The sequence below is a fragment of the Spinacia oleracea genome, chromosome 6, assembly GCF_020520425.1.
Source record: "Spinacia oleracea cultivar Varoflay chromosome 6, BTI_SOV_V1, whole genome shotgun sequence".
Taxonomy (NCBI): domain Eukaryota; kingdom Viridiplantae; phylum Streptophyta; class Magnoliopsida; order Caryophyllales; family Amaranthaceae; genus Spinacia; species Spinacia oleracea.
Genome location: NC_079492.1, coordinates 38,123,878 through 38,195,966, shown reverse-complemented (window position 1 = coordinate 38,195,966; position 72,089 = coordinate 38,123,878). Strand labels below are relative to the sequence as shown.

General features: G+C 41.5%; 2 protein-coding genes, 2 long non-coding RNA genes and 1 other non-coding gene across 7 annotated transcripts; 4 read left to right on the top strand and 1 right to left on the bottom strand.

The window, feature by feature from the left end:
* Nucleotides 1–20,399: 20,399 nt before the first annotated feature.
* LOC110778329 (uncharacterized) lies at nt 20,400–22,508 on the bottom strand. Its single transcript, XM_021982894.2, has one exon. The coding sequence runs from the start codon at nt 22,506–22,508 to the stop codon at nt 20,400–20,402; it is 2,109 nt and encodes a 702-aa protein (XP_021838586.2).
* Nucleotides 22,509–29,911: 7,403 nt separating this feature from the next.
* Nucleotides 29,912–33,552, top strand: LOC130463809 (uncharacterized). The gene is made up of 4 exons (XR_008923972.1): nt 29,912–30,045; nt 30,151–30,209; nt 30,290–30,388; nt 33,298–33,552. It is a non-coding gene; the product is annotated as an uncharacterized lncRNA (long non-coding RNA).
* Nucleotides 33,553–34,725: 1,173 nt separating this feature from the next.
* Nucleotides 34,726–34,796, top strand: TRNAG-GCC (transfer RNA glycine (anticodon GCC)). Its single transcript has one exon. It is a non-coding gene; the product is annotated as a tRNA-Gly (tRNA).
* An 11,578-nt stretch (nt 34,797–46,374) lies between these two features.
* LOC130463848 (uncharacterized) lies at nt 46,375–49,306 on the top strand. 3 transcript variants are annotated; one of them, XM_056833112.1, is made up of 4 exons: nt 46,375–47,217; nt 47,465–47,548; nt 47,627–48,322; nt 48,419–49,306. In XM_056833112.1, exons 3-4 carry the CDS (start codon nt 47,645–47,647, stop codon nt 49,217–49,219), a joined length of 1,479 nt encoding a protein of 492 aa, XP_056689090.1. In that variant the 5' UTR covers nt 46,375–47,217; nt 47,465–47,548; nt 47,627–47,644; the 3' UTR covers nt 49,220–49,306. The 3 variants fall into 3 exon arrangements, with proteins under 3 accessions (XP_056689090.1, XP_056689091.1, XP_056689089.1); XM_056833113.1 differs by lacking the exon at nt 46,375–47,217 and having other exon boundaries at nt 47,412–47,548; XM_056833111.1 differs by lacking the exons at nt 46,375–47,217; nt 47,465–47,548 and having other exon boundaries at nt 47,554–48,322.
* A 9,864-nt stretch (nt 49,307–59,170) lies between these two features.
* Nucleotides 59,171–71,802, top strand: LOC130464160 (uncharacterized). The gene is made up of 3 exons (XR_008924487.1): nt 59,171–60,033; nt 60,355–60,418; nt 71,672–71,802. It is a non-coding gene; the product is annotated as an uncharacterized lncRNA (long non-coding RNA).
* Nucleotides 71,803–72,089: the final 287 nt, after the last annotated feature.

Below are 72,089 nucleotides of genomic sequence, written 5' to 3'. Positions count from 1 at the left end.
AAGTTGATATTTAAAAAATATTTATTGAGACGAATCAAACAAGACCCCACACGACTATGTTTTTTCTTAAGTATAAATCACAAATTGAAATCAAAGGAGATTGTCTGAATAGTATCAAAACCTCAATTGTGTCATATAAATAAGAAGGACAAGTTGTTTTTTACCACTTATCAACATCAAAAAATTGTTTTTTACCACCTATAAAATTAAAACTAGTATTTTACCACCTAAAAAAATATTAGAACTTGTTTTTTACCACATGAAAACGAAAAAAATATATGAAACGTTTATGTATGGCTATCTGATTCAATTTCCCTCCAATTTTTTACACTCCATATGTGATTTTCTTAACTCTTTTACCTTTCTCTCTTTACTTCCATTAATTTTTGTCAATTTTGTGAATTAATGGTGGTGAAAAATTAAGTGAATTCATGGGAAAATAAGAAAATGGGGGAAGAGAAAAGAGTTAAGTACATGAAATCGTAGAAAAATAGGACATATTAGCAATGTTACCGTTATTGTGGCGCCCAACCTAACATTTTAATCCATTTTTCAATTTTCAGGTGGTAAAAAACAAAATTTGAACTTTTTTTAGGTGATAAAATACAAGTTTTAATGTTATACCCCGAAAATTTTAAACTTTATTTATTCAAATTAAAAATATTTATTAGCTTGATTTCGTTTTAAGTAATTACGAATAATCGAATTTCGTTATTTTAATCATTTTTACGATTTACTTTAAACGTTAAATTTATAAACGAAAATTTATATATTTTCGTTAACGATAATTTTACAAAGAATTAATTTATTTAAACTTTTCTATTTTTATAAATTTCTTAAAATTTCAACAATTTCTGAATTTTTGCCTAATATTGTGAAATTACGAAAATGCCCTCAAGGAACCAAAATTCCATTTTGCTCTCTTCCCTTGCTCTCCACGTACAAAGCAGGAAGGAGAGACTTCTTTCATTCCCACAATTCATTCCAAATTCAAATCCTTGGACCCCAAGCATATTTCCTTGTTCTTTACTCTTCCCATTTACAAATTTAGAATTTTTGGATGGAATTTCAACAACAAACCCAATACAATTCCAATTTCAATCTCAATTTTCTGTGATTCAAACCCACCACCACCATCAACCACCGTCTACCACCATTGTAACCACCACTGCCACCACCGTCTTCCACCACCGCTACTGCCCATCATCACCGCCAACCACCGTCGACCAACACCGCACCCACTGTCCCTGCTCTCCTCCTCCTTGTCGCAACTCCCCTGCCCTCCTCTGCCTTCCATTTTCTTTTTCTCTCGCTGCGCCACCACACCACCCCCACCTTATCACTCCTCACATCAATCTCCGCCCATACTTCCCGGCGAGCCGCCGTTTTCACCGCCCAAAAACACCCCCAAACTGCCCCGTTATTCTCCCTGAGTCGTGCCTTTCTTCCCCCCTCTCTCGTCGTTCGGCTGCCACAAACCACCCACCACCACCGTCGCCTTCACCAGTACCACCCGGCGACACCGAGAATCCGAACCCAGCCGCCGCCGTCCTTTCCTCCTCCCTCGTGCCCTGCTTTCCCCTGTTTCTTCGTGCTCCCCCTGTTTCTCACCCCCTCTCTCTTTTGGTCGACTTCCAGAAACCAAAAACCAAATTCAGACTTTGTTTTATTGCTTTAACCAAACCCAAACCACAAGCTGGCCCAACACTAGATCTTTGGGATTTAGGTAAGACAATCTAAAATTTCAGATTTTCAACTTATCAATATTTACGTTTTAATGAATTTCTATGATATAATAATTTTACTAATAAAATTGTTTATTAATTTTCAGGTTTAATTATTGATTTTACTAAAATAAATTATTAGCCTTATTTATCAAAAACGGAATTTAAATAATATTCATGTAAATCGATTTATGAAATTTTGATTGAAATTGCGTTTAATAATATTTTCAATAATTTATAAAAATTATATTTTTTTTAAAATTCGTTATTTCAAAATTCACTGTCTATGAATTCATTATTTATAAAATATTGGTTTTAAAGTATTTATCGTTTTAATACTAATTTAATAATTTGATACTTTGAAAGAAATCGAACTCGGAGCTCAGGAAGAACCAACCAACGAAAAAGGCTTAGCAAATCGTGGAATTGAGGTAACGGTTATTGCTAGTACCCGCAATCCCTTCGAAATGTATTTATGTAAGAATGATGTTATGAATGATTGATGTTTTATAATGATGTTTTATGATTTGCGGGATTACAAGTATGATTTCATTGAATTGTTTTATGATAATGCAGCTTTATGAAAAGTATTGATTCAATGAATTATTATTCCTGAAAGAAATGATTTTACGAAATAACGAGATTTAATGGTTTTATTGAACTATCCTGAATGAATGATATTTTACTGGTTAATGTTCCATTAAAAGAAATGAAACATAATAAATGAAAGTGTAAGAACTGGTCAAGTTCCCCTGATATGGAGCCCAGGCTCCCCCTGATAAGAAGCACTGACTTCCCCTGATATGGAACCAAGGTTCCCCCTAATAAGAAGCACTAGCTTCCCCTGATATGGAACCAAGGTTCCCCCTGATAAGAAGCACTGGCTTCCCCTGATATGGAACAAAGGTTCCCCCTGATAAGAAGCACTGGCTTCCCCTGTTATCACTAGAGGAAAAATGCTTATAGGATGCCCATCAAAGGTTGCCCTTAAACAACAAGTGCAACTTTTGATGGTTAAAAATAAAATAAAAAAAATTAAATGAATAATATTTTCCCTCCAATTTGAAACAAGCGCAACTTAACCTAACATTCATTTCATTTCTTGCAGCAGTCACGTAGACGACCGTACGTACCCATACTCTCTTCTCCTTCTTCTTCTTCTCTCCATCACCGCCCACCATCACCACCATCACCACCGTCCGACCGTTCTTCTTTGCCGGCCTCCAACCGGCGCATTCACCGGTCTTCTTCGCGCCCTCCAGATTCCGGCAGTTGTTCGCAGACCCTCACCCTTGGCAGTGACGAATTGAATCTCGATTATCTTCACTCACCGGCGTCCTCCTCTGCGTCTTTCTTCACCGGCGTCCGGCATGCCCTCCTCTACTCTTTCTTTTCCGGCGACTCACCACGCAATTTTCTTCACTCACCACGCAATTCTCTCCATTTTCGGTGGATTATGTTCCTAGGTATGGTGTAATTGCGTAATTCAGTTAAATTACTCCCTTATTTTATCTGTTTTTGCTTGGTTTGTGCGAAAATGGTTTATCTATTTTGCATAAATGGTTTATTTTGGTTTATCCATTTTCGGAGGTTGAGTTGGTGGAGGTGATTCAGTGGTGGTGGGAGGGGATTGGATGATGCAGGGGGACGAGGGAGGCAGAGGCATAACACTCGGTTCAGTGGTGGGGGAGGTGGTGGCTTGAGGTGGTGGCTTGAGGTGGTTTAGTGGTGGTGGGAGGTGGTGGGAGGGAGGTTGAGGCATGGTGGAGAGAGGCATCGTGGAGCTATAAAAAATAATAACAATAATTAATAATAATAATAATAATAATAATAATAAAATTAATTATAATAACATTAATAACATTAATAATAATAATAATAATAATAATAATAATAATAATAACAACAACAATAACAACAATAATAATAACAACAACAATAATAATAATAATAATAATAATAATAATAATAATAATAATAATAATAATAATAAATAAATAATTAGAAATACAAATAGAAGTACAAATACAATTATAAATAAATAATGAAAACTAAAAACTAAACTAATTAAACTTTAAAATTTTATAAAAATGAAGAAAACAAATGAGTTATGAAAATAAGGCCTAAAATATTTTTATTATCAAGAACACAATTCCTTATTTTTAATTTGTTGATCTCATCTGTATGCGGCCTAAAATCTTTTTATTATCAAGAACACAATTCACTTTTTTGTAATCTAATAGATTTTTGCTCCTATGTGCAGGCTAGACGCTTCCCCACCCTTTTCAGTAGAAAATTCAATTGTCGATTGTTTTTTAGGTGAGTTTTCCTCCCTTTACACTTTATTATCAAGCATTTATGCATATATGTTTACCGTTTACATTATTGGCTAGAAGTAAATGCATCATCATCATATGCCTAGATACCCGTTCAAGACTTACTCGTTAGGAGTAAGTCTTGAATAGTCCCCGGTTTGGGACTGTTCTTGGACGTCTAATCTCACTTAGGAAGTGAATGTATATCTTCTTTTTAATTCTAAGGAATATACTGGCTCGTCGTTTCCCTATTTTGTTCTCTGGGTACATATGTAGGTAATAACTTACCTACATCGTGTACTTGGTGAACAGTAGGGAAATGCTGCCGGATTTTCCTTAGAATTGAATAGTTGACATGCATTCACTAGTGGGGTTAGACGTTCAAGGATGGGTTAGGTTGGAGTGATAAGGACCTTTGGAATCATGCATTCATTCGATAAATCAACTTTTGTATGCATATGCTAAAGTGGTAGAGTTTTTGTTTTTCTATGCCAATTAAACGGGGGTTTTGGTTTGTTTAGAAGTTCGCGGAGATGGATCGTAGTTGGATGTATGGTAGACGTGACACAAAGGATTTCATGCATGGGGTTTCGGAGTTCTGTATAAGTGCTTTGCAACATCAAGCTAGTACGGGGGTCAGAGAGTTTTTTTGTCCTTGTGCCGATTGTGAGAATGTGAACACGGTCAATAATGTTTTGGTGATTAGAGATCATGTATTTATGCGTGGTTTTAGACCTAATTACCATGTATGGGTTTATCATGGTGAGAGTGGAGTGTACGTAGGTAATTCTAGTAAGAATGTTGTGCATGAACAAGAAGAAGCTATCTATGTGGAAGAGGAAGCCGATTGTTTTGAGGATGACGATGAGGTTGAAAATAGTATTGATGATGATAATGATCGTGTGGAGGACATGTTACACGAGGTCGAGGATGAGGTTCGCGATCGTGTTTTTGAGTGCTTGTCTAAGGCTGCTGAAACGCCACTGTATCCTGGTTGTACAAGGTATAGCAAGCTTTCCGCTGTTTGCACACTCTACAATATCAAGACAAGCGGAGGCTGGACTGACATTAGTTTCACTGAGTTGTTGGTGGCGCTAAGTGATATGTTACCGGCTGGCAATGAACTTGCCAGGTCGAACTATTATGCCAAGAAGCTCATGTGTCCCTTTGGTTTAGAGTACAAGAAGATACATGCTTGTCCAAATGATTGCCTGCTATATCATAAGCAGTATGAGAATTTGGATAAGTGTCCACGGTGCGGAGTGTCGCGTTACAAACGCAAAGGGGTAAGCGAGGGTAAGAATGTGTACCCAGCTAAGGTGTTGTGGTATCTTCCCATAATACCGAGATTCAAGCGCTTGTTTTCGATAAAAAAAGATGCAAGGAATTTGAGGTGGCATGCAGATCCTGATTGAAGGAAGAAAGATGGTTTGCTTAGACATCCTGCTGATTCTCCCCAGTGGAAGACTATTGACAAGCTTCATGACACTTTTGGTAAGGAACCTCGGAATTTGAGGCTTGGGTTATGTACGGATGGGATGAATCCATTTGGCACTCTTAGCTCCCAACATAGTACATGGCCAGTACTTTTAGTCATATATAATTTACCTCCTTGGTTGTGTATGAAACGCAAGTACATCATGTTGTCGCTTCTTATATCGGGGCCTAAACAACCGGGAAACAACATAGATGTCTACCTTGAACCTCTCGTTGATGATTTGAGAAAGATGTGGGATGAAGGGGTTTCCGTATTTGATGCACATGCAAATGAGACGTTTAGATTGCGTGCAATACTTTTTTGCACCATCAATGACTTCCCTGCTTATGGTAACTTATCCGGGTACAAGAACAAAGGAAGGAAAGCATGCCAGACTTGTGAAGATGATACACAATCCAAATATATTTCTGAATGTCACAAATATGTGTTCTTGCGAACGCGAAGGCTTCTTAGACGTGATCATCCCTATCGTAAGATGAAGACAACATTCGACGGGGATGTTGAGATGGATGTCGCCCGTAGAGCGTTGACTGGTAAGGAAGTTTATAAGCGGGTCAAGGGTGTTGAAACGGTCTTCGGCAGGTCAGTGAAAGACAGAGTACAACTGGATTATGGAAAAAAGAGTCTGTGTTCTGGAAACTTCCATATATATTGGAAAGATCTACCGGTTAGGCATTGTCTTGACGTCATGCATATCGAGAAAAATGTTTGTGAAGCAATTCTTGGGACACTTATGAATATTCCGGGCAAGACAAAGGATACCAAGGGAGTGCGAGAATACTTTAAAAGTAAGGGGCTTCGTCCAGAGCTGTGGCCTCAGACTTCGGAAAATAATAGAAGGAAAGAAACGGAAACAGGGGGTGCCAAGACAAAAGGAAAAGTCAAAGGCAAAGGGAAAGGCAAAGGCAAAGAAAAGGGCAACGACAAAGGGAAGAAGAATACCCATTACTTGCCTCCGGCTTGTTACACATTGTCCAAAGTAGAAAAGCGGTTATTTTGTGAGTGCTTGTATGGCATTAAGGTTCCCTCGGGGTACTCATCGAACATGAAAAGATTTGTGTCTTTAAATGGAGAGTTGAAGTTGACAAGTATGAAATCTCACGATTGTCATGTCATGATGCAAACCTTCTTACCCATTGCAATTCGTGGGATATTGCCAAAGCATGTGAGACATACTATTACTAGTCTTTGTTCATTTTTCAATACGATATGTAGCAAAGTGTTTGATCCGTCAACACTCGGTGAACTTCAGAACAAAGTAATCCAAACAATATGCGAATTTGAGATGTATTTTCCACCTTCGTTCTTTGACATAATGGTTCATTTAATTTGCCATCTTGTTCGAGAAATTAAGTTGTGCGGTCCAGTGTTCTTGAGGTGGTGTTATCCTTTTGAGAGACACATGGGTGTTTTACAAGATAAAGTGAGGAATCCTGCACAACCAGAAGGTAGTATGATTCAAGGCACCGTGGGTGAAGAAGTTGGAAATTTTTTGGCCGAGTATTTAGCAAAACTTAAACCGATTGGACTTCCTACATCCCGGCATGAGGGAAGACTAGAAGGCAAGGGTACAATTGGGTCAAAATTTATCTCACCTCCTACGCATAAGCTGTTACAAGCTCACTTATATGTGTTGCATCATATTCTAGCCGTCCACCCGTATTTGGTGATGCATAAGCATGAATTGTCTAATGAATACCCTTCCAAAGGGGAAAGAGAATTGACGCAATTGCATAATAGAGAGTTCATTAAATCGTTCCAAGATAAGGTGATGGGTGAACTAGAAGTAGCTGGTAATACTGTTTGTGAAACTGTTCAGTATCTAGCTCTTGATCCTCAGGAAGCCGTGCAGTCATATCCGGGTTATGATGTCAATGGATACACATTTTGGACCGAGCGCCAAGATCAGAAGTCGTTGTCAGTGCAAAATAGTGGTGTCTCCCTTGTGGCGTCATCAAGAGAGTATGCTAGTGCTAAGGATAGATCTCCAGTTGACGCCGAGTTGTCTTACTATGGGCGAGTCCAAGATATATGGGAGCTTAAGTACGGAACAAAATTGACTGTTGGTCTGTTTTGGTGCAAGTGGGCTGATAATAATAAGAGGTGTGTAAAAAGGGATGATCCTTGTGGGTTCACTCTTGTAGACCTGGGTCGTTTGCGTGAGACTGATGAGCCATTTATACTTGTATCACAAGCTAAGCAAATATTTTATATAACCGACCCCGCCGATAAGAAGTGGTCAATTGTTGTACCGGGAAAGAGAAGCATCCTCGGTGTCGGTGATGTTGAGGATGAGGACGAGTATGATGCTTTTGATGATACACCTCCTTTCACCAATCCCGAAACTGAAGTGACAAACAATGTGGATAATGACACAAATTACATGCGTTCAGATCACACAGAAGGAATACTTGTTGATGACGAAATCTAGCAATGGTTAGAGGTATGAACTAAACAAGTCAAATTGGCACAACATCTAGCTTTTTAATTTAGTTCTTGTCACTGTGTGTTGGACCGTACTAACAGGCCACATGTTCAATTGGTCTAAAGTACATGAATCAAGAAACACAAGAGGCGACTTCAGACCAGCCTGAAGAAACAACCAACAAGGAGCAGTTGGTGGTGCAAGACTTGTGTATTGTGTTGGTGGTGCAAGACTTGTATATTGTGTACTGAAGAAAACCATATTGATGCAATGTACTTGTGTATTGTGTTGTGTTGAAATTTGTAACCTAAAGTTACTATATTGGGCGTAGTCACATTTTAGCTATTGGTAGTTTGTATTGTACGTATTTGGTATTTTGGTATTTTGTATTGTACATATTTTGAGCCTGACTATTTGGGCTTCGGCCTCGTAGTCTTGCTTTGTTTTTAAGTTCATTTCTTTTAATATAAGTTTGACTATTTTCTCTGTGTGCTTATGGTTGAAATGTTTAGAATGTGGACTATATATATGTCATTTTGAGCCATATAAGTTTGTCATTTTGGGCCATAGATAACTTGAAATGAATCTTAGAAACATCTAACTAAGCATATGACACATAAAAAAGGTGTAGAATTTGGACTTAGGTTCATTTGTTTAGATTTGGGATCGAAAATGCCATTTTTGGCCATAAATGACCTATATCGACCCAAATGACCCATAAACGTGCATAACGAACTTGAAATGAGTCTTATAATCATATAACTAATCATAGGAATCATTTTATATATTGTGATAATTATTATGCAAATTATGTATTTGTTTTGTGACGTGGTTTTATTTCTTTAATTTCAGGTATAGCTCTATCATGGATGATAATGATGACCATAGTATGGATGAGCTGATGGATGATGACGATGACCGTAGTGAGGATGGGGAGTATGATGCAGCGGTGGAGGAGGATAAAGGTGAGCCGGAAGATCGTGAACATGATGAATATTTACATAGAATTGAACAGTTTGAGGTTATGGCGGATAGGGCACCCCCAATTGATAACCATCAACATGTGGTGGCAAATGAAGTTAGCACAAGTAAAAGTGTTAAAAAGCGTGTGAAGAAAAAGGGGAGAGGGCCAACAAAAGGACTTGGGGTGAGAGAAGAGATGTACTTGGAGTACAATCAATTCGATAACCCTTGTGGTAAGTGGCGCCGTATGAAGGAAATAGTGCCCTTGGCCCAAGTATGCATTCAATGTTAAGTCTAATAAATGCGGTTCAGTATTAATTAACAAGTTAATAATTCAGTGAGATCAAGTGAGCTGAATGCCTAGCTAGAGGCCGCTTCGGTTCAAGTGGAATTAATGATATTAATCCACAGCTTACTCTTGACTGAACCCGTAGGGTCCCACAAATAGTACTTAAACGGATCAAGTATTTAATGGCATTAAATACTCCATCTATGGATATTCGGAATCGACGAATCTTGGTTTCAGTGGGAGCTGAGATCGTCACAAGCAAGAAATGAATACTCCGGAAACGATGATATTGCCGGAAACGGAAATATGGATCGTATCAGAAATATAAATATTATCCAAGTCGTAGATGTTGCCGGAAACGGAAACATGGTACGTATCGGAAAATATTAAAGGAAATGGAAATATTGCCGGAATCGGAAATATTGCCGGAAACGGAAATATTGTCAGAATCGGAAATATTATAGGAATCGAAAAATAATTCCGGAAACGGAAATATTAAATATTTGTTCGAAACGGAAATTAATTCCGAAATCGGAAATATTAAATATTGTTCGTATCGGAAATGAATTCCGGAATCGAGAATTTAATCGAAAGCGTATCGTACGAATAAGCATCGTACGAGGCCTGCCGGACGAAGGCCCAGCACAAAGCCGGGCCATCGCCCAGCAGGCCAAACGCGCGCCACACGCCAAGCCAAGGCAGCGCCCAGGCCCACCGCAAGGCAGGCCCAGCGCGCGCCAAGGCCATGGCTGCGTTGCGGGCCTCGTGGCGTGGGCTGAGCGCGCGCGCGCATAGGCGCCCCTCGTACGATGCCGTGCGTGTGTGTGTGTGTGTTTGTGTTCATGCACGATTCCTGAAGCTGTGTTAAATTGTCATAATTTATAGTGACAATTGAAGTATTCAAAGGGTAAGTTTTTGAAAGAGAAATTCAGCCATACTCTTGCACTAACCTAGCCGAAAATCCTAGCACCTTAAGGGCGATTCTAGTTGGTCAATCTTGAGGCGGATCCGGACGTACTGTGGACTATCTACGGAGGGACGACACTTGGAGTCCTAAAGACTTGTTCTTGTTCGGTTCGGGCGCAGCTAGGGAGGGCACGCAACAAAGTGTATGCATCTAAACTATGCTAAATGATTATTTGTAAATAATATGCTTTCCTGGCTTTATGGTTTTTCCGCATGATTTATGTTTTGTCATATGAATCATAACCTTACAGTGGTATCACGAGCCTCTTATTATTTTCATAATCTAAATTGCATAAACATGGTTAAATATTACAAATTTGCAAGGAATTAAAAGGGGTGATTAATTTTCGTAATTGTTAATTAATTGCAAATTGCGTTTATTTAGTTATATGTACGCAGTTTTTCGGCAGTTTCTTCGTTACTCATCCAAATCGAGTGCTTTTTGTGTTAATTCCGCATGTAAAAGGCATTCTAAAATTTTGACAAAATGAGTATTTTTCGGCCGAACCCAGAATTCCCAAATTCGAAGCCTAACTATGACTTTTCGATGGTTTTAGTTTTTCGAACGCAAAAGTTTGTAAATTTAAGATGTTAAATTAAGGAATTTGCGATTCTTGTTGATAAATCTTGAATTTTTGATTGACCTACAGTATATGTTTAACAAGTTTGAATGCCTAGCCTTGTTAATTATACAACCTAATTCGTAATTATGATTAATTTGTTGAAATTCGAATAATTTAGAATTAATTTGATTTTCATAATTAATTAATAGTATAATTAGGTATCTATGATTAAAATCCACCATAAAAATTGTTAATTTATGATAAATTTTTAATTTTTATGACCTAGATTTGAATCCATGTTAATCGGAAATTAATTGATTAAATTTTTTTCGATTTTTCGCCCTAAAATTATGAAATTAATATGTTTTATTAATTTGTCATTAATTTTTGAATTAAAAATTTTAAATTTTTATGAAAACGCTCATTAATGTTGCACGCACAAAGCAATGGAAGCTACGTGTTACCCTCAAGGGGTGTTGTATAGTGCGGGCACGCGACGACGAGCAAGGGAGCTCGTCGCCCGTGCGGTACGAATGCAGCGAGCATAGCGCATGGCGCGCGCACGAGGCAACGCAGCCTATGCGTGTGTGCGTGTGTGCTATGCTATGGGCGAGGGCGACTATGTAAGGCACAAGCGACGAGCAAGACGCGTGTGGGCGGCGATGCTGCCGCGCCACAGCGCGTCTGGCTCGCCCAACCAGCAAGCAGAACGCGCGAGCAGGGAGCGATCCCTCGCTCGGCGCGCGCTGGCCTGCGCAGCAACACGCGACACATCACAAGGTTATGGTACTTGAAAAGGTACATAGAATAGTTCTTGATTCAAGGAAATAAAGATATGCTAAATATTGATGCTACACGCGTAAACACTGGCAAAGGATCAAGCAAGATTCCTTTGGAGTTAACCATTGACAAGGACGAGCTAAAGAGCATCGTGTTTCGAAATGGCAACATGGGTTAGAGACCATGAGTTGTTGCGTGGGAAATTACAATATTAATTTCTATGTTCTAAGATACAGCTGGAAAGTATTCCACATATCTGTGAACTGCTTGTGTTGTGGGAGTTTTTCCTTGGATGATGACGAGGAGGTATCAGGTTCCACGTAGTGTTGAGTCAAGTCCACGTCGGCGGCGTACCTACAAAACAAGAATATTCCCGAAGGAATATTCCCTCCGATGCTTAAGTAAGTCACGGGTTTTAAGGAAGATGTAATTAATAAACAGAAAGCATTAAAGTAAGTAGTAGAATGTTTCTCTATCTAGAATTGTGTGTCAATTTCTTGGGAATTGAGTATATTTATAGCCCCCCTTTTGGGGGAAACCCTAGAGTGACCTCATATGATTGGTTGGTTTATCAGATGGTGACATGTGTCACCATCACAAATCTCCTTTTTGGGCCATGGGCCTTAAAGTTGCTGGCATAACTTGGCTAGTCATACATCAGCGCATTGTAGCTCCTAAATGGCAGCCAAATAGATGGCTGGCCAACCGGGGAATGCCACGTGTCTCACGTTTAATGGAGCCACGTAAGCGGGGTATTTTTACCCACATCATTTGCCCCTCAAGAAGGGTATTTAGGTAAAATGGTTGGCGCGATGCCCGTTCTTGACCTCTAATCTCCTGATTAAGCTTTTTGAACCAAAGAGCATGCGCCACGTGGCGACTTTTCCTATTCTGCCCTCCCTATATATATGTGAGGGGGGGTAAAATTTTCATTTTTCACTTTCCAAAATTTCACCTCTGTGCTTTTCTAGAGAGAGATTTTTCAGATATTTCTGACGCATCTTCGATTCGGCCCATCTTTAGGACGGAGAAAAGACCGGACAAGCCTTCCGTCTCCCTTTTCGTGACGCTCACCTTTGACGCCATCATCTCCGTTATTTTTGAGGTAAGGACCTGATTTCATTATGTTAGCTATTTCCTGTATTTTCGTTATTCGTCAGTCTTGGCGTCGTCCATTTTTCTTTTTGGAACAATGGCTCATGGTTCTCGAGCCGTTAAGGTTGGGTCTCCTGGGTTTGGTGGTCTGATCTGCGCCGCACCAATATCCCACATTGTTTCTTTTTAAGCCCGTCGTTAAGTTCGGCCTCCCATTGCGTCTTTATGCAGGACACGATGGCGAGGACGAAAAAGACGGCAAACATTGCTGACTTGCGGCTTAGAGGTCAGCAGATGGACCCTTCTTTCTCAGGAGAGAGATCCATCAAAGTGCCGCCGGGGGAAGTAAGCCGGACTCCCCCAGGTGATCCTAGTAGTGATCGTCAAGGAGTTACTTAATTTAATGAGTTTTGGATGGAAGAGATGGAAGCTGGTCCATCGGAACAGCCCGCCGCTTCGTTCGAGGAATCGGAGCCAGATGAGAGCGGCGGCGAGGCTGAGGGTGTGGAAGTCGCAGAGGAGGCGGCTGGAGTGCCTCAGGTTGTTGATGGGGACGTCCAGGGCGAGAATGCCCAGATTGACGCGGGTCATATTGGGGCTGACCCGAAGTGGCTGAAATGGCTGGAAAGACACAAGGAAAACTATGCCGCTGGTATGAATACCGGCCCTGGCTATGAAATGAGATTCCCTGAGAGTGAGGCGTCCACCATTTTTGACGTGGGCCCAGGTGAGTTTCCTGTGTATGCTGGAGCTTTTAAAAGCGGGTTACGTTTTCCAGTCCATCCTTTTGTGGAGGAGGTATTGGATGAGTTCGGCATTGGCATCTGCCAATTGTCACCCAACTCTTGGACGAACGTACTTGGGTACGTCGCCAAATGTGAGCTATTGGGTCTGAAGCCGTCCTTCAACGCATTTCTTAGATTGGTGCGTTTTCAGAAAGTGAAGGGAGCCGAAGGTTGGTTCCAATTGGCTAACAAGGGGGAGTATGCCACCACCTTTGACAAGCCGTCAAAACACCACTTCTGGAGAATGAGGTGGGTGGTGATGTGGACCGCCGACGAGGAGGGGGAGCTAAAATTTAGCCGTTGGCAAGTAAATCCTCGCTTTGCTGGGGGGAATGAGGAGTTGCCGGCCTTAACGGCGCAGGAATGGGATCAAATCACGGTCCATTTCCAAGATGAGGCCGTGACGGCCCAATCCAAGAATTTGAATATTCCCTTGTCCTGGCTTTCGTCTTGTTCTCAGCTCAGGGACCCTGTGTTTCTGGCAGCGGCTGGTCTAGACCATGGGTTGGACCAAGGTATCCTGGTCTTACTGCTTCTATGTATTGGATGTTATTTGCTTACTAACTTTTATAAAATTTCCTTTTGCAGCCGTCGCCATGTCCAAGCTTCCGCCGCAAGAGAAGGGGGTCATTAGCACCAAGGAGTGGTTAACCCAGATGGTTGACCAGAAGCTCAAAGGGGTCGGCGGAGTCGCCCCGGCGAAGGTAAGTTGGTTTATTTTTACTGGTGTTGGTATGTTGGTTCGGTGTTTTCTTTATGGTGTCTGTTTCTATTTTGCAGAAGGGTGAGAAGGGCCCGGCCGGCTCAAAGCGCAAGGCCGAAGAACGGGATGCTTCCGCGGCGGGGAAGCGTCCTAAAGTCAAGGCGGGGATCCGGTGTCCCAAGAGGGAGGACTTGCCAGAGAAGTCGTCTGATTCTCCGGTGGAATTTCTTCCTATGGCAGTGACTCCTCTGCGGCAGCATCCTCCTACGGATGGTTAGGCCAAAAGAGGGGATGCCAGAGGCGGAGCCGGTCCCAGCAAGAGGGCTGCTTCCCCTACGCCGGTCGAGGTCCTTGATGGTGAGGACGACCAGCCTTCGGCTCAGGCGGCCCAGAATCCAGAAGCTCATCGTCCTCCTCATGTGGGAGGCGACGACCCAAGTAAATGCTAAATTCTTCAAGTTAAATTATTTTCTTGATCAAGCACTTTTGTGGACTCTCACCTCTTCTTTTTGTATAGCTTCTGGCCGGCAGGCGGCTCTGGACGATGAGGTCCGCAATATTCCTCCGTCTCGGCATTTCTCTTCCCGAGATAAGGCTAAGATCATCTCTTTGGTGATTAAGGCCGTGCCGAAGGAATATGTGGAGCAGTTCGGGGCTATGCAGGCGGTTCTCCTGGATGTAAGCATCCGTCTTTTTGTTTCATTCCTGTACTTAGCAATTTTTACTCTTTCTTACTTACATTTTTCTTGCAGCTGCTTATTAAGGCCGAGGGCTTTAAACGCTGGCGAGCTGACGTCACCAGTCAGCTTCAGCGGCAGGTGCATAAGGCTACCAATGCCGGGGACTATGCCATGGCGACGGTGGAAAAGGTTCGGCTGGAGATGCAGGAGACCATTGAAGCTCAGAGCAAGGAGCTGGCCGTCCTGAGGAGTGACAAGAGGCAATGCTTGATCAAAATTAATGAACAAGTGCTTGCTATTGAGACCCTTAATGCCGAAGCCCTTTCTACCCATTCGTTCCTCCAGGAGGCCGAAGCCAAGGTGAAAGAAGCTGCGGGCTTGCGCCAGCAAGTGGCCAATCTTGAAGAGATGGTCTCGGCTTCTCAGGCCGAGGTTTCTCAGGTCAAGGCCGAGGCCAAGTTAACTGCGGAGGAGGTGAGAGAGAACTCGCCGAGCCTGGGACGCCTGCATGGGGGACTTCTCATTCGCCTGGTTTGAGCGGCAAATTAAGAAGCAAGGTGCAATGATTGAGGCCGAGAAACAAGGTCTTCCTCCTCCCGTTTTTGAGGATTCTGACGCCGAAAGTGAGGAGGTGAACTCATCGGCTCAGGAGGAGGAGACTTCAGCTCAGCCAATCTCAAAGCCTGTTGTTGACGGTCCAGATGGTGTGGGCACATCGACCTCCGCTCATTCTGCCGCTGCTCGTCCTGCTGGGTCCTAACTCCACTCCCCTTTATCAAAAAAATCAGTTTTTATGGCGCCTCGAGCGTCTGTAATGAATAATTTTTATTTATGTTTCAACGCCTATGGCGTTTGTTTGGATAATTTTAATTTTTTGTTTTGATGAATTTGGCGCCGTTTTGAGCGCAGACCGGTGGTGATTCGTCACCTTTTCATGTTATTTTTCTTGTTAGACTTTTAAACGCCTTCTCTGTTTATGTCGTGTGTGATTATACGTCCATTTTATGCCCCAGAGCAGGTGTTTGCAAGTCTCTGAACCAGACTCCCATGCCCAAGTTTATTTTAGTTGATTGATTGACGCAAGTCAATCAATCAGTATGATTGCCGCTGAACTTGGGTATGGGGATTATTGTGCGGCTTCTCGCAGTTGGACTATTTTTTGTTTCGGCATGTAGGAGTAGTCCTACTTGCCTTAGAGAATATTCATTGTTTTAGGATAGCCACATTGTATGGTGTTTGTCCCCGTCGCAGATTGGGCGCGGCATGTTTGATGCCGCAGCGTATGACTTATGTGGGGGTTTGCCCCATCGTCAATGTGAAGCGGCACGTGTGTTGCCGCGGCATATAGGGAATGAACCTATTTGCCTTAGAAAATATTCATGTTTTTTAAGAAAACGGCAAATTGTGAGGGGTTTGCTCCCGTCACAAGTTGGGCGCGGCATGCTTGCTGCCGCAGCGTTTGACTTATGTGGGGGTTTGCCCCCGTCGCAAATTGGGCGCGGCATGTTTGATGCCGCAGCATTTGACTTATGTGGGGGTTTGCCCCCGCCACAAATTGGGCGCGGCATGTTTGATGCCGCAGTGTTTAACTTATGTGGGGGTTTGCCCCCGTCTTCAATGTGAAGCGGCACGTTTGTTGCCGCGGCATATAGGGAATGAACCTATTTTCCTTAGAAAATATTCATGTTTTTTAAGAAAACGACAAATTGTGAGGGGTTTGCTCCTGTCACAAGTTGGGCGCGGCATGTTTGATATCGCAGCATTTGACTTATTGTGGGGGTTTGCCCCTGTCGCAAATTGGGCGCGGCATGTTTGATGCCGCAGCATTTGACTTATGTGGGGGTTTGCCCCCGTCACAAATTGGGCGCGGCATGTTTGATGCCGCAGTGTTTAACTTATGTGGGGGTTTGCCCCCGTCTTCAACGTGAAACGAACACGTTTGTTGCCGCGGCATATAGGGAATGAACCTATTTGCCTTAGAAAATTTAGACGCTCGTGTTTTCGGGAACGGTTTTCACAATTTAATAGGTGATCAGCCTATGTTTATGCTAATCTGGGCCACTTCTTAGGCTTCAAACAATTAGGCTTGTAAAGGTTGTGCTAATCTGGGGCCACTTGTTAGGCCCTTTATTCGATTAGGCTTTTTGTATGCATATGTTAGATAAGTTAGTAGAGAGTAAGAAATAGGACGAAACGAGAGTAGTATTATTTATACTTTGTAAGGCAAATTTAGCTGGTTACAAGAGAGACTACTACTCCATTAGGACCATTAGCGGCCGTTGTCTAGACCACAGATTCTTTCATAAAAGATAGTCAGAATACACCCTAGAAAAAGTATTTTTTGAGATTGTCTGCATTCCAGGTGCGTAAAATAGGCCGGCCCTGCATGTCCTGAATGCGATAGGTTCCATCTCTGACTTCGTCATAGATCTCATAGCGTCCCTCCCAAGTGGGCGTCAGTTTACCCTGTTCGTTGGCTCGTCCCACAGATTCCATTTTCCGGAGAACAAAGTCTCCTACTTTGAGCACTCTTTTGGAGACTTTCTTGTTGTACTCCCTCGCCATCCTTATCTTGTACAATTGTTGCCTCAATGCTGCATTTCCTCTCACTTCAGGTAAAAAGTCAAGGGCCAACTTCATCATTTCCCAGTTGGCATTCTCGTCATATAACATGACCCTTAGTGTAGGTTCACACATTTCTATGGGTAATACAGCGTCAGCTCCATAGGCTAACATAAATGGGGTCTCGCCGGTTGAGTTTTTAGCCGTGGTGCGGATGGACCATAAGACGTTTGGTAACTCATCGGCCCATAGACCTTTGGCTTCATCTAGTTTCTTCTTGATCCCCTCGGAGATGATTTTGTTAAAAGCTTCGACTTGGCCATTGGCTTGAGGTCGTCCCACAGAGGCAAAACAGCTATTTATGTCGTGAACTGCCAACCACTCCTTCAGCTTAGGCGTCTCAAACTGAGGCCCATTATCAAAGACGATAGCTTGAGGTATTCCAAAGCGAGTCATGACATTTTTCCAGATAAATGCCCTCACATCACTTGTCTTTATGTTCTTGAGAGCCTCTGCTTCAACCCACTTGGTGAAGTAATCAACAGCCACTATCACATAGCGCCGACCTCCAGGGGCTGCTGTATATGGCCCTAACAGGTCCATCCCCCACTTGGCAAACGGAATGGGACTCATAATAGGAGTAAGTGGGTGGGCCGGCCTGTGGATGAGATGAGCAAACCGTTGGCACTTGTCACATTTTTGCACCATGGCTAAGGCGTCTTCTCTCAAAGTGGGCCAATAATAACCAGTTCGCAAAGCTTTCTGTGCCAGGGCTCGTCCTCCAATGTGGGAGCTACATAATCCTTGGTGCAAATCGTCTAGAATTTCCTTTCCTTTCTCAGGAGTGACGCACCGCAGGAGAGGTCTAGACTTTTTGTACAAAACTCCATTCCACCATTCAAACCAAGAACTCTTCTTTTGTATTTTGGCGGCCAGACTTGAATTGTCCGGAAGCGTACCGTCCATTTTGTAAGCAATGATAGGGTCCATCCATGTTGACGACCGATCCAGGACAGCTACTATAGGAGTGCACAATTCCTGCTCAATACTTCGCTTATCCTTTACTTCCCAAAACACGTGACGCGGAGTATCACAGGAAGCCGAGCTAGCTAGTTTTGACAGGGCATCGGCCTGATTGTTCTCCGTCCTGGGAATCTGCTTAACTTCGAAGCTCTTTAGATGTTCTATTTCTTGATGCACAGCTTGCATATATTTGATCATGTTAGGGTCCCTTGCCTCATAGTCCCCATTTACTTGGCTCACAATGAGCTGAGAGTCGGAGAAGGCAAGTATCTCTTGAGCTCCAGCGGCTTTGCACATTTTTATGCCGGCTAATAAAGCTTCATATTCTGCCTCATTGTTGGAAGTTTAGAAGTTGAATCTCATGGCATACTCATACTTGTCTCCCTCAGAAGACTGACATATTATGCCGGCTCCACACCCGTTCTGGGTTGACAAGCCATCTACATAGACTGTCCAGCGAGTCGCCACATTCTTTTCAAAATTCGGCCTCGTCATCTCTGCAATGAAATCAGAAAATGCTTGTCCCTTGATAGCTTTTCGAGGCTCATATGAGATATCAAATGCATTTAGCTCAATTGCCCATTTTAGCATTCGTCCGGCAGCGTCTAGCTTAGTAAGAGGTTGTTTCAAGGGTTGATCTGTGTATACCACCAGTTTGTGTGCCAGAAAGTAAGGGCGCAGCTTCTTGCTGGCCATAAACAGCGCAAGTGCAAACTTCTCAATTGGAGAATATCTTAATTCAGCGTTTTGCAGGACATGGCTCACAAAATAGACGGGGAGTTGCACTCCCTCCCTTTCAGTTAGCAACACAGCACTCAAGGACCATTCAGAGATGGCCAAATACACATACAAAGTTTCCCCATGAAGAGGACTGACAAGCCGAGGTAGGGTGTGGAGGTGCTCTTTTAGCCGGATGAAGGCAGTTTCTGCCGACTCAGTCCATTCTAATTTTCTCTTCTTCTTGATTGTGCCGAAGAAGTAATGACAGTTGTCACCTGCCCTTGATAAGAACCGCCCCAGGGCCGCTAGACATCCCGTCAGGCGTTGGACTTCCTTGACTGATTTTGGCGACGTCATGTCTATTACTGCTTGTACTTTATCAGGATTGGCCTCGATTCCCCTTTCATCAATGAGGAATCCCAAGAACTTTCCAGCCGTCACCCCAAAAACACACTTCTTTGGATTCAACCTCATCTGGTATTTTCGGAGCGTTTCAAAAGTTTCTCTTAGGTCAGCCAAGTGTTCTTCACGTTGCTTGCTTTTTACTATCATATCATCAATGTAAGCTTCGATGTTGCGTCCTAACTGACCAGAGAAGACAGTGTTGACCAGACGTTGAAATGTGGCCGGCGCATTCTTTAAGCCAAACGGCATCACTTTGTAACAGTACAGGCCTTCCTCAGTAACAAATGACGTTTTCTCTTGATCATCTGGCCACAAGGGAATTTGGTGGAAGCCCGAGTATGCATCCATGAAGGACATCAAAGCATGACCTGCCGTTGAATCTACCAGCCGGTCTATCTTGGACAAAGGGAAGCTGTCTTTTGGGCAAGCCTTGTTTAAACCTGTATAGTCCACACACATTCTCCAGGATTTGTTGGGTTTTGGTACCAACACTACATTTGCCACCCAATCTGGATATTGACTTGGCCGAATGAACCCAGCCTCTAACAACTTCTGAACTTCTTCAGCTGCGGCTTTGTTTCTTGCTTCCCCGTGATTTCTCTTCTTCTGACGGACAGGTTTTAAAGACTCATCTACATTGAGTTTGTGGACGGCTATGCTTGGATCGATGCCCGGCATTTCTTCCACAGCAAAAGCAAAAATATCCTGGAATTCTCTCAGGAGAGTGACCAAATGTGCCCCAAGCTGGTCGTCAGGAGAGACCCCCTACTGGCACCGTCCTATCTGGACGTGTTTCATCGAGGATGATTTCATAATGTCCACCAACCGGCTCAGGTCGTCTGGCTTCCATGTGCACCGTGGCAATGGTGAAGGTTTCTTTCTTGACTTTCTCCTCTATCTCATCTAGCTTTCTTTTAGAGCTTGTTCGTGCTTCGTCAGTTTTTCCCAAGCCTCGGGGCTTAGCGTAGTGAGATAACAGTCTCTTGCTAGCTGTTGATCACCATGAATAGTGCCGACCTGGCCTTTATCGCAAACATATTTCATAAGCATAAGATGAGTGACGACCACCGCTTTAGCCTGGTTTAAAGTTGGACGCCCCAATATGATATTATAGGTTGTGAGGTCTTTCACAATTAGAAATCGGACGTTCAGGTTCTTGCTCTGATGCCGACCTCCCACTCGTAGGGGCAAAGTGATTATCCCTTGGGGATGAATTATGCCGCCTCCGAATCCAATGATCGGGTAATGTATCTTTTCAATGGTCTTGGGGTCATGTTCAAGACGATTTAGACAAGCTGTGCTGATAATGTCAGACGAACTCCCCGTATCTACTAATATACGCCTTACTTTGAGGTTTGCTACCTTCAATTCAATAACCAGGGGATCGTCGTGTGGAGTGGCGATCTTGCCCCTGTCTGATTCACAAATCTCCACTTTAGGGAAGTGGTTCATTGGGGCTTTTCCAGACAACATGACCTGCCCCAATCGGCTTGCATAGTCCTTTTGACCTCTCATTGTTGGGCCACCAGCGGCCAGACCTCCAGAAATGACGGCCATAATTTCAGGATCAGTATCATTGTCGTCACGGCGGTATGACGGTGACTTGCTTTTCTTGTAGAATTTCTTACCACTTCCTCCTGCACTTGAACTGAGATACGACTTCAAGAATCCCTTGGCGGCTAACCCATCAAGAGCCCTTCGCAAACTCTTGCAATCTTTTGTTTCGTGTCCTACATCACAGTGGAACTTACAGTAAAGAGAGCTATCCCTAGTTTCCACCGGCGACTTCATGGGGAACGGACGATCAATCTCATATCTATCACTCACATCCAGCAGTATTGTGTACAAGTCGGTGTTGTACTCGAACCTTTCTTTATCATAGGGACGTTCTCTCTTCTGTCCTTGAGACTGAGTTGTCTGATAACTTTTCTTTTCAATGGCCCATGTCCCATTCGGAAGGCTGGTCTTTTTATCCGATTTGTTCTTTCGCTGCGGATGATCAGTGGTCTCTGTTCCCTTAGACTCTTTAGGGACGGAGCAGATTTCGGTGGCATGAATGAAGGACTCGGCCTCATCTAGAGCGTCGGCCATAGTTCTAACACTTTTCTTCACCAGGTCAAACTTAAAGGACCCCTTCTTAAGTCCCCTGAAGAAATTATCAAAGGCTACACCGTCAGGTAAGTCTGGAATCTGTCCAGACTCCAAATCGAAACGTCGAACATAGCTTCGCAAGGACTCATCTTTCCCTTGTTGTATTCGGCCCAAATGCATGCTCGTCTTCTTCTCCTCTTTATAAGCCATAAATCTTGCAGAAAATAACATCTCTAATTCCGCATACGTATTGATCGTTCCTGCGGGCAACTTCTCGAACCATTTTGAGGCAACTCCTTTCAGAGTGGACGGAAAGTATTTGCACCAGGTTGCACCGGTAGTTCCCTGGACATACACATGGTGCCGATAGGCCAAGAGATGTACATCAAGGTCAGACGTGCCGTCATAGGCGTCAATAGCTGGCGGCTTCACTTTAGGCTCCTTGGGAGCGTTCATGATATCAGCACATAATGGAGTGGTGTAATCAAGGATAATGCCGGCCACCCCCTGTTGAATATGGCATATTGGATCCTGCCTCCTATTCTGGGATGTTCTACGCCGCTCGCTGTCCGCACGGCTGACATGGGTCCTGGTGAGACGGCGCGAAGGGGCAGCAAGGGGTGAATCTTGCATGACGGGAGTGGAACCAGTATCTGACAGCTCAGTTTCTTGAGGCCTATCTAGCTGAATGATCGGTACTCTTCTGGACGGTTCAGGTTCAAGCCGAAAAGTTGGTAGAACCCGACGCGGAGCTATGGGCTGGAAGGAAGATCTGGTTCTGTCAAAGCGTCTGTCATGATTGTCATTTCGTGCTTGGTCTTGCCGCCAAACATTAGACCGAGCGAGTCCATTAAAGAATGGTATTCCCGTCCCCTGAGACTGAGAACGGATAATTTTGATCTCATCTTGTAGGGTGTCCATCTACGCCTTGAATCCAACTAGGATATCTTTAAGCTGTCCAGCAGACACCGGCAAGTCTGGGTTTTCTTCCATAACTGTGTCGGCATCAGCTCTCAAATGGCCGCCTGGAGGAAGCAAAGGTTGACCCGTCTCATCGTCTACTTGAACCTGCTCAAGTTGCGGCTCAGGAGGAGGTTCAGGACAACCGCCTTGTCCTACAGACGGATTGCTTCTGTCGTCCCTCCCTCGAGGAGGACGATCACCATTGATTGCAGTTTTGTCATTTTCGTTTCGACTGATGGGCCCGTCTCCGGAGTGCTGGACGTCTACCATGTTACCTTACCTCCCCACACACGGCACCAAATGTTGTGGGAGTTTTTCCTTGGATGATGACGAGGAGGTATCAGGTTCCACGTAGTGTTGAGTCCAGTCAACGTCGGCGGCGTACCTACAAAACAAGAATATTCCCGAAGGAATATTCCCTCCGATGCTTAAGTAAGACACGGGTTTTAAGGAAGATGTAATTAATAAACAGAAAGCATTAAAGTAAGTAGTAGAATGTTTCTCTATCAAGAATTGTGTGTCAATTTCTTGGGAATTGAGTATATTTATAGCCCCCCTTTTGGGGGAAACCCTAGAGTGACCTCATATGATTGGTTGGTTTATCAGATGGTGACATGTGTCACCATCACAAATTTCCTTTTTGGGCCATGGGCCTTAAAGTTGCTGGCATAACTTGGCTAGTCATACATCAGCGCATTGTAGCTCCTAAATGGCAGCCAAATAGATGGCTGGCCAACCGGGGAATGCCACGTGTCTCACGTTTAATGGAGCCATGTAAGCGGGGTATTTTTACCCACATCAGCTTGGATAAGTAAATCCAAACAAAGCATCACTAGCAACCTAAACAATTGAAGTAAAAGTACTTATTGCCTAAGAAGCAATAAAACAGTGTTGTTTATATTAATGAGTCCTTCATTGAACTTGGGAAGATCACATGTCTGCTGACTTGATGGTTCTTCATTGCAAAATGCGTAGAACCACTAATGAAGTAAGAAAGACTAGATCACATAATAAACAAACTCAAAAGATCTTATCATCCTATCTCGAAAAACATTCGATGAAAAGGATATATAGATTGGCAAAGCATGATAACTAAACCTATGCAACAAGTGAGAGGCAACACTCACATTGTAGCACTGGAAATCAAGCATAGCTTTGAATTCCATGAACTGTTTTAAAGATGGGTTCGAGGCCCATGGTTGTAAAACATTGGGGTTGAACATTTATCATATATGAAATGTATTTTCATATTCCATTTAATCTTGGTTTAGTATTAAATGACGAGTCCCTTCAATTTGACGAAATATTCAAGATAGACTGTCAGGACCAGTCCTGTGACTAAGAAATGTCTATCAAGTGAACTTGAATGTCAAAGGTTGAAAATGGTCCCTGGTCGGAGTTTTCTATAAAATTGGACGCATAGAAAACGTTAGACGACTGGAATGCAAGATGACTAGTAGTTCTGTTTCTTGAACTATGTGGACATGGCAATGTCATAATCATTTGCATAGATACTTACTTTGGGAAGACTAGTATCGGACAGACCTATGAAACTTTACTGTAAGAGATGAAAAATCTGTCATAAGTAAATTTCATTAAAATTATTAGACACTAAATCCTCAATACCTGAGTGATTTGAGATTACTTGTTTGAGAACTGGTTACTTTGACGTTGACCAACCGTCGCACCGTAAAAGGAGGCTATAAAGGCAACGCTCAGGTAATCATCTATCAAACGAAGTCTAATCTCAAGATCGCAAGATTGGGATTGTCCTCCCATAAATCGGGATGAGATGCTTAAAAGTTGTACAAGGCCACTCGGAGAGCTAGAAACTGTAAAATGCATGGCCGTGCTCGGATGAATCATGGGCTATGATTATCTGTTTATTTAATCAGTTGAACTCTGAAACCGAGAAACACCTCTGGACATAATAAGGATGACAGCTCTTACCTTATGTTCAAGAGAAAGCATCGAGAGACAAAGAAATTAGGTAAATGCACACTTGTCCCTAAGGACAAGTGGGAGACTGAAGGAAATAGTGCCCTTGGTCCAAGTATGCATTCAATGTTAAGTCTAATAAATGCGGTTCAGTATTAATTAACAAGTTAATAATTCAGTGAGATCAAGTGAGCTGAATGCCTAGCTAGAGGCCGCTTCAGTTCAAGTGGAATTAATAATATTAATCCACAGCTTACTCTTGACTGAACCCGTAGGGTCCCACAAATAGTACGTAAACGGATCAAGTATTTAATGGCATTAAATACTCCATCTATGGATATTCGGAATCGACGAATCTTGGTTTCAGTGGGAGCTGAGATCGTCACAAGCAAGAAATGAATACTCCGAAAACGATGATATTGCCGGAAACAGAAATATGGATCGTATCGGAAATATAAATATTATCCAAGTCGTAGATGTTGCCGGAAACGGAAACATGGTACGTATCGGAAAATATTAACGGAAATGGAAATATTGCCGGAATCGGAAATATTGCCGGAAACGGAAATATTGTAAGAATCGGAAATATTATCGGAATCGGAAAATAATTCCGGAAACGGAAATATTAAATATTTGTTCGAAACGGAAATTAATTCCGGAATCGGAAATATTAAATATTGTTCGTATCGGAAATTAATTCCGGAACCGGGAATTTAATCGGAAGCGTATCGTACGAATAAGCATCGGACGAGGCCTGCCGGACGAAGGCCCAACACGAAGCTGGGCCGTCGCCCAGCAAGCCAAACGCGCGCCACACGCCAAGCCAAGGCAGCGCCCAGGCCCACCGCAAGGCAGGCCCAGCGCGCGCCAAGGCCATGGCTGCGTTGCGGGCCTCGTGGCGTGGGCTGAGCGCGCGCGCGCATAGGCGCCCCTCGTGGGCTGCCGTGCGTGTGTGTGTTTGTGTTCATGCACGATTCCTAAAGCTATTAGGATTTGGTATATGATTAAATTCCTAATCCCAAAAGGATAAATTAATTAATTAGAGTTCTTATAGGATTCTAGTTTAATTAATTCGTATCCTAGTAGGATTCCAATTCCCTTTCCACACCTCTATAAATAAGAGCCTAGGGTCATAATTTATAGTGACAATTGAAGTATTCAAAGGGTAAGTTTTTGAAAGAAAAATTCAGCCATACTCTTGCACTAACCTAGCCGAAAATCCTAGCACCTTAAGGGCGATTCTAGTTGGTCAATCTTGAGGCGGATCCGGACATACTGTGGGCTATCTACGGAGGGACGACACTTGGAGTCCTAAAGACTTGTTCTTGTTCGGTTCGGGTGCAGCTAGGGAGGGCACGCAACAAAGTGTATGCATCTAAACTATGCTAAATGATTATGTGTAAATAATATGCTTTCCTAGCTTTATGGTTTTTCCGCATGATTTATGTTTTGTCATATGAATCATAACCTTACACCGTAAGTATGCAACATTTATAGGCCTTTGTATGCGGAAGATTTCAATTTTGTTGAAATGGGAGGATGTACCCGAGGGCTTGAAGAAAACTTTGTGGGATGATACAATGGTAAGCCTAATTTTTAATTCTAGAAATTTATCTAATCGTGTACTTGATGTCCGAACTAGAGCATGCTAATAGTCCGAGCATAACTAGGGCATGCACAACTAATACGTCCGAACATAACAACTACATGATTAGCTGCTGAACAGATCAGAAACTGATCTGTTCAGCTGCAGATCAGCAGCAGCAGATCAGCTGCTGAACATATCATTTTCTGATATGTTCAGCAGCTGATCTGCTACTGCTGATCTGCTGATGAACAGATCAGTTTCTGATCTGCACAGATGAACAGATCAGTTTCTGATCTGCACGGTTGCAGATCAGCAACAGCAGCTGATCTGCAACTGAACAGATCAGAAACTGATCTGTTCATCTGTGCTTGTTGACGTATAATTTTATTGAAGTTTTGCATCCTTCCTTTCCATGTGATTAGTTACTCAAAATCAAAAGTAGCCTCTATGGTGAACTTAAATATATAATTTGGTGGACGTTCTGTTGTCTTGATTTTGGTATGGTATGCTATGAATTTATAGAATGGGGATTAGGTATCTGTTCGATCAAGCGTATAATTATTTTTAGAGGCAAGATAAAAGGAGCATTGAAGAGGAAAGTGTTTCTATTGATCGATTTTATTTTGGCATTGACTGTTATAATGCTCAAGACATTGTTAGGTTTCTTGTTTTGTTGTTATTTCAAATAGCTCCGTCGAAGTTTGGGGAGAGATTGTGCACATGCATAAACACATACAGAGTTGGAAATTTGAGCTTTTTGATCAGAAAGTGTTGGGGTTAAGCATCGGGATGGAGCTGTTGCAAAATGAACATTGGATTTCGCTTACAAGTCCTTGTAGTTCAATATATCATTTTTATTGTTTGGTATTCAAGTTCCTTCTTTTGCTGACTTGGATTAGAGGTTGATTTTTTGTTTTGTCACTTGGATGTCCATGAGTAGAAGCTTCTTTTCTTGAGGATCTGAGTCATCTGACTGTTAATAGCTAGCAACATCGATGAATTGTTGAAGCCATTGGATCTTAGTTTCTGAATGCTTCAGGGATAAATAGGCTAATGGCCTTGTAATCTAATAGGGTCATAGGCAGATCAACACAGATGAACATATCAGTTTCTGATCTACACAGTTGCAGATCAGCAGCAGCTGATCTGCTGCTGAACTGATCAGTTTCTGATATGTTCAGCAGCTGATCTGCTGCTGCTGATCTGCAACTGAACTGATCAGTTTCTGATCTGTTCAGCAGCTGATCTGCTGCTGCTGATCTGTTGCTGCTGATCTGCAGCTGAACTGATCAGTTTCTGATCTGTTCAAATATTAGATGTTATATTGTTGTCTTTTAATGAAAAGGCTCGGGAATATATGCTCGGGACTATACATGTTAACTAACATTTCCATTTTTATTTGTTTGTGTAGAATCAATTCCATATTGAACCTTCCCTTGCTAAGAAGGACGTTTTTTAATCTGATCTACGTATGAGATTCAAAAATTTCAAAGCCAAGTTGGTGAGTGGCTGGATTTCTAAGAAGGGAGAGAGAACTAAGGCAGAGAAAGGTGAAAATGAAGGAGAAAATGATGGTGAAAATGAAGGTGAAAAAGAAGGTGAAAAAGCGCCACCTATAAAGCTCCCTTTTGACATTTGGAAGCACATCACACTAGAGGAATGGGAGGCTTTTGTTGCACAAAAAACAACTCCACATGCAATTGTAAATTTTCAAATAATCTACCTACGTACTTAATAAATTTATTGTTTACATTTTGCATTGAAGTTGACATGTATACTTTGTAGGAAAAGCGCAAAAAGTGTTCTGATTCTGCAAAGAAGAAAAAACATAGTCATCGGCTAGGTCCCAAGACTTATGAAGAAAAGAGGAAGAGATGGAAAGAAAAAGGATTATACCCCAACAGTGGCAACACCCGTGCCAATGATTGGTGGTGTTCGATGCATAGTCTCGACAAAAACGGGAAATATATAATTGTTAATCCCGAAACAAAAGAGGGTTGTGATAAACTAGTAAGTAAATGGAGTGATTTTCAATAATTTGAATTAATATATATATATATATATATATATATATATATATATATATATATATATATATATATATATATATATATATATATATATATATATATAGTCTACCTTTAGTGTTAATATAACAATCATTTTTTATATTGTTTTTATAAAATAGGTTGAATATCAACAAGCATGTGCTGAAGGCAAGGTTTCTACATTTTTAAACAAGGATCCCTTGTACATGACTCTTGGACCTGACCCTCCCGGGCATCCAAGAGCTTTTGGAGGGGTACGTGTTGGCTTGAAAAAGGCGTATGGTGAAGAATATCGCAAGCCCACCAACTCAAAATCCATTGCTTCTTCAACAACTTCAGATATTGCTTCGATGAGAGAAGAACTGAAGAAGGAGATAACTGAGGCAATCCTACAATAGATGGGCTTACAAAGCTTGGAGTTCCCCGCCGTAGCCCTTTGGATTCATCAAGCCAACCAATTCTTGACCTTCAACCACCTACTGAAGGTCAAGAACCTACTGGAGTTCAACCACCTGCTAGAGTTCAACTGCCTACTGGAGTTCAACCAATGCTTGAATTAAAGGTGAGGTGAATTATGGAGTTTTAATTTAGTAATGTTCTTATATAAATTTTGGAGTTTTAATTCATTCAATAACGTGATGGCTATTTTTACTCGTGATGGTTGAATGTTAGGAGGAGACGCCTTGCGAGCTACTACACCCGGGACAATCAAATGGTGATAAATTGTATATGGTGGCCGATGCGAATGCACAACCACAAAGTGACCGGCCACTAGTCCACTTCAAGCAAGTCCCGAGTGGTTATTATGCGGTGAGCCCATACAATGTTCATGAAGACTATTTGGATTGGATACTTCCGGTGCCCAATGATTTTCTCCATACTTTGGGCGATGCCTCCGGTTCTTATGTACTATGGCCATTTGCATGGGTGAAGTTTTCAGACGAGGTGCTTTGTGTTTCTAATTCCACGTCTTTCTATTTTGCATAACATTTCCTATATGTTTTTTCATAATCTCTTGGTTTTGTAAATTAACCTTGCAGATCATCAAGAAACTAAAAGCGCCACCAAAGACAGCTAAACCAAAGAAACCACCAACTCAAGCTAGCAAAGATGGTCAACGATCAATGGAGTTGATTGCAAAAGGAAGTTCACAAGGCAAGAGTCAAGACTACAAACTTAAATCATCGAAAGGTTCAGTTTCTCATGCAAATTTACTTGTGGAATCAGATGTGTTTGACTCTCTTAGTAAGTCGTGCAAATGGTTGCATAGTCTTGTTAGTGGGTTACCGGGTGATAATGCTATTGGAGTTGAGATGGACATGTCATTATTCCACTTTTTCGAGCATGGCATAGCATGGGTAACTAAAGACGATATATGTGAATTCCTTAAAGGTGATATGCTTAATATCTCAATGATACAAGTCTTCATGAGGTAATTAATATAGTTAGTTATGGTAATATATTTAATAAGGTAAATGGTGTGCCAAGTTTCGATTATTCTTATGTTTACTTGTTCTTTAGGTCACTTCAGTTCGATGATTTTAGTTCGGATAGTCATATTGGGTGGTTGGATCCACAATCAATAAGTGGTGCTAGTTGCATGAACAATCGAGCCGAAGTCAATCAATATCTCGATGACGGTATCCGTCAATGCACAAAAGCTAAAAACAAGTTCATATTAGCCCCGTACTTTGAAGAGTATGCCTTTGCTTTAATATCTTTATTGTCCTACATTAGTGTCGATTCTAATGATATTTTGTAATTTTAGTGGCATATTATGGATTATTAAACCACTATTTTGTGATTGCAGCCTCCATTGGATGCTCCTTGTGATATGTGTTCCAAGCCACACAATTTATCAATTTGATTCTTGTCGTCGAGATCCATTACGATCCGTGTTGGTCAAGTCACTATTGAATAAGTACATTCCATATTTTTTTTTGTACATATCAAATAAAACTTGCAATCATATTTTACATTCAAGCATTTAATGTTAATTAACGTCCAATGAATTGTGGAATTGTAGAGTGTTGATGAAAATGAATGTCAAAAAAAAGCGCACTTCCTCAATGGAAATCAGTTAAGGTAAATAATAATTTGTTCACTACTTATTGTACGGCCAAAACAATTATATTTCCTATTAATTTATGTTCTCTTTAATCTAGTGCGCCCAACAAGAGGGTGGGGTCGAGTGTGGCTATTACGTGATGAAATTCATGCATGACATATTCAAAAGTTGCAAGGAAGTTCAAGATCTGGAAAAGGTACATAAAATTGTATATTTATGATGTATTATTAGGCTAGAAATTAGTTTAAAAAAACTATTCGCCTATGATTGGCATGAACCGTCAAAAATGTCATTTTGGGCCAAATATGACCTATCGTAATTGCCATGAAATCTGTCACTTAGTTTCTCTTATAATTTTCATATGTTCTTCATTTTTCTTTGCGCTATCGGGATATTATTGATATCGGAATGCTTCTCATGTGAATTTTATGCGTAATATGTGTTGCAAGATACAACTAATGTTAATAACTCATTTATAGCTCTAAAAATGAGCAAACGAGCAAAAATAATATCGCAATGAGAAACTTGACAATGGACCAAAGGCCTGTCACAACAGATCAGTTTCTGATCTGCACCGATGAACAGATCAGTTTCTGATCTGCACAGTTGCAGATCAGCAGCAGCAGATTAGCTGCTGAACAGATCAGAAACTGATCAGTTGAGCTGCTGATCTGCAGTTGAACTGATCAGTTTCTCATCTGTTCAGCAGCTGATCTGCTACTGCTCATCTGCAACTGAACAGATCAGAAACTGATCAGTTCAGCTGCTGATCTGCTGCTGCTGATCTGCAGCTGAACTGATCAGTTTCTGATCTGTTCAGCAGCTGATCTGCTGCTGCTGATCTGCAACTCAACAGATCAGAAACTGATCAGTTCAGCTGCTGATCTGCTACTGCTGATCTGCAGCTGAACTGATCAGTTTCTGATCTGTTCAGCAACTGATCTGCTGCTACTGATCTCCAACTGAACAGATCAGAAACTGATCAGTTCAGCTGCTGATCTGTTGCTGCTAATCTGCAGCTGAACTGATCAGTTTCTGATCTGTTCAAATATTAGATGTTATATTGCTATCTTTTAATGAAAAGGCTCGGGAATATATGCTCGGGACTATACATGTTAACTATTCGCCTATAATTGGCATGAACCGTCAAAAATGTCATTTTGGGACAAATATGACCTATATCATCCGAAATAGGCCTTATGTGTGCATAAAGAACTTGAAATGAATCTTAGTAAACTCTAACTAAGCATATGAAACATAAAAAAGTTTTAGAAGGTGTCATTTGGTTCATTTGTTGGTAGTTGGGATTGAAAATGCCATTTTTGACCATAAATGACCTATATCGACCCAAATGACCCTTAGGCGTGCATAACGAACTCGAAATGAGTCTTATAATCATATAACTAATCATATAAATCATGAAAAAGGTTTAGAATGTGGATATAAGTTCGTTTGTTGGTAGTTGGGATCGAAAATGCCATTTTAGGCCATAAATGACCTATATCCACCCAAATGACCCTTAGGCGTGCATAACGAACTTGAAATGAGTCTTATAATTATATGACTAATCATATAAATCATGAAAAATGTTTAGAATATGGAAATAGGTTCGTTTGTTGGTAGTTGGGTTCGAAAATGCCATTTTTGGCCGTAAATGAACTATATCGACCCAAATGATCCATAGGCGTGCATAACGAACTTAAAATGAGTCTTATAAACATATAACTAATCATATGAATCATGAAAAACGTTTAGAATATGGAAATAGGTTCATTTGTTGGTAGTTGGGATTGAAAATGTCATTTTTGACCATAAATGACCTATATCGACCCAAATGACCCCTAGGCGTGCATAACGAACTTGAAATGAGTCTTATAATCATATAACTAATCATATAAATCATGAAAAGGTTTAGAATGTGGATATAAGTTCGTTTGTTGGTAGTTGGGATCGAAAATGCCATTTTTGGCCATAAATGACTTATATCGACGTACCCAAATGACCCTTAGGCATGCATAATGAACTTCAAATGAGTCTTATAATCATATAACTAATCATATAAATCATGAAAAAGGTTTAGAATGTGGATATTAGTTTGTTTGTTGGTAGTTGGGATCGAAAATGGCATTTTTGGCCATAAATGACTTATATCGACCCAAATGACCCTTAGGCGTGCATAATGAACTTGAAATGAGTCTTATAATCATATAACTAATCATATAAATCATGAAAAAGGTTTAGAATGTGGATATAAGTTCGTTTGTTGGTAGTTGGGATCGAAAATGCCATTTTTTGCCATAAATGACCTATATCGACCCAAATGACCCTTAGATGTGCATAACGAACTTGAAATGAGTCTTATAAACATATGCCTAATCATATAAATCATGAAAAATGTTTAGAATATGGAAATAGGTTCGTTTGTTGGTAGTTGGGTTCGAAAATGCCATTTTTGGCCATAAATGACCTATATTGACCCAAACGACCCATAGGCGTGCATAAAGAACATGAAATGAGTCTTATAATCATATAACTAATCATATGAATCATGAAAAAGGGTTAGAATGTGGAAATAGGTTTGTTTGTTGGTAGTTGGTTTCGAAAATGACATTTTTTGCCATAAATGGCCTATATCGACCCAAATGACCCTTAGGCTTGCATAACGAACTTCAAATGAGTTTCATAAACATATAACTAATCATATGAATCATGAAAAAGGGTTAGAATGTGGAAATAGTTCGTTTGTTGGTAGTTGGTATCGAAAATGCCATTTTTGGCCATAAATGACCTATATCGACCCAAATGACCCATAAGCGTGCATAACGAACTTGAAATGAGTCTTATAAACATATAACTAATCATATAAATCATGGAAAAGATTTTAAAAGTGTACTTAGGTTCATTTTTTGATATTTGAGATCGAAAATGCCATTTTTGGCCAAATATGATCTATATCGAGCTAAGTGAGCCTTAGAATTGCATAAAGAACTTGAAATGAATCTTAGTACACTCAGAAAGTTGTTTTCGCGACCAATATAATTTCTGTTTTCGCATATGAAACTTAATTTAATTTATTGGTTTGCATGTACGTTGTTCTTTTAAAAGTTTTCACAACTCCAAGGGAGGGGCCCTTCACCAAAGAGGAGTTGGATGAAGTTCGAGACAAGTGGGCTACTTACTTCAACGATTGTGAATTACCCTCAGTGTAATAATTAGAGCAGGCTTGTAGTTATTCGTGACTCTTACATTATTTTGTTATTTATCGATTTAATTAATTACATTTGAATTAATTCGGAAATATTATTGGAAATTTGAAATTTATATCATTTTTGAGGAATGTCAAGATGATGTTTGGTGAAACAGTATTCTATAAATTATAATGCAGAATTTTATATTGCAAAATATCAGGAATTATATTGCAGGTTTTTTTTTTTTAAAAAAAAAAAAAACTCAAAAGTTGTCCTTGTTTGCAACAAGAGCAACTTATGTGCAGCTTATAAGTTGCCCTTGTTTCAAACAAGAGCAACTTATGTGAAGCTTATAAGTTGCCCTTGTATACAAGTTTCACATAAGTTGCCCTTGTTGCAAACAAGGGCAACTTATAAGATTATAAGTTGCCCTTGTTAATGGCACCTTTGATAATTTCACAAAAGTGACCCCCCCCCCCCCCCATATGTTGCCCTTGCAATTGGCAACCTATAAGCCTATTTTAAGGGCAACCTATAAGGTTTTTTCCTCTAGTGTATGGAGCACTGACTCCCCCTGTTACGAAGCACTGACTTCCCCTGTTCGTAGGAGACGTCCTACCATGTTTTCCTATAAAGTTCCGACGACCAGAATAATACTATTAAAAAGGAAAAAGGTAAAAGAATGATGTTCCTGAAATGATGTTCCCGAAATGATGCTTATGAAATGATGATTTATTAAACGTTTTACTATATTCTATTCTCCTTGTTTATTAAATAAAATGAATTGAAATGATGTTACGATGATAGGGTAACTCGTTACTGAGTTTTCGGCTCACCGTTTTGTTTTCTGTTTTAGGTACTGCTGGGGACCACGGAAATGAGTAGTAGCGAGGATTTCACTATAGCACTGTTCACCTAAGTTATTGTTAAGTTGTAACAAGTTTAAGTAAAGATTCTTGATTAAATTACGTACTTTTCTTAGGGAATTAAAAAGGATTATTATGTTATTTGGAGAATTAATAGTAATTATTATGATGGTTGTCTTGTAATTCCCAAGAGGGAGTTACGGCAGTAATGTCCCGACCGAATAAGGATGTTTTCACTGCTAAGTATTCCTTAATAAGTGAATTAGAGGTCGGGGCGTTATATTTAATTTTATAGGTGGTAAAAAACAATTTTTTGATTTTTTTAGGTGGTAAAAAACAATTTGTCCAAATAAGAATAGAGGAAGTACATAGATATAAATGTGATATACTCGTATTATCGTATTCAGTTCTATCGTCATATTTGACTTTTCTTTAACAAGATTATAAATACTCTTGATTGTGATCATATAAACAAATGAGCACCAGTGGTCTAGTGGTAGAATAGTACCCTGCCACGGTACAGACCCGGGTTCGATTCCCGGCTGGTGCATAATTATTTTTTGTGTTATATTTTCTACTCCGTACAAGAAAACCCAGAAAGTCCTACATATTGTTGGTCAAATAAAGTAATAAACCACCTACAACTTCCAAAACATTCCCAACTTTTCTTACGCTTTCCCTTTTGGCTTGTGGCGAAAAGCCAGTGGGAGGCCTTTGTCAAAGACTCAAAGTGCATTTTAACTTTGCACTCTTAAACGCCAAAAATTTTAAATTTATAATTTGACTAATGAGCTCCGGATTAATTTTAAAAAGTATATACCTTGTGTATTTGGCCCTGTTTAGTTCATCTTATTTTCGTAAAAGTATATATCTTGTGTATTATGAAATATTATGGTGTGGGCTAACAAGATATCTTAATGTTCGACATCCATCTGGTAAGTCCAACTATATACATAGTACGGAGTACAAGCTAATTATAAGTACGAGTATATTCTGCTCGATCATAACGTTTTATACTCCACACTACGCACAATGAAAAGAGCGAGAAAAAAAAAGAAACATGAGAGGCCTAAGTTTTCTAGAGAGAGAGTGAAAACCCTAAGTTGGTCTAGCCCCCTTCACAAGCTCAATTTGTTCACAGATCTAAGTTTTGCCTTGCAAAACTCTTCGTCTTCCTCCTTGTCCTCTTACCGGAAAGAGATTCTCCAAAAAATCTCTAGACTAAGCCTTAATAGGGGTAATTATAGCTTCCTTGGCAGCAGATTGGTGCCTCGTTTGTATCGAGGTGAACTTCCTCTTTCCCGTCCTTCAGATTGCCTTCATCAGCAAGGCAAGATTGATCCAAAGGTGGAGATTGATGCTGAGTCACTAGATCTTGGGTTTTTCAACAATAATGATGGTTTAATGGGGTTAATTAAAGGTTTTACTCCACTAATACATTTTTACCGTCCTGTTTGGGCCAATGGAGGAGCTTATCCATTTGCAGGAGCAATAAGATTTCTTCTATTTCCAAAAAATGTCGCAGGGAAGTCCTTCTCTATACTCTTCTTTGCCTTTTCACTCCAATTCTGTCATTTATTACTTGGGTTCGCGTTTTTTCAATGCTTGCATTTTGTTGGGTTGTGTTTCGATTTTAGCTGTGTGATGATTACTCAGTTGTTGCAATTTATTTCTGGCTTTCTAGATCCTTCTGTGGTTGTTTTCAATCTTATGTGGTTTTTTCTTGCAACCATTAGTATTCTTAAGTCTTTAACTCAAGCCTATAAATACTGGTCTTTTTTCTTCAGTAGTAGCACCTTCTCCACGTTTTTCAGTCTTCATCAAATTAGCTCTGTCTTTTCTTCTTGTGTGTTTGCAAGGTTAAACTTCCCAATTTTAGTGAAAATTCCCAGTTCCAGTCCTAGTCTTTGGGTTTTAATGTCTAACAACCCTGTAGTGCCTAGCTATGCCTCACTTCTTAAGAAGAACCCTTCTCCAGTTTCCAATGAATCTCAACCTACCAGCTTACCTAGTGATCCAGGTTCTTCCAGCTTCTTCAGCCACCCCACCCATAGCTCCTTTCTCTTGGGAGGTAGCAGTCTTAATCATGATTCCAATCCCCCACCTAAGGACAGTTCACACAGTAATGCACCACAGGTTCCTGGTTCGAATAGTGCCACCATCACCTTAGATGCCCCTAAACTTGACAATGAGCAAGTCAAGCTTATGGAAGCATCCTGTCTGTTTCGGAAAGTATGGGGGTAATTTGTGCCACAAGCTGCTGTTATAGCTAGGATGAAGAAAGACTGGTCTTTTTTGAGGGGTGAGGTTTCTCTTAGGTTCATTCGGAATGGTTGGTTTCTCATCAAATTTTCTAACCCCCATGACAAGGATGAGGTTTGGGAGGGTAGACCTTGGTTTGTGCAGGGTCTTAATTTTGTTCTCTTGCCTTGGAGAGCCTCCTTCAAAGCTCAGTTTAGCTCCATTACCCATGTGGATCAATGGGTGAAAATCCCCTTTCTCCCTACTGAGTACTGGACTTGGCACTACCTAAACCAGATTTCCAGTTGTGTAGGTCAACCCATCAAACTTGACAAATTCACTTCTGAAAACACTGAAAAGGGACAGTTTGCTAGAGTTTGTCTCAACCTTAATATAACCAAGCCTGTGCCTAGGTCTATCACTCTTAACTTTGGTTATGATATCCATGAGTAATTTCTGTCTTATGAAGGTGTTTGGGAGGTTTGCCCTCTCTGTGGTGATCCAAACCACTTTCTGAATGCTTGTCCTAAGAGGCCTCCTCCCTGTCTTAAGCTGGTTGTGGCTCAACTGAACGAGGCTAAACTGTCCATGGGGATGCCTGGGGATAGTGGAGGGCAAGCCACTCCTTCTGACTGGCTGGCTGTGGTGCCAAGAAGAAGAGCCAAACCCAGGAGTAATACAAGGAAGTCCCATGCCAAGCCTTATCATCATCCTCCTCCTGTCCAGACTAGACCTTTACACTCCCCTTCTCATGGGTTGGGTGCTGGTTTGCCTGTCATTCCCCTTGCCAACAGCTTTCAGGGTCTACAGGATTTCCAAGTGTCTACTGGAGACACCATTACTCTCAATCCTCCTGCAGTTCAACCCTATGAGGATATTCTGCCGGATTTTGACCCACTGGAGCTTGCTCCACTTGGTGTCAAGGATGTTCAGGGGGATGATGAGCTTGATATGGACTTGGAGATTTGTGATGGTGATGGTTTTGATGAGAATGACCCGATTTTTTCTGACTGCGCTCCTCCCATGGAAACTGAGAACTCTAAGAGAAGGAAGAGAGGTGATGGTGATCTCTCTCCTTCTCCTTTTGCTGGTTGACTTGTGTGTCTCCTTCTACTACTTTTTGGATGTTAAATATCTCAACACATCTTTTTGACCAGTTTTTACCGGTAGTTATGCCTTTAGGGTTTAGTAGTGATATGCTTAGCTTGTTCAGCTGGTTTATTTTCTCCTACAGGTTCTTTTTTTTCTGCTTTTGTAAACCTGTAGGTAGCTTCTTAGCTAGGCATACTACTACTGTAGTTAATCAGCTTCAGCAATCTTGCATTGTGCCTAATTATAATATTAATGATATTTTGACTTTAATGGCTTTTGATCTTAGTTGGCTATCTTTATTTCGTTGTTTGCCTTGGCTTCATGTTATCTTGGACTTTAAACTGTGGAACAGTTCTTTTGCCTTGATCAGAATCAAGGTTAGACTTTGGACCACCTCTTGGTTCCCTTTCAAATGGAGGAACCTAAGTTTCAGGAAGCTCTTTGCTTGGTGCCTTTTGGTTGAGTCCAAAGATAGCCATTGGTTCATCTCCTATGATGTAGTAAGAAACATTGCATGTTTCCTACCTGAGGACCTTTTTGTTCTAAATAACCATCACCTCCACATGTCAATTTGGTTCCTTTACTTGGTGTCTTGGTCAACTTTTCAAATGTTGTTTAGTAACTTCTGGCTAACTTTCAATTCTGTTTTTGTCTTCTCAGTTGGTATTTTACTCATACCTTCAATGCACAAGTATGGCGTTTCCACTCCTGGACTTCGAACATTTTTTGCTCCTTCTCCTGGAATGTCAATGATGTTCCTCTAAACTTTGTTTATGTAATAAGCTTTCCTTTTCAGTACAAAGTTGTTGCTTTAATTCGTTTGATCTTAGCCTCCATTGCTTGGGCTAACTGGAACCGGACTTTGTTCCGCTTTGAAACATATGGGCTAAAGGCCTCTTATTTGTGCTAATTCATAATTATGAAAATTCTCACATGGAATATTCAAGGAGGTAAAAAACTCCAAGCAATTGGTGATATCAACCACTACATCACCACCTTTAAACCAGACATTTTATTCATTCTTGAAACTATGACGACTAATTCCACTAGTAGAAATGTAATCAGAGGTTTTCGTTTCCAAAAGCATATAATTATCAACCCTATGGGGCATAGTGGTGGACTTTGGGTCTTCTGGAATAACGACTCAATTCTGGTTCAAAACTACACGCTTGTGGATCGGTGTGCTCACCTTAACGTATTATATAAACCAACTAACGACCAGATTCTAGTATCAGGGGCATACTTCCCCGCTCAAAACCCAAACAAAGACCATTTCTGGGAGTCAATGTCTACTTTTTACGAAAATATCCACACCCCTTGGATTCTAGTCGGCGATTTCAACGAACTTTTACAACCTTCAGATAAGCTCGGGGGTAACCCTGTCACTCAAAACCAATGTCAAAGACTTCCCAGATTTATCAATAGGATCAATGCTACAGACATCGCTTGTCTGCAACAGTCTTTCTCCTGGAAATCCCAATCCCACCCAGGATTATATCAACGACTAGATCGAGCCATTGCTAGCACTAGCTTCGCCCACGAATTCCCGAATGCTTTTATAAAGTATGGTACCTTCACGAGCTCAGACCACGCCCCCATGTTCTTCGACACAAACTCAGAGGCGTTACCGTCTAACAGAATCTGCAGATTCCAGAACTCGTGGACTCTGTATGAAGAACCAACTAAAATTGTTAAACAAAAGTGGAACTCAAATATTCAAGGTTCGAGATTCTTTAGAATAAGAACCAAACTCTCCAGTATTAAAGATGACCTAAAATTATGGGCCAAGGAAAGATTTTCCCATAAAACCATGCAACTTAAAGCAAACGCAGATAAAATCCAAGAATTGGAAGATAAACTGATTTCACAACCTTTCAACCCTATATGGAAAAATCACCTTCTCAGAATGCTAAAGCAACGAGAAAGAATTCTTATTCATAGACAGTATGCCTGGAAAAGCGCAGCAAAGAAAACCTGGCTTAACCAAGGCGACAGGAACACCAGATTTTTCCATCAGATTATGAAGCATAGAGCGGCTACAAATCATATCTACAGACTAAAAAATGAGGACAATGCATGGGAAGAAGGTTAGGAAAATGTTCAAAAAATTCTTTACGAATCTTTTAAAAACAGGTTTAAGTCCTCCGTCCAAAATGGTAGGACTTTTAATCGGGATTTTCTGCCACAATTAGTTACTAGTGCAGAGAGTGAAAATCTAGTTTCCCCCTTCTCTGATGATGAAATCAAGGAGAGTTTCTTCAGTATGAATCCACTTAAGGCTCCAGGATCAGACGGGGTTGGTCCGAAATTCTACCAAACTTACTGGAAAACTATTGGGCCAGAGATCTCTTTAGCGATCAAGAGTTTTTTCTCTCATGGTCATCTACCGCCTTTTCTTAATCACACACTGATAGCCCTTATCCCTAAAAATGACAATCCTGAGAATCCCAACCACTTTAGGCCAATCAGTCTTTGTAGTACGATCTATAAGGCTATCTCTAAACTCCTAGTCACTAGGCTAAGCCCTTTTCTTAAGAAACACATTAGCCCCTTTCAAAATGCCTTCACCCTTGGTAGATCAATTCACGATAACCTCCTGCTGGTGCAAGAAATTCTGAATGTTTTTAAAAAATCAAAATCGAAAACTGGCTGGTGTGCGCTTAAGCTAGATATGGAAAAAGCCTACGATAGGATAGAATGGGACTTCCTATGGGCAGTTCTAGACAAATTGGGATTCCCGACAACCTGGATCAACTGGGTTAAAGCAACGGTCACAACAGTATCTTACTCCCTTAAAGTTAATAACGAGACGACCAAGTTTTTTACCCCATCTAGGGGCTTAAGACAAGGCGACCCTCTTTCGCCGTATCTCTTCATCATCTGTATGGAAGTCTTTATAATTATGCTTAACAATGCTAGTGCGAGGCCCAGCCAGGGACTGGGGTTTAAAATTGCTCCGCAGACCGCTAAAATTCCATGTCTTATGTTCGCAGACGACAGTCTACTCCTTTGTAAAGCCACAAACTCTGCTTGCCATAACCTTCTAAAAATCATTACTGATATCTGTCAACTCTCGGGACAACTCGTCAACTTCCATAAATCGGCTATTATTTTCTCAAAGAATATCACTCATTCAAAGAGAGACTCTCTTGCTAGCATATTCAACATGACAAAATCCATGTCGCTGGGTAGATACCTGGGCGCCCACTTCTCGGGATTCACCCCCACCAGAGCAGACTATCAACGCATTCTGCAAAAAAACGAAAACCGCATCAACTCATGGCAGGCCAATTTTCTGTCTAAAGCAGGAAGAATGACTCTCATTCAGAGTAACCTCGAGTCGCTTCCAGCCTACATCTACTCCTCCTTCCTGATTCCGCAAAAGCTATGTCATCAAATGGATGTTTTTCACCGTCAATTCTTTTGGAACCAAAACAGAACAGGGAATGCACTCCCTCTAATCGCCTGGAAAAAAGTCTGTCAACCCAAGGAGCAAGGGGGTCTCGGCCTACGAAGAACTTATCCGCTAAATAGAGCCTTCATAGCTAAACTTGGTTGGAAAGTCCTAATAGACGAAGATAATATGTGGGCTAAAATTATGCGTAAGAAATATCTCCAAAATAACAATTTTTTCTCAGCAAAAAAGAAATCTAGAGACTCGCCTATCTGTTCCAGTATTCTTAACCAAAGAGAAATTCTTAGAAAAGGTATAAGGTGGAAACTAGGGAATGGAAACACCATTAATTTTTGGAAAGACAATTGGATTGGTCAATACGCCTTGGCTGAGTTTCCGGGTATATCTACGAATCTTATTGACAATAGTAAGACTGTAAGCTTTTTCATTGACGAGACTAAAAACTGGGATATTGCAAAGTTATATTCAGTTCTTCCTCCTGATGCGGTCCAATTGATTAGAGGAATTCCTATTCCTGTCAACAACCTACAGGACATTCCCATCTGGGGCTACACAAATTCTGGGGACTTTTCAGTTAAATCTGCAACCTGGCTTGCTCACGACCTCCCCAAAACTGACGACAAATGGAAGTTTAGATGGATCTGGAAGCTTAATATAGCTCCGAAACTGAAATTTTTCCTTTGGCAAATCAGTCATAAAAGCCTCCCAACCAAAGAAACGCTTTTCCATAGGAAAATCATTCCTACAAATTGCTGCCCAAGATGTCATCAAGCTAGCGAAAACTTAGATCACCTATTCCTCCATTGTGAACACTCAAAAAATGTTTGGACTCACAGACTCACTAAAAACTGGCTAGAATTCACCTTCCCTATGACCGATTTTTTCAAAACCCTAGACTACCTCAGACGAAACCAGGTTGCTCTTCGCAAATTCATTAACCTATGCTGGATTATTTGGAAGGAACGTAATGCCTTAGTTTTCTCCAACACGAAGGTCTCTACTTGCCGCTGTTTCTTCAGAGCCCTCAATACCTTTAAAGAATGGGAACTCAGACTCCTTATTGACTCTCATCAACTTAGAGGTACCCATTTCACCACTCATTCATCTACTCCTAACCAATCATCCACTTCTACCACCATCCTTGTGAGGTGGTTTCCGCCCCCCACGGGCGCCTTCAAACTAAATTTCGATGGTTCTCGCAAATCTTCGTCAGCAGCAGGAGGAATCATTATCAGAAACAGCACCGGGACTGCTATCGAGGCTAAGGCTTTCAACTTCGGCAACTCTCAAGTCTATATGGCCGAAGCCCTGGCCCTTCACAAAGGAATCCAAGAAGCAATAAGACTAGGTATAAAGGATATTCACATCGAAGGAGATAATCTACTAGTGATTAACTCTTTAAAAGGTACTTGGAAGCCCCCTTGGAAACTGCAAAACATTATTCATGACAGCAAGATTCTCCTTCAGCTGTTTGACTCAGCTCACATCAATCACATATACAGAGAAGCAAACAGAGCAGCAGATTGGATTGCTAATGTAGGTCATCTTATTTGTAATCCTATGTGTATTTCCCCGAACTCCAGCCCCAAGTTAGACGAAATTGTACAGAGTGACTACTTAGGCTACACCCTTGTGCGAAGGGGTACCTAAGTTCATTTTTCTTACCTTTAAAAAAATATATATATATATATATATATCTTGTGTATTTGGCCCTGTTCAGTTCATCTTATTTTCGTAAATAAGAGAAAGTCAGGTGGATAGAGTACAGTATTTATATATAGCTGTATATTTCACAAATTCTATATTACTCCATATATTTTTGAATGGCTGAACAAATCTATATCTAGTATTTAAAAAGGAAAACCATAGATAATTGGATGACACATGTCACCTCATCTACCCTCCATACATTTGTTTTGTTTTTTTTTTCCTTTCAATTTTTTCTTTTGTTATTTGTTATACGAAGTATTTTACAGCTTCAACACCTCTTCCATAGTTCCACTACATCTCTCTTTAACACTCAATATTAATTCATCATTTAATTTATATATTTTTTCAACTTCCTATAAATTATATATTCCAACTAAAATCACAAACCTTAATAAAATTAGCACTTCAAAAGACGGTTAAATAACCACGACTCCGTATATAATTGTCTGTTTTTTAAACAGGCTCAAAAACTAATTATTCTTAAATCAACACTAGTCTTTTTAATGGGTGATGCTTACAAGTTAGAACTCGAATATTTCCTCTTTCTTATAATCCCTGTAATAGAGTAAACAAATAATATTAATAAACTGATATCAACAATTATCCATATGCCAAAACAAATGCTGAGTATTTAATTTTGATCCATATAATTGATACAGACAATAAATTAGAAATGCAAAAAATTTGATGAGATTTTTTTTTTTTTTTTTTTGAAGGGAAATAATTTGATGAGATTCTTTGTTATGATTTGTATTCTCCATCTAAAACATTTTAGCCGGAAATTGATTATGATACTCCGTACTAAAAAGAAGTTAAAAATATTGTAAATTTAAGCTACTGATCTACTCTGTATAAGCTAGGATCGGATCTTTTCCGTCCAATAAAAAGTTAGGAATCTTTTTACTATATATGTATGTATGTATTTATTTATTTATTTATTTATTTATTTAATGATATGAGTATGAGTATGAATATACGTATACCCTACAATTTGTCGTATTTTTAGACAAAACCAAGCTAGCACTTCCCACTGAATTCCATTTCCACCAAGCTTGGAAACTGACAGAAAATGACGATTCTACTCTATCCTTCATTCATAGAATCCAACTTTTTCTTTTTGTAACATAACATAACATTAATAATAATAATAATAATACTTACACCCAAAAAAATAATAACAATAATATCAAAATTGAGTGATTATATTACTTCATTCTGGCGTGGCAAGATAAGAGCAAACCTTTTTTGACGTATATATGTCAACACTATTTTGTAACACATCCAAAGACGATAAATGAGAAACATAATCGGTCCAATTATTATTAAAAGAAAAAAAAAAAAAACTTGAATTGGTGGATCCATATATGTTGCAATCATTTCCTCACCTTATCATCATCATCTTACGAAAGATTGTACTAGTAGTAGGTATATATGAGTGAACTGCCTCTTTCGAAATCGGATTAATGCATCAAGATATTTATAAAATTGGTTTTTAAGGTGTATTTAATTTATTTGTAGTACACTAATCGATCGAGCACTTTTTCATTATCAATAAATTAAACCTTTTCAGAGATAATATCTACGGAATACTACGTAGTTCATCTGTACACATTCTGTTCCATAATTATACTCTTGTTTGAATAAAAGTACATAATTTATAAAAAAGTGGAATATAATACACAGAAAATCGGAATATAATACATTAATTTGCATGAGAAAATGGAATATAATACGTGGGAAATGGAGTACATATTTTTATGTTGTTATGATTTTTAATTAATATACGAAGTAGTAATGGAAAGGTGGAGAATTGAATTAAAAAAAAAATTGGGACGCTCGAATGAGAAATCCATATTATAATTATGAAACGGAGAAAATACCAATTTAAGGTATTCGTAGTATAAAGTTTGTAAGAACAAAACACGGAGATTATATTAATTATAGCACGATCACAAAAATGTATAATCAAATTAATCATGGTTGTTCATTAATTGTATATGTATACCGTATACGCACTATAATGTGCTCCATATACTTCATGTGCTTATTTTGAACAAGTATCTTTAATTATCAATAAGCAAAAAATAACAAAAGTGATACTTACTTATAAATGAATCTAACATGTAAGATCCTTCATAAATATATTTTTATTCGGTATAAATCATTATAAATAAATAAAATACAATATGTGAATAAAGTAAAGTGTTTCACATAAAAAGAAACTGTTCCGGTGTTGTAAAGATGGAAACAATGGGCTTCGAATGAAGGCCCCTTTGTATGTGTTGAAGATCTTGCCTGTTTGAATGAGTGGAGTCCGAATTCACCTGCACAAGAGCAAAGTCACTAGCCTCGGGGGTGTTTCCGAGGAAAGCCCCTCCGATGCCTAAGTAAGAATGATGCTCGGATTCTAGAGAGAAGTTCTCTAGAAGAGTAGTCTTAAGGCGGTAAATTGGACGTACCTTGAGGTGTGAGCCTTGGCGGCCTATTTATAGTGTTTGCATAATAAATGCCCATAGGTCATTTATTGCTATTGGGCCTTGGGCCTTAATGGATGGCTGAATAGCCACTGGTAGGTTCGATGTTGTTGTTTAGAGCCATTGGGCTTTGGACTTAGTGGCCCAATTGAGAGTCAATTGGGAGCCCAAACAACATGCCCCCCAGACCCGGTCCATTTAGAATTAAATGGGTGGGTTTCCAGCTGTCAGAAGTCCGAAAGTTCCCTCTCTTTTTTGAAAAGGGATGATTTGCATTGATGACGAGTGTTGGGAGTTGTATTGTGTCGTGGCGATCGTGGGTTGAGGAAGTTGATGCGCCCCTTTTCTTTTCTATAAATACGGGGTGCGTTGCTCTTTTCGAACTTTTTACTCCTTCTTTCAAACCCATTCTCTCTCTAAATTCCGGCGATCGCAGTGCAATTTGTTTCTTCAGATCTACGAAATTCGGCCAACTTTAGACTTCGGGAACTTGTGTTGTTCGTTTTATCGGCGAATTCCGCTTCGGAAAAAGGTAATTTGTTTCTGAATTCTCCTTTTTTCTTCGTTTTTCCTTCTACCCCTCAATCTCAACCCTAGACCGAGAATTCGCGGCCATGGCAAAGAATAGGGGCAAGAGCAAGTTCGTCGTTGGCTCCTCTAGTGAGAGGGAGAACGTGCCTTCGGGAAGGTTACCGAAAACTTCGAGGGGTCGGCCTTCGGAGAGGCCAGTGGAGAGGCGTTCGACTGGTTGGGATGCTTCAAAAGACGATGTTGTTGGCGGGTCTAGCGTGTCTGAACGCGCAACTTCTGGTAAGAAAGCTGGCTCTTCGGGTGTGCGCCGCTCTTACCCTGAGTTTCCAGTTCATTGGACTGAAGCTGATCCGCAGGGCAAGTATGCCCCGATTCTGCATGAGACCACTAAGATCGATGGTCCCTTGGAAAAATCGGTCAGTGGTGACTGGTTGGTGGAGGCGAAGCTGGGGCATTACCATCGGAGGGCCGAAGAGTTATACGGAATCCAGCACGCCTTGGGGTACTGGTGCGAGCTTCCCGACCAGGAGCGTCCTCGGGTGACTCATCCGCCGAGGGGGTTCATCTCTGTGTATACTCATCATTTGGAGAACGGTCTCCGCTTTCCTTTGGATCCCTTCGTTTCCGAGCTCCTGGTGTCGTACAACATCAGTTTGGCCCAGCTTACCCCCAAATCTATGAGGCACATCATCGGATTTAGATGGGTGTGCGATTTTATTAACTTTCCATGTTCTGTTGCCGTGTTTCGGGATCTGCACGATCTGTCTTTCAACCACGCTTCCAAGGGGGATGGGTATGGTTGGTGGACCATCATCAACAAAAGATCCCGAAGGAAGGGGGAGCCGAACTACATTACGGCCTACCCTTACCTCAGCTCTGATCATAATTGGAAGACGGAGTGGTTGTTCGTTCGTGTGCCGACAGATCCGAAGCATCCACATTTTTACCGCCCTCCGAAGTGGTTTGTGACTCCTGATCCTGATATGCGAAGCGTGGCTGCTCCGGATCGGAACCATCACCACTACGTGGATCTCCTCCAGTGGTTTTTGGCTCGGGAGGACAACTACAAATTGCCGTCCAACTGGCTCCCGAACCTCAACTATATCTTGCGGGAGGACATTCTTGCTGTTGCCGGTCTCAGCAGGATTTTTGACAGGGGTAGGTGTCTTTCGGCTGGGACCGTGCTTTAGTAAGTTTGTCCTCCTCCTTTTTGGTCTCGTTTTATTGACTTCGTTTTGTGCTTTGTTTCTGCAGAGTACGGCTTTAGCTGCGTTGATCCTGTGGTCTTGGGTATTTCTTTGGATCTGAAGACCATTCACGACTCGGCCCCTGATTATAAGTTCGGGAAGGAGAATCCTCGTAATCCTCGCTTGAAGGATTACGTGCTGTCTCCGTCGGGTGTCGCTCGGATATCTGAAGTTCGAGCTGATCCGTGGGATTCTGCCTCTTCTCCCGAAGCTGTTCCAGTGAAAGTCGTGCTCCCTGATTTGAGGACAACCTCGGATCCGGTGAGTGTTTCTATATCTCGAAGTCTTTTGTTTGTCTTTCTTTCTGGTTGGCCGTCGGCTAACGTCTTGGTCCTGGACCATCTTTTTAGGGTCCTGGGACTGACGCTGTGCCGCGTGCCGTTCCTTCGGTTTCATCTCCGGCTCGGATAGATATCTCTTTATCTAGGAACCGGGTACTTCGCGATTTTTCTTTATTCCTTCCTTTGTCTTCTTTTACATTTATTGACCCTTGGTTTCTTCTGTTTAGGATCAGCGCAAAAGGAAGGGCAGCACTCTTTTGAGGCCTTCTGCGCATCCGAAGAAGGCGAAAGCTTCTCAGTCTTCGGAGAAGGTATTTGTTCTGACTTAGAGCTTTTTGTGGTCCGTTCTCTCTTTTTCTGAAACTGACCTTTGAGCGTTTGCCCTGTAGGAAGTGGTTTCGGAAGTCATGCCTCCTCCCAAAAATCTCCTTCACTTCATGCCCTTGCCAGGGCAGAAGTTGAAGAGTGTGGTGGTTGCGGAACCGCCTCCCGTGGACCAACCGTTGGCTGAGGAAGATACCATCCCCTCTCCGCTGAAGCCGTCTGCTGCTTTAGGGATCGAGATCCAGGATATAACCAAGGTGATGGAGGCAATTGAAGCCGACCTTGTTCCTGGCTCGGATGTCCCTATTGTGGCCGAGCAGAAGGAAGAATCTGCTGACGTTTCTCTCGAAAGGGAGAAAAGTCCAGATAAGGAGATGGTGGATCTCACCGAAGCTCACATAGAGGTTCCCGAAGCTGAGAAGGAGGTCCCTTCTGCTGAGGAGGAGCAAACCAAGCAGGGTCTGACGAGGAAGAGGCGCCACTCGACCTTGGGCTCTACTTCGACCTCGGCCCTGGATAGACTGATCCACGCTGACCCTTGCTCGGATGTTCCGCTGAAACGGATCCCCGAGGAGGTAAGGGAGGCGATGGCTCGCTATGCTAGAGCCCCGGTTTTGGGGGAGAACCCCATGGCTCACGTGGGATCTTTGGTGGGTCCCGAAGCTGCACGGGAGAATCTTCTTCGGGCCAACCCGCAGTGGAGGGTTCCTGGAGCTGAGGAGAGGAACCCAGCTATGATGGCCCAATATTATCTGAATGAGGTAAGTGTTGGAAATTTTGTTTTGAGTTCCGTTTTTGGTTTTTGGTTTGTTGTTTTCTTCTTTCCTCATCTTTTCTCGTCTTTTCTTCTTTCCCAGGCTGTTTTCTGGTCCTCGTTCGCTTCCGAGTGTAGCTCGGTTGAGGAGAGGCAACTGAGGAGGTATCAGGAGGCTTATGCTCGTGATATCCCTGTCTTGGACCAGAAGGCTGGGCGGCTCATGGCCGAGATGGTGGAGATCAAGCAACTGTACCTTCAGTACAGTCGTGAGGCTAGGGAAGCGGCGGAACAGATCGGGGCCGAAGTTGGGAAGCTCACTTTCCAGGTTGAAGAGGATGCTGAAAAGATAGCTTCCTTCGACAGGGAGAGGAGAGAAATGGCTGCCAAGTTTGCGAGCGAACTTGAAGAAAAAGACAGTCTTCTCAAGGAGATGACGTCTAAATTTGAGGCGGCCATTAAGCAGAGCCAGGAAGCGGAGGCGAGGCTTCAGCAGTTTATCAAGCACCGGGAGATTGTTCAGAATCAAGCTGACAAGGTGCCCGTTCTCCAGCTGAAGATCCGAGAGAAGGATGCTGCCATTCGGAAGTTGGAGCAAGAGAGAGTTGACCTCTACACTGCTGATCAGTGTAGGGAGCAATACTGGAATGGCATCCTGGGTGCTCGGCGGATGTTCGCGAAGCATATGCCTCATTTCCCTTGGAATGAGAAGGTTCCGCTCTGGATGAGGGCCCAGGATCACTTGGTGGAGTGCCAGGCTGATCGAGACGAAGCTGAAGCTGAACGCCAAGCTGCTCTTGCAGAGGCTCGGGCCCAGAAGGCGGCTTCCGAAGGTGATACTACTGCTGGGGGTTCTTCGAAGGATGCTCCTCTGGGGGATGCTCCTGAGACTCCCAAGAGTTAGGGATTCGGGCAGTCGTCTTCTTCAGAGTCGGTCGGTTCCAGTTGAGGACTTCCGAACATGTGCTTGCCTTTCCCCCTTTTGCCTCGGCGCTGCGTTGTACTCATTTCTTTTTGTTTTCTTTAGTACTTCGGTAGGCCGGTATTGTCTGTTGATGGCTGCCGATTTTAACTGTTTCATTTTGTTTTCAATTTTTGAGGTTTTCAATGTATTTGTACTCTCCCCAAATATTGAATAAAAAATGAATGTTTGTTACTTGGCTGCTTCTTTTCAACTTGTTCTTTCGCAATTTTAGGTCTTTAAATCCGTAGATTTCTCGAGCTCCTCTTTCTGTAGACTTGCTAAAAACCTTTTGATCTTGCGAGCTCTTTAAATCCGTAGATCTGTTAAGAGACTTTTTAACTTTTGCGAGTTCTTCAAATCCGTAGATCTGCTAAGAGACTCTTTGACTTTGTGAGTTCTTCAAATCCGTAGATCTGCTAAGAGACTCTTTAGTTTTGCGAGTTCTTCAAATCCGTAGATCTGCTAAGAGACTCTTTAGTTTTGCGAGTTCTTCAAATCCGTAGATCTGCTAAGAGACTCTTTAGTTTTGCGAGTTCTTCAAATCCGTAGATCTGCTAAGAGACTCTTTAGTTTCCAGACTCTTCAAATCCGTCGATCTGCTCAGAGGTTTGGATTGTTCTTCCGATCTCTTGTGGTTCGGAAACCTGGGCAAGAGATCGCTAGTCTGCCTCTTTAGTTATGCCTTCGGCGATCCGTGGATCTGAGCCGGAGTTTTATAACTTGATTCGAGCGACTGTTTGTTGCGAACAAATTTTATTAGGGTACCGCGAATCCGAGGATTCTGGACGATTCCCTGAAGTGTATGATTTGGTCATTTCTTGCATTTTATCAAGGAATGGGCAAAGTCAATCCTGTTTTTAGTCTCGGATTGATCAGATCCGAGGCTGCATGTATATATAAAGGGACAATAAATATAGAGATAAGTTTAATGAAACTCATGGTGCCAATGGCTTTCCTCTTCTCATTAAACAACTTACTTGGTTTACAGACAGAGATCATACAAAATATTTCTTGAGAACATCGGTATTCCAATGGTTCTTCAAAATTGTTCCATCTAACTGTTTCAGCATATACGTGCCTGGCCTTTTTTCGGAATGGATGATGTATGGTCCTTCCCAAGTGGCTGAGAGTTTGCCATGGATCCGTCCTTTCTGAACCGAGGCGGCGTTTCTGAGTACTAGATCACCGACTTTTAGGGGTCTGGCGTTGACTCTTCGGTTGTAATGCTTGTTGACCCTCTGCAAATAGGCTGCGTTGAGTGTCCTTGCATCGTTCCGAGCTTCGTCCAGTAGATCGAGAGCTTCGGATAGAAGTTGGTTGTTGCTTTCTCCTTGGAGCCCATCATACCTGTTGTATGCCTGGATCCTCAGGCTTTCTGTTCCGATTTCCACAGGAATTACAGCTTCGGATCCGTATACAAGGTGGAACGGTGTTTGTCCGGTAGCTTCTTTCTCAGTGGTCCGAAGGGACCATAGCGTTCCGGGTAGCTCTTCTAACCATTTGTTTTTGTCATCCTCGACTCTTTTCTTGAGTGCATTGAGGATGAGTTTGTTAGCAGCTTCGGCTTGCCCGTTGCTTTGTGGGTGACAGACTGCCGAGTACGCTAGGTGTATGCCGAACTGTTTGCACCACTTTTGCAACGGGGTGTTGTCGAACTGTTTCCCGTGGTCGAAGACCATCAGTCTTGGTATGCCGAACCTTGTGATGATGTTCTGCCATATGAACTTGCGGACCTGAGGTTCGATGATGGAGGAGACAGCTTCGGCTTCGATCCATTTGCTAAAATAGTCGACTCCTACAATCAACCACTTCTTCTGGTTCGTCGCTGAGGGGAAGGGACCAATGATGTCTAACCCCCACTGTGCGAATGGTAATGGATACAGCGTTGATTGTAGGGTTTGAGCTGGTTGATGGATGGCTGGTGCGAACTTTTGGCATTTCTCGCATTTCCTTGCCATCTGCTTTGCCTCGGAAACCATAGTGGGCCACCAGTACCCAGCCCGAAGGGCTTTATGTGCCAATGTCCTGCCTCCGATGTGGTTTCCGCATATCCCGAGGTGGATTTCCCTTAGGATGTAGTCAGCGTCTGTTGGACCCACACATTTTAGCAGCGGAGCGGAGAATGATTTCCTCATGAGCTCTCCTTCGGCGCTGATGATGAACCACTTGTTGAATCTTTTCAGTTTTCTTGCCTGCAGCCTATCCTCGGGAAGTTCTCCCCTTTCTTTGTATGCAACTACTGCGTCCATCCAGCTGGGTTCGGTACGTAAGCTGCATACTGTGGTGGGTAGCAAGTCAATGCTTCTCTCTTGGTGAACTTCCACGTGGACCGACCTGTTTAGGTCGATGAGTGTTGAGCTTGCGAGTTTTGACAGTGCATCTGCTTGCGTGTTTTGTCCTCGGGGAATGAGAATGACTTCAAAGGATCTTAACTTTGACGTTAAGGACTTGATTTTTGCTAAGTAAGCTGTCATGCTGGGCCATTTGGCCTCATACTCCCCTCGGATCTGGTTGGCTACAAGCTGGGAATCAGTTTTGAGGCAAACATGCTCGGCCTCCAGGGATAAACAAAGCTCTATCCCTGCGATTGCGGCCTCATATTCGGCCTCGTTGTTAGTTGCTTTGAAGCCGAACTTCAATGCATACTCTATGCTTTTCCCCGTCGGGGGGATTAGTACAACTCCTGCTCCTGAGCCGTTTATTGTGGAAGATCCGTCAGTGAAGACCTCCCAAGTGCTTTTCGTATCATTCAGCATTTCCTGGTATGAGCACTCGGCCAAGAAGTCTGCCAATGCTTGTGCTTTGATTGCTGTCCTCGGCTGATATTTGATGCCGAACTCTGATAGTTCGAAAGCCCAGGCAGCCAATCTTCCTGACCTCTCTATTTTGTCGAGTACTTTTTCGAGCGGTTGGTCAGTTAGCACTGTGATCTGGTGGGAGTCGAAGTATGGCCTCAGTTTTCGTGCAGCTACCACTACTGCATATGCGACTTTCTCGATGAGTGGGTACCGGGTTTCGGCCCCTGTAAGTGTTCGGCTGGTGAAGTAGATTGGCTGTTGCTTCTTTTCTTCTTCCCGAAGAAGCACTGCGCTGACGGTTCCAGGGCTAACTGCGACATATAGGTACAGGGTTTCCCCCTCCTTTGGTCTGGCCAGTGTCGGCAGTTGAGCTAGGTGGGCTCTGAGTTGCTGAAAAGCTTCTTTTTGCTCCTGTTCCCATATCAGTTCGGGATCCACTTTCCTCGGGACCCCCTTTTTCTTGACTGGTTCTGCTTCTCCTCCGGGAAGGTTCTTTGGTTTCAGTGCTTTGAAGAAGGGGGCTCCCTTGTCCGAGGCTTTTGATATGAACCTTGTTAGTGCGGCTAACCTGCCGGTTAGCCTCTGCACATCTCTCTTGGTCTTCGGCTCGGGTAAATCCAATGCTGCTTGGACTTTGTCCGGGTTCGCATCAATTCCTCTTTCGCTCACCATGAATCCGAGGAATTTCCCTGACTTCACCCCGAAGACGCATTTTTTTGGGTTCAGCTTCATGCTGTATTTCCTCAGATTTCCGAAGGTCTCTGCCAAGTCTTTGACGTGGTCTTCCTCCTTGATGCTTTTTACGATGGAGTCATCCACATAGACCTCCACATTCCTCCCTTTCTGGTCGGCGAAGACGTGATCAACTAGCCTCTGGTAGGTGGCTCCGGCATTTTTCAAGCCGAAAGGCATCATTTTATAGTTGAACACTCCTGCGCTTGTGATGAACGCTGTCTTTGCTCTGTCATCGGGGTGCATGAATACTTGGTGGTAGCCTGAAAAGGCATCCATGAAGCTGAGCAGTGCATGGCCGCTGGTGGAGTCAACCAATTGATCTATCCTTGGCAGGGGATAACAGTCTTTGGGGCAGGCTCGGTTCAGGTCTGTGAAATCCACGCACATTCGCCAGGAGCCGTTCTCTTTTTTGACCATCACCACGTTGGCCAGCCATTTCGGATACATGCATGGTTCAATGAATCCGGCCTCCTGCAACTTTTTCACCTCCTCGGCGATGGCTTTGTTTTTCTCCGAGGAGTAGTTCCTCTTTTTTTGCTTGACTGGCCGAGCTTCAGCGTTGACGTCCAGCTTGTGACAAATCAGCTTCGGATTTATCCCTGGCATATCTGCTGCTGACCATGCAAAGATGTCTTTATGATCCCTGAGTAATCGGATCAAATCGATTCGGAGCCCCGAGCTTAAGCCCTTGCCTATTCGGACGCTCCTGTCTGAATCCTCTTCGAGGAAGATATCCTCCATTTCTTGATCTGGTTCGGGAGATAGGGTTTCGGGGCGGGCATCAACTTCTGCGGGAGACAAGCTGCTCGTGCTTGCTCTTCTCCTTTTTGCCTCGCTTTCCTCTCCCGTAGCTCCCTTTTCTTCTTCGGGGTCGTCCCCTAGTTTGGGCTTTCGGACAGCAGTGTGGCAGGTTCTTCTCGCCACTTCTTGATCACCTCTGATTCGTTCGGCGAATCCTGCATCCGAGACGTATATCATCAGCTGGTGGTATGTGGAGGGGACTGCTTGCATCTTGTGAATCATGGTTCTCCCCATGATTACGTTGTATACGGAGTCGCAGTCCATCACCAAAAATTCGTCCCGAAGGGTTTTTGCTGCCTGGCCTTCACCCACTGTGACTGGCAGGGTGATCTTTCCTCGAGGGATAGCTGCGGATCCGTTGAATCCGATCAGAGGATAACTGACTTTCGTCAGTGCTTCCTCTGGCTCTTCGAGGATCAGCTGCTCGAAGCAGTTTCTGAAGATGATATTGACGGCACTTCCTCCGTCGACTAACACTCGATGTACGTTGTGGTTATTGAGGTCCATGGAAATGACCAGAGGATCGTCATGCTTGTACTGGACTCCGAAGCAATCATCAGCAGTGAAGGTCATGTTCGGGGGGTGTGGCTGGTTGTCTCCCACCGCGCTGAAGTTGACCCGATGGGAGAGGGCTCTTAGGTGTTTTTTGCTGGCCTGGCCAGACTTCTGTCCCCCGAACACCACTAGGATGTCATTCTTCTTGTGCCCTGTTGCTTCGTAGATCCTTTTCTGGGGTTGCTCGTGTTGTTTGCCGCTTGCGGCCTTTTCTTTTTCCTCCCTTCGGTCTAACAAGTACTGTTTCAGGTAGCCTCGGCGAACGAGGTCCTCAATGTTGTCTTTCAGCGAGTTGCATTCTTCGGTGTGGTGACCGAAGTCATCATGAAACTCGCACCATTTGTTCTTGTTTCTCCGAGCTGGGTTGGACTTGAGCTTCCCAGGTAGTTTCCACTTTTCGTCATTTCTGTTGAGGCTAAATATCTCTTTTCGGGGCAGAGCTAGTGGAGTGTAGTTGGTGTACTTGGGTTGAAGTTCACCCCTTCTCCCGTCTTTCTTCGGGCTCATCTCTCTAGCTCCTACTTTCTCTTTCCCCTTCCTTGAGCTGCCCTCGGGCTTGCTCTGGGTATTCTTTGTGTCTCTCGGATCCGACGATCCTTTCAATCTTGCAGCGGCCTTGTTGAACTCTTCGGTTCTGATGAACGCATCAGCCATTTGGAGCACGTCAGCTATTCTGGAGGGGTTCTTCATTGAGAGTTCGTCACGGAACTTCCCTTCCTGGAGCGCGTGTTTCAAGGCGAAGATGGCCACGTCTGGCTGCAAGTTTGGTATGTTTGTTGATTCCTTCATGAATCTGGCCATGAATTCTCTCAGACTTTCGTCTCTTTCTTGTTGGATTGAGGTCAGTTCTGCTGTGGTTCGCTCGGGGCGATTGTTGCTCACGAACTGTGTGCAGAATCTCTTTTTCAGCTTTTTCCAGCTCTTGATCGATCCCTTCGGCAGCGATCTAAACCACTCTCCCGCCACTCCGGTTAGCGTGGTTGGGAAATATTTACACCAACATGCTTCGGAGTAGGGACTCAAGAACATTTGCTGCTCGTAGGAGATGACATGATCCCTCGGATCTGTGATTCCGCTGTAGGTCAGGTGCGCTGGCAGTCTTACCTTCGGTATTTCTTCCATGATCAGCTCGTCCAAGAAAGGGGATGACGTGGGAGTCATGATTCTTTTCCCGAGTCTAGCCCTGATGCCTTCGTTTGCCGAGGTTCTGTGCTTAGAACGTTCGGGCGTACGATGGGGGCTAGGGGTTCGATCATGCCTCCTGTCTCTTCTTCTCTCTCGGCTACTGACCTCGGGTCGTTCGCCAGATCTGCTTGGCTCGCCCACCCCGAGTCTCGTATGGATCGAGGGTCTTAACCTTGAGTGGACCGAGGGCCTCAACCTGCTGAGCACCGAGCTTCGGACCCGAGTGTTACGAGTAGTCGATTCGCTTTGGAGAGCTGTTGGAGTAGGCGATGGTCTCGCAAACCAATCTGGTTGCTGTTGTGCCCTTTTTTGGGTGTCCCACGTGCTTTCCATCCACCTCGACGTCAAGTGTGTACCTGTCAAGGGAAGGAGTTCTCGTTCGGGTCTGGACACTTCCGCACTGGGTGGCTCGTTCAGCCTTCGCCTGGTCCTCCTCTCTTCTCTGCGGTCATTTGCCAGTCCTTGCTGCTTCTCATTGAAGAGGAAGTTTTGCATGATGGTCATGGCCGCAGTGAGCTCTTCCCTAGTTGGAATCGGAGGTCCTGCATTTGTGGCGGTCGTAGCTCTGCTTGGCTGTGACCTCGCCATCGATTGAGGGTGCCCCTCTTGGTCAGATTCTGAATCTGACCGCACCATCATATCGTCGTCATTGTTGTTAACAACATCATTCACCATTTTCGCGGAAAGAGGTGGTTGATGTCTTTCAAAGGCTTTGAAGTGTTCTTCCCCACAGACGGCGCCAAATTGTTCCGGTGTTGTAAAGATGGAAACAATGGGCTTCGAATGAAGGCCCCTTTGTATGTGTTGAAGATCTTGCCTGTTTGAATGAGTGGAGTCCGAATTCACCTGCACAAGAGCAAAGTCACTAGCCTCGGGGGTGTTTCCGAGGAAAGCCCCTCCGATGCCTAAGTAAGAATGATGCTCGGATTCTAGAGAGAAGTTCTCTAGAAGAGTAGTCTTAAGGCGGTAAATTGGACGTACCTTGAGGTGTGAGCCTTGGCGGCCTATTTATAGTGTTTGCATAATAAATGCCCATAGGTCATTTATTGCTATTGGGCCTTGGGCCTTAATGGATGGCTGAATAGCCACTGGTAGGTTCGATGTTGTTGTTTAGAGCCATTGGGCTTTGGACTTAGTGGCCCAATTCAGAGTCAATTGGGAGCCCAAACAGAAACGTATGAAGTATTAAATAGCAATGGTAGTGAATTGTGTTAAGAAGTGATCTGATATATAATGTGTAACATAATTTTGACACTAACTAGCACAACCTAACTCAGCTCGTAGAACATATAAGGACAGTGCAACCTAACTCGAGCCAAGAAGCTAGGCATGGATTGTGAAATTTTCACTCCACATATCCACTTAATACTCCGTAGATCAGATCAAAACAATTAATCCTGAATCCTGATACAATAATCTATGATCCAATTGAGCATTAGCAGCCAAAATCCTTTGTTAATCTAACAGCTAGTTGCAACTTGCAAGCTTTTTATCCAACTTAAAAGTAAAAATTGATAACTAAGCCTATCAGCATGGCAAAAGTGGTGGGGTGGGGTGGGGAGCAGTTAACATTTGGATAGCATAGCAATTAGCAATGTTTGTGGACCTTTATGATTACCTAAAGCCATTATGTTAGACCATGGAGGTTATTTTAGGCACCTTCCCACCCGGCTGCCGGCCTCGGACGGTAAAAAAAATTAAAAATGGTTTTTTTCACCTGAAAATTGAAAAAAGGCCACAATAACGATAATATTTCTGATGTTTTTTTTTTTCCACGATTTCATGTATTTAACTCCATTCTCTTCCTTTGCTTCCTTCACCTCGATGAATTCACATAATTTTTTTCTCTCATTAATTCACAAAATTGACAAAATTTAATGGCGATAAAGAGAGGAGGGTGAAGGAGCGAAAGAAAAAATCCACAGAGGGATTGTAAAAAATTGGAGGAGAATTAAACCAGTGTCTTCACGTAACGATTTCATCTACTTTTTCGTTTTCATGTGATAAAAACAAGTTTTAATTATTTTTTAGTTGGTAAAATACAAGTTTTAGTTTTTTAGGTGGTAAAAAATAATTTATCTTTGTTTTTTTCTTAATTTGATATACAATTAATTTATTTTTCTTTTATTATACGAAGTATTATTAACTTGCTACATCATTCATCAATACCTAATATTTAAAAAGGAAGACCATGGACTATTAGATGACATGTGTCATCCTATCTTTCCTCTATTATTTTTATTTATTTTTCAATTTTTTCTTTTGTGGTTTATTTCACAATTATTTTACAGGTTTAACACTCTAATTCATCTTCCTCATTCAAAATCAATTCACCATTTAATTCATATAACTTCTTCCATTCCATCTCCATCCATAACACCCGATATTAATCCACCATCTAATTTATATATTTTTTCAACTTTCAACCCAGCTAATCACAATCTCTCAACAATATTAACACTTTAAAAAAACGCTTAACAACCACTATATAATTACTCGTTCATTGAACGGGCTCAAAAGCTAATTATACTTAATATAGGCAATTAAGCACATCTAAGCTAGTGAGTAATGAGTGACAACCGCGTGAGTGGTTGCTGGCACAGTCGTCTCTCCAAACCCGCTCGCGGCGGGGTCCAATGCAAACCTCTAAGGGTACGTAGTATGAGCACATTGGGGGAAATAATTTTGGTTGCAGTATGTATAGCTATTAGCTTATGTTGATGAAATCCGAAACTGATTTTAACACATTTAATAATTCTTCCATTTTTTAATAATGCACCATTTGAATTTTATCACTATTCACATATTCTTATATAGTTATTTTTTGTGATTTATATGTAAGGAAAAATATATAGATCTTGTTAGATTCGTCTCAAAATATACTTTTAAATTATCAAATTTTTATAATTTTTTAAAATGTATAATGAGATATATTAATGGTTAAAACAGTGTATTAACAACCGTGAAATTTCAGATGGTGTAATTATAAAAGATGGAGGAAGTATAATATGGGGTACTATCTACATAGTAATTTCCTGTATTCTACTGAAAAGGAACTTTAACAAAATCATTAAAATCGCGTGCCCAAGTCAATTTTATTTTTATGTCACATTAAGTTTTATTTTGGTGTAGGGATTTTATAGTTAAGGCCGTATGGCATGAGGACCATGGTCTGATGGTTTCCACCTCAACCTTGCCACATATATACAGGCAGATTCAACATTTGATTAATGAAAAAAGAACATATGAAATTAGTCGTTGTTTTATCTACAACAGATTTTTCTAGGTAAGATAGTCATATACTCATATGTAGTTACTTCTTTAAGTCTTTTGATGTCAATAAAGGGATAGAAATGGGTGAGATTTGGATCGGGTGGAGCATCACCCGCATTCATCACCCAAGTTCATCCGCTCCACCCGGTCCATCCGTGTAATACCCCGAAATTTTTAAATTTGATTAATCATGCTTAATTATTTTTATTTAGCTTAAAATCGTTTTAAATATTAATTTCAAACTTTATTTTAATTAACGAAGTTTCATTTCGCTTAAATTTTTAATATTATTACACGAGTTATTAATTTTCAGATTCTATGATTAAATTTCAAAATTTTCGAGCTTAAGCTACTTTTTAAAAATCTAAATTATTCCGTGATTGATTTCGGATTTTTAATAATTTCGGAACGTTCTCATTCGAAAACTAAATTTATTTTTCGTTAACGATATTTTTATAAATAATTATTTTAAAACTTGGTTTTAATTAAACTTTTCTATTCCAAATAGTTTCCTAAAAATAGAGATCAATTTTCTGAATTCTTGCCTAAATAAGTGAAATTACTAAAATGCCCTTACAAATCCAAAATGCCAATTTTCTTCTTCTCTTTACTCTCCACGTACAAAGCAAGAATGAAGAAAACTCTTCATTCCTCTCCTTCCCTCAATTCAGTCTTGATTCATGCCTTGATCTCCAAGCCATTTTCCTTCTCATTCACTCTACTTTACTCTACAAATCAGACACAATTTCAACTAAATTCCAACCAAAAATAAAAAAAATCAAATTTCAATTTCATTTTTCTCTGTTTCTTTGATTCGAACCATCTCCCACCACCATCAACCACCACCGTGACCACCTTGACCACCACTGGACCACCACTTTCACCATCCCGCCTCGCCTCTGGCTGTTTCAGTCAACTACCACCACCGCGATTTCCTCCATTTCCTTCGACCAGAACGGGGCCGCATTCCCCTGCCTCCCTCGCCTCCCCCTCTGCCGCACCACCTAACCACAACCACCACCAATTCCAAACACCTCCTACCTCCTAAACCTACACACCGCCCCAACCTCCGGCAAAACTCCGCCCAGAACCGCCCAGAAACACCCTCAACCTCCCCTGCTTGGTTCGACCGTCCTCTCTCCCCTCCGTTGTTGTTTCTCCGCCGCGGAACAACCACCACCACCTTCGCCTCTGGCGCGGGTTCGCGGTGCTGCGCCGCCCAGCCCAGCCACCTAATTCCTCCTCCCTTCTCTCTTCCTTCCCTTCGTACTCCTCTGTTTCGAGCACCCACCTCCCCGCTCCACGCTTCCTGTTTTCTTTTTTTTCCAGAAAACACGTTCCTACTTGGAACTCAGCCCCCTTTATTTTCTCAAGCCAAGGCCCAATTCTTTGGCCCAATTTTCCAAAGTGAGTTTCACTATTTAATTTAGGCCCTAAATAAATTGTTACTTACTTTAACATTGTTATAATTTAAATCAAAGATTTACAAACTACTTTGATTTAAGATTTGAAAAAAAAAAATGTAAATAATATTACATGTGTTGATTTATGAAAATATTATTGGTTTTAAGTATTTATTGATTTATGAAAATATTTTATGTATTGATTTAATCGAATTTAATAATACTTTAGGTAAATTTTTTTTATAAACGAAAAGTATTTAGAAAATATTAATTTTATAATATTTATCGTTTTAATAACTAATTCAATAATTTGATATTTTGAAAGAAATTGGACTCGGGGCTCAGGAAGGACGATCCATCAGACAGGAAGTATAAAAACTACGGTTGAGGTAACGGTTATTGCTAGTACCCGCATTCCCTTCGAAATGTATTTATGAATGATGTTATGAATGATTGATGTTTTATAATGATGTTTTATGAATTGCGGGATTACAAGTATGATTTGATTGAATTGTTTTACGATAATGCAGCTTTATGCAAAGTATTGATTTAATGAATTATTATTCCTGAAAGAAATGATTTTATGAAATAACGAGATTTAATGGTTTATTGAACCACCCTGAATGATTGAGATTTTCCTGATTAATGTTCGATTAAAAGAAATGTAAACATGATAAATAAAAGTGTAAGAACTGGTCAAGTTCCCCTGATATGGAACCAAGGTTCCCCCTGATAAGAAGCACTGGCTTCCCCTGATATGGAACCAAGGTTCCCCCTGATAAGAAGCACTGGCTTCCCCTGATATGTGAAGGAAATAATGCCCTTGGTCCAAGTATGCATTCTATGTTAAGTCTAATAAATGCGGTTCAGTATTAATTAACAAGTTAATAATTCAGTGAGATCAAGTGAGCTGAATGCCTAGCTAGAGGCCGCTTCAGTTCAAGTGGAATTAATGATATTAATCCACAGCTTACTCTTGACTGAACCCGTAGGGTCACACAAATAGTACGTAAACGGATCAAGTATTTAATGGCATTAAATACTCCATCTATGAATATTCGGAACCGACGGATCTTGGTTTCAGTGGGAGCTAAGATCGTCACAGGCAAGAAATGAATACTCCGGAAACGATGATATTGCCGGAAACGGAAATATGGATCGTATCGGAAATATGAATATTATCCAAGTCGTAGATGTTGCCGGAAACGGAAACATGGTACGTATCGGAAAATATTATTGGAAATGGAAATATTACCAGAATCGGAAATATTGCCGGAAACGGAAATATTGTCAGAATCTGAAATATTGCCGGAATCGGAAAATAATTCCGGAAACGGAAATATTAAATATTTGTTCGAAACGGAAATTAATTCCGGAATCGGAAATATTAAATATTGTTCGTATCGGAAATAGATTCCGGAAATGGAAATTTAATCGGAAGCGTATCGTACGAATTAGCATCGGACGAGGCTTGCCGGACGAAGGCCCAGCACGAAGTCGGGGCCATCGCCCAGCAAGCATGCGCGCCACAAGCCCAGCCAAGGCAGCGCCCAGGCCTACCGCAAGGCAGGCCCAGCGCGCGCCAAGGGCCACGGCTGCGTGGGCCGTGCTGCGCGGGCTGCTGCTCGCACGCGCATGGGCAGCCCTTGTGGCTGCCGTGTGTGTGTGAGTTTGTGCTCATGCGTGATTCCTGAATCTACAAGAGTCAGTGTATGATTAAGTTTCTATTCCTAATTGGATAAATTAATTAAATAGAATTCATGTAGGATTCTAATTTCAATTAATTCGTATCCTACTAGGATTACGATTCCTTTTCCATAACTCTATAAATAAAGGCCTAGGGGTCATAATTTATACACAAGTTTCAAAGTATTCAAAAGTGAGTTTTTTGAGAGAAAATTAAAACACATCTTGCTCATAAAGTGCCGAAATTTTCTAGTACCTTAAGGGCGATTCTAGTTGGTCAATCTTAAGGCGGATCCGGACGTGCTGTGGACTATCTACGGAGGGACGACACTTGGAGTCCTAAAAGACTTGTTCTTGTTCGGTTCGGGCGCAGCTAGGGAGGGCACGCAACAAAGAGTATGCATCTAAATTATGCTATATGATTATGTGTAAATAATATGTTGTCCTGGGTTAATGGTTGTTTCCGCATGATCTATGTAGTGTCATATGTATCATAACCTAACAGTGGTATCACGAGCCCCTTATTATTTTCATAATCTAAATTGCATGAACATGGTTAAATATTACAAATTTGCAAGAATTAAAAGGGGTGATTAATTTTCGTAATTGTTAATTAATTGCAAATTGCGTTTATTTAATTATATGTACGCAGTTTTTCGGCAGTTTCTTCATTACTCATCCGAATTGAGTGATTTTTGTGTCAATTCCGCATGTAAAAGGCATTCTAAAATTTTGACAAAAAGAGTATTTTTCTGCCGAACCCAGAATTCTCAAATTCGAAGCCTAACTATGACTTTTCGAAGGTTTTAGTTTTTCGAATGCAAAATTTCGTAAATTTAAGATGTTAAATTAAATATTTGCATTCTTGTTGATAAATCTTGAATTTTTGATTGACCTACTGCATATGTTTAACAAGTTTGAATGCCTAGTCTTGTTAATTATGCAATCTAATTTGTAATTATGATTAATTTGTTGAAAATTAGAATAATTTAGAATTAATTTGATTTTCATAATTAATTGTAATTTAATTAGAAACCTATGATTAAAAACCACCATAAAAATTGTAAATTTACGATAAATTTTAAATTTTTATGACCTAGACTTGAATCCATATCAATCGGAAATCAATTGGATAATAAATTTTCGATTTTTCGCCCTAAAATTATGAAATTAATAATATTTATTAATTTGTCATTAATTTTAAATATAAATTTTAAATTTTTATGCGATTCGTTCAAATAACTTGCACGCACGAAGCAATGGACGCTTCGTGTTACCCTTAAGGGGTGTTGTATAATGCGGGCATGCGACGACGAGCAAGGGAGCTCGTCGCCCGTGCGGCACGAATGCAATGAGCAAGGGCGTAGTGCACGAGCACAAGGCAGCAGCCCTGCCTTGTGTCGTGTGCCACGAGCAATGAACGAATAGGCATGGGCGAAGGGCGAGCCAAGGCAGTCGCGTGTGGGCAGCAAGCGAGCTGCGCCACAACGCGCGCTGCCTCGCACAAGTGCGCGCAGCCTCGCGCGCAGCGAGCGCAAGCTCGCGTGCCACGAGCGCTGCGCCCAGCATCACTCGCGCGCACAGCGCGCGATGTCGCGCGCCCAGCGAGCGATGTCGCGCACCAGCGAGCGATGGATCGCGCCAGCGAGCGATGGCTCGCGCGCACAGCGCGCGATGTCGCCCGCCCAGCGAGCGATGTCGCGCCCCAGCGAGCGATGGCTCGCGCGCACAGCGAGCGAGCCAGCGCGCCCAGCGAGCGATCTCGCGCGCGCGCACTGCGAGCGATAGCTCGCGTGCGATGGGGCGCTGTGCGGAGGCTTGCGATAGGACAGCAGCAGCTATGCGGCGAGCGCATGGGCTGCGCGCACATGGCCAGCAATGGCTGTGTGCGTACGGCCCATGGGCGTGCAACGCGTAGGGTGTTTGCGTTACGATTAGATCGTTTTGAATGTTTAATTTGAAAATTTCAGTTCACGTAATTTTAATTAATTTTAAAATTAATAATTTGAATTAATTTCTTGGATTTTAATTTTGAATATTATAATTATAATAAATGGTATTTATTCTAATTATTTTACTAAAATTAAAATGATGAATTAATTTAAATGCGACTGAAATTAAATTAAATTTTGGATTCAATTATAAATTTATATGAGCTTTAAATTTTAATTAAATTTGTATGTTTCCGGTTGGACTAGAAATACATTTTTATGTTTAAAATTGGTAAAGCATATGAATTTATTGGTTTAAGTGGGAGCGCTTTTTAGTCATAAACTCTTGATTAGGTCTACAAATCCTTAAGGTTAAAACAACTCGATTAGAATTAATAAGGACTGAATAATTGGTAGATTATTGGTGCCCTTGATTAATTGCTGCAAATGTTTACGTGATGCATAATGTGTTTTACTAACCAGCTATGTGGGCCATTCATGATAATGAATGGGTGAATGGTATATATTGTATATGTACTGTTTTGCAGGTTATGAAGTGACTAGTATGGCCCAAATAGGATAGAAAATATGGTCTGCGTACCATTAATTTGAATGTAATTGGTCTAAAGTACCAAAGTTATTTTTCAATTCAAATATGGTCTGCGAACCATCAAATAGTTGTAATTAGTTATAGCTTATCCTATTTGAAGAAAATGGTGCCTCCCACGGAGATTTTCAAGACGGACTTTGAAGTCAAAGCTTCAAGATGAAGTCGGGCCATACTAGATCACAAATATCTTATGCATGTTTTAAGTTATTTATTGTTTTAAATATGTCTTAAAATGCATGAGATCATAAGCTTGATTATGTTGCATGATTAAGGATTTTAGTTCACTTAAAATCTAACCAACATAGTAAGAGCCTTAAGTTCCAAACTTAAAAATTGAGTTAAAAGGTGCCATGCCAAAATATACACTTGCTTGGATATCCTTTACATCAATCTAGTAATAGTTTTCGCTCAGCGAGGTGTTACTTATTGGTCCTAAAGGGGCAAGGTACACAAATAATTGTGAGTACATGTTAGTTTTGGTGAAACTCAACGATATAAGTAAGGAGTCCTTTTATGTCGTGGCAAATTCGATAGGTTTACCTAATAAGTTCTTAGACGTACCTATCAACCAAGAATAGTTTCTAGACTATTAGCAAAAGGCTTTTGCTTACCTAAGATGTTCTAGGATTAAGTCGACAAACTGTGCTTAGTTCTTCAATGATTTTAGGATCTTGGAATCATTTTATTCACACCTGCCGGAACACATAACTTGAATAAAATGCTTAATAAACATTGAATTATGCATGTATGCTAGAATTTAAGTTTATTAAGAGAAACTGTGAATGGTTATTTATTTGTTTATTCTTTTCAATTGTAGTTTTCAATATGGCAAACAACAATTCATTCAACATTCGATCAATTCTCGAAAAGGAGAAGTTGAACGGGAAAAACTTCCTTGACTGGCAAAGGAACTTGCAAATAGTTCTTATGCAGGAAGAAAAGGAGTATGTCCTAGATGAGGCGATGCCCGAAGCTCCTGGCGACGGGGTCACTCAGGCTGCCCTCAATCGTTGGATTGATGCCAACAAGGATGTGAAATGTCTAATGCTCGCCACCATGAGTGCGGATCTGCAGAAAACGTTCATCAACTCAGATGCTTTCACAATCATCAGTGAGTTGAAGAACATGTTCCAAGATCTGGCTCGAGTCGAAAGATTCGAGACTCATAGGCAAATTCTTGAGACCAAGCTTAAGAAAGGCGAGCCCGTAAGTCCACATGTTCTCAAAATGATTGGACTCATTGAGAATATGAGTCGGCTGGATCAGCAATTTTCTCAGGAAATGGCTATAGACACCATCCTCCATTCTCTTCATAGCGGGTATGATCAGTTCAAACTGAACTACAGTATGAATAGTCTGGACAAAACGCTCACTGAGCTTCACGGTATGCTGAAGACCGCTGAAAAGACGCTCAAAAGTGATAAGCAGGATGTGCTTATGGTGCGTGGGGGCAAGTTCAAGAAATCTGGAAAGAAGAGGAATGCTAAGAAAGGTGGCAACAAGGCCAGCCCAACTAAGCAAACTGGCGCCAAATCTGCAAAGAGGAAGGTCAGTCAACCCACTTCTGAATCCGAATGCTTCTACTGCAAGAAGAAGGGGCATTGGAAGAGAGATTGCTTGAAGCTAAAGGAAGATCAGAAGAACGGAACAGTCGTTCCATCTTCAGGTATTTTCGTTATAGACTGTATACTTGCTAATTCAACTTCTTGGGTATTAGATACTGGTTGTGGCTCACACTTATGTTCCAATCCACAGGGACTAAGAAGAAGTAGAAAGTTAAGCAAGGGTGAAGTCGACCTACGAGTGGGAAATGGAGCACGGATTGCTGCATTAGCCGTAGGAACTTACTATTTGTCGTTGCCCTCCGGGCTAGTTTTGGAACTGGAAGAATGTTTCCATGTTCCAAGTCTTACTAAAAACATCATTTCAGTTTCTTGCTTAGATGCTAAGGGATTTTCCTTTATAATAAAAGACAATAGTTGTTCGTTTTATTTTAAAGAGATGTTTTATGGATCTGCTAGATTAGTCAATGGACTTTATTTATTAGATCACGACAAACAAGTATATATAAAATAAATACCAAAAAGGCCAAAAAGGATGATTCAGATCTCACCTATCTGTGGCATTGTAGATTAGGCCATATAAACTTGAAACGCTTAGAAAGACTTCAAAGGGAAGGAATTCTAGAACCATTTGACTTAGAGGATTATGGTAAATGCGAATCATGTTTACTTGGCAAAATGACAAAGCAACCTTTCTCTAAAGTTGGAGAAAGAGCAAATGAACTATTGGGTTTAATCCATACAGATGTATGTGGACCAATGAGTACAAATGCTAGAGGTGGTTTCAGCTACTTTATCACTTTCACTGATGACTTCAGTAGGTATGGTTATGTCTACCTAATGAAGCATAAGTCTGAATCCTTTGACAAATTCAAGGAATTTCAGAGTGAAGTAGAGAATCAATTAGGCAAGAAGATTAAGGCACTGCGGTCTGATAGAGGCGGTGAATATCTGAGCTATGAATTTGATGACCATCTGAAAGAATGTGGAATTCTATCAGAATTGACTCCTCCTGGAACACCACAATGGAACGGTGTGTCAGAACGGAGGAACAGAACCTTGCTAGACATGGTCAGGTCAATGATGGGTCAGGCCGAACTTCCATTAGAATTTTGGGGACATGCACTAAATACAGCTGCACTCACTATAAATAGAGCTCCGTCTAAAGCTGTCGAAAAGACTCCATACGAATTATGGTTTGGAAAGCCTCCAAATGTGTCTTTTCTTAAGATTTGGGGATGTGAAGTATACGTCAAACGATTAATTTCAGACAAACTTCATCCAAAATCTGACAAATGTATCCTTGTGGGCTATCCAAAGGAAACAAAGGGGTATTACTTCTACAATACATCTGAGAACAAAGTGTTTGTTGCTCGAGATGGTGTCTTTTTGGAGAAGGATCACATTTCCAAAATGACAAGTGGGAGAAAAGTAGACCTCGAAGAAATTCGAGTCGAACAACAAACTCTAGAGAATGCTCAAGATGACATTCAAGATGAAACTCAGAGATCTTTAGAAGAATCTGGTGAGAATCATGGTCAATCTAGAAATGTTACCCCGCGTAGATCGCAAAGATATAGATCTCAACCGGAAAGGTACTTGGGTATTTTGACGAACGAGAGCTATGACGTTCTATTACTTGAAAGTGATGAACCTGCGACTTACAAGCAAGCTATGACGAGCCCTAGCTCCAAGCAGTGGCAAGAAGCCATGCAATCTGAATTAGACTCCATGTCTGAAAACCAAGTATGGGATTTGGTCGATTTGCCAGATGGCTACCAAGCCATTGGAAGCAAATGGGTTTTCAAACTGAAAAAGGACAAGGATGGGAAACTTGAAGTTTTCAAAGCTAGATTGGTTGCAAAAGGTTACAGGCAAGTCCACGGTGTGGATTACGATGAAACCTTTTCACCAGTTGCAATGCTAAAGTCTATTCGAATAATGTTAGCAATCGCTGCATATTACGATTACGAAATATGGAAGATGGATGTCAAAACTGCTTTCTTAAACGGCGTTTTAACAGAAACTGTGTTTATGACACAGCCTGAAGGTTTTGAGGATCCAAAGAATGCTAAAAAGGTATGCAAGCTAAAGAAGTCAATCTACGGATTGAAGCAGGCATCCAGGAGCTGGAATATACGTTTTGATGAAGCAGTCAGTGACTTTGGTTTCATCAAGAACGCGGACGAATCTTGTGTATACAAGAAGGTCAGTGGGAGCAAAATTGCTTTCCTAGTATTATATGTCGACGACATATTGCTTATCGGAAATGACATTCCTATGTTGAACTCTGTCAAGATTTGGCTTGGGAAATGTTTTTCGATGAAGGATCTAGGAGAAGCACAGTACATATTGGGCATCAAGATTTACAGAGATAGATCTAAAAAGATGATTGGACTTAGTCAAAGCACTTATATCAATAAGGTACTTGATAGGTTCAAGATGGCGGACTCCAAGCGAGGCTACCTACCCATGTCTCATGGAATGACTCTAAGCAAGACTCAGTGCCCAAAAACACTTGATGAGCGTAGAAGAATGAATGGGATTCCATATGCATCATTGATTGGTTCAATAATGTATGCTATGATATGTACACGCCCGGATGTTGCGTACGCACTCAGTGCTACGAGCAGATACCAGTCAGACCCAGGAGAGGCGCATTGGACTGCTGCCAAGAACATTCTGAAGTACCTGAAAAGGCACAAAGATGACTTCCTGGTCTATGGTGGAGATGATGAATTAATTTTTAAAGGCTATACGGACGCAAGTTTCCAAACCGACAAAGATGATTTCAGATCACAGTCTGGGTTTGTCTTCTGCCTCAACGGAGGAGCAGTAAGCTGGAAAAGTGCTAAGCAAAGCACCATTGCGGATTCTACAACTGAAGCGGAGTACATTGCTGCACATGAAGCAGCAAAGGAAGCTATATGGCTAAGGAAGTTCATAGGAGAACTTGGTGTAGTCCCCTCCATTAAAGGACCAATAGCCCTGTATTGTGATAATAACGGAGCTATTGCACAGGCAAAAGAGCCTAGACACCACCAGAGAGTCAAGCATGTACTTCGTAGATTTCACCTTCTACGAGAGTTCGTTGAAAGAAAAGAAGTCGAGATAAGCAAAATTGGAACTGATGACAACATATCAGATCCATTAACTAAACCTCTGCCGCAAGCGAAGCACAACTCGCACACTGCAGCTATGGGAATCAAGCATATTGGAGAATGGCTTTGATGTCTCTGTTTAATGTTTTAAAGTTTTAGAGTTTAAATCTTTGTAAAACATTATTGGTTAATCATTCACAATAAATGAAAGAAATTCATTTTTCCATTTAATTTATGGTTTATTAAATGATGAGTCCCTTCAACTTGACGATATATTCAAGATAGACTGTCAGGACCAGTCCTGTGACTAAGAAATGTCTATCAAGTGAACTTGAATGTCAAAGGTTGAAAATGGTCCCTAATCGGAGTTTTCTATAAAATTGGACGCATAGAAAACGTTAGACGATTAGAATGCAAGATGACTAGTAGTTCTGTTTCTTGAACTATGTGGACATGGCAATGTCATAATCATTTGCATAGATACTTACTTTGGGAAGACTAGTATCGGACAAGACCTATGAAACTTTACTGTAAGAGATGAAAGTCTGTCATAAGTAAATTTCATTAAATTATTAGACACTAAATCCTCAATACCTGAGTGATTTGAGATTACTTGTTTGAGAACTGGTTGCTTTGACGTTGACCAACCGTCGCACCGTAAAAGGAGGCTATAAAGGCAACGCTCAGGTAATCACCTATCAAACGAAGTCTAATCTCAAGATCGCAAGATTGGGATTGTCCTCCCATAAATCGGGATGAGATGCTTAAAAGTTGTACAAGGCCACTCGGAGAGCTAGAAACTGTGAAATGCATGGCCGTGCTCGGATGAATCATAGGCTATGATTATCTGTTTATTTGATCAGTTGAACTCTGAAACCGAGGAACACCTCTGGACATAATAAGGATGACAACTCTTACCTTATGTTCAAGAGCAAGCATCGAGAGACAAAGGAATTAGGAAATGCACACTTGTCCCTAAGGACAAGTGGGAGACTGAAGGAAATAATGCCCTTGGTCCAAGTATGCATTCTATGTTAAGTCTAATAAATGCGGTTCAGTATTAATTAACAAGTTAATAATTCAGTGAGATCAAGTGAGCTGAATGCCTAGCTAGAGGCCGCTTCAGTTCAAGTGGAATTAATGATATTAATCCACAGCTTACTCTTGACTGAACCCGTAGGGTCACACAAATAGTACGTAAACGGATCAAGTATTTAATGGCATTAAATACTCCATCTATGAATATTCGGAACCGACGGATCTTGGTTTCAGTGGGAGCTAAGATCGTCACAGGCAAGAAATGAATACTCCGGAAACGATGATATTGCCGGAAACGGAAATATGGATCGTATCGGAAATATGAATATTATCCAAGTCGTAGATGTTGCCGGAAACGGAAACATGGTACGTATCGGAAAATATTATTGGAAATGGAAATATTACCAGAATCGGAAATATTGCCGGAAACGGAAATATTGTCAGAATCTGAAATATTGCCGGAATCGGAAAATAATTCCGGAAACGGAAATATTAAATATTTGTTCGAAACGGAAATTAATTCCGGAATCGGAAATATTAAATATTGTTCGTATCGGAAATAGATTCCGGAAATGGAAATTTAATCGGAAGCGTATCGTACGAATTAGCATCGGACGAGGCTTGCCGGACGAAGGCCCAGCACGAAGCCGGGGCCATCGCCCAGCAAGCATGCGCGCCACAAGCCCAGCCAAGGCAGCGCCCAGGCCTACCGCAAGGCAGGCCCAGCGCGCGCCAAGGGCCACGGCTGCGTGGGCCGTGCTGCGCGGGCTGCTGCTCGCACGCGCATGGGCAGCCCTTGTGGCTGCCGTGTGTGTGTGAGTTTGTGCTCATGCGTGATTCCTGAATCTACAAGAGTCAGTGTATGATTAAGTTTCTATTCCTAATTGGATAAATTAATTAAATAGAATTCATGTAGGATTCTAATTTCAATTAATTCGTATCCTACTAGGATTACGATTCCTTTTCCATAACTCTATAAATAAAGGCCTAGGGGTCATAATTTATACACAAGTTTCAAAGTATTCAAAAGTGAGTTTTTTGAGAGAAAATTAAAACACATCTTGCTCATAAAGTGCCGAAATTTTCTAGTACCTTAAGGGCGATTCTAGTTGGTCAATCTTAAGGCGGATCCGGACGTGCTGTGGACTATCTACGGAGGGACGACACTTGGAGTCCTAAAAGACTTGTTCTTGTTCGGTTCGGGCGCAGCTAGGGAGGGCACGCAACAAAGAGTATGCATCTAAATTATGCTATATGATTATGTGTAAATAATATGTTGTCCTGGGTTAATGGTTGTTTCCGCATGATCTATGTAGTGTCATATGTATCATAACCTAACAATATGGAACCAAGGTTCCCCCTGAAATGAAGCACTGGCTTCCCCTGTTATGGAGCATTGACTCCCCCTGTTATGAAGCACTGGCTTCCCCTGTTCGTAGGAGACGTCCTACCATGTTTTCCTGTAAAGTCCTGACGACCAGAATAATAATATTAAAAGGAAAAAGGCTAATGAATGATGTCCCTGAAATGATGTTTCTGAAATGATATTACTGAAATGATGTTTCGAAATGATGCTTTTGAAATGATGATTTATTAAATGTTTTACTATATTCTATTCTCCCTGTTTATTAAATAAAATGAATTGAAATGATGTTACGATGCTAGGGTAACTTGTTACTGAGTCTTCGGCTCACCATTTTGTTTTCCGTTTTAGGTACTGCTGGGGACCACGGAAACGAGTAGTGGCGAGGATTTCACTATTACCAAGTTCACCTAAGTTAATGTTAAGTTGTAACAAGTTTCAGTAAAGATTCGAGATTAAGTTATGTACTTTGATTAAGGAATTGAGAAGGATGATTATGTGAAGTTTGGAGTTTAATAGCTTATGATTGATAGTTGCCTTGTAATTCCCAAGAGGGAGTTACGGCGGGTAATGTCCCGACCAAATTAGGATGCTTCCGATGCTAAGTATGCCTTTATACTTGAATTAGAGGTCGGGGCGTTACAGTTTGGTATTCAGAGCCAAGGTTCTGGACCATAAGTGCTAAACCTTACGGGTTTTGCGCGTAGTAGAATTCAATAGGCTTTAAGCAAAGAATTTTTAAGGAATGAGTTAAAAAGAATATGTTAAA

What these genes read in the sequence shown, in the direction of transcription:
- LOC130463848 (XM_056833112.1), top strand. Translation starts at nt 47,645, where the DNA reads ATGCCTCCTCCCAAAAATCTCCTTCACTTCATGCCCTTGCCAGGGCAG. An exon ending in CCCAATATTATCTGAATGAG is followed by an intron (nt 48,323 to 48,418) that starts GTAAGTGTTGGA and finishes CTTCTTTCCCAG; the next exon opens with GCTGTTTTCTGGTCCTCGTT.
- LOC110778329 (XM_021982894.2), bottom strand. Translation starts at nt 22,508, where the DNA reads ATGGACACCCTACAAGATGAGATCAAAATTATCCGTTCTCAGTCTCAG.